General features: G+C 35.9%; 4 protein-coding genes across 11 annotated transcripts in view; 3 read left to right on the top strand and 1 right to left on the bottom strand.

The window, feature by feature from the left end:
* The window catches only part of LOC116267498 (protein-tyrosine sulfotransferase-like), a 16,253-nt gene extending 12,597 nt beyond the window's left edge, over positions 1 to 3,656 (top strand). For both annotated transcript variants that reach the window (XM_031649231.1, XM_031649230.1), the window contains exons 12-13: positions 2,285 to 2,419; positions 3,413 to 3,656. In XM_031649231.1, the coding sequence (XP_031505091.1) occupies positions 2,285 to 2,419; positions 3,413 to 3,541 (264 nt within the window). In that variant the 3' untranslated portion in view covers positions 3,542 to 3,656. The remainder of the gene's footprint in view (positions 1 to 2,284; positions 2,420 to 3,412) is intronic.
* Positions 3,657 to 26,188: 22,532 nt separating this feature from the next.
* Positions 26,189 to 42,024, top strand: LOC116267497 (protein-tyrosine sulfotransferase-like). The gene is made up of 13 exons (XM_050075182.1): positions 26,189 to 26,227; positions 26,305 to 26,382; positions 29,462 to 29,654; positions 30,370 to 30,438; positions 31,062 to 31,353; positions 33,008 to 33,145; positions 33,815 to 33,919; positions 35,070 to 35,211; positions 36,197 to 36,249; positions 36,356 to 36,421; positions 36,777 to 36,899; positions 40,605 to 40,739; positions 41,735 to 42,024. The coding sequence occupies exons 2-13, from the start codon at positions 26,325 to 26,327 to the stop codon at positions 41,864 to 41,866; spliced, it is 1,506 nt and encodes a 501-aa protein (XP_049931139.1). The 5' UTR covers positions 26,189 to 26,227; positions 26,305 to 26,324; the 3' UTR covers positions 41,867 to 42,024.
* An 11,137-nt stretch (positions 42,025 to 53,161) lies between these two features.
* On the top strand, positions 53,162 to 61,934 carry LOC116267796 (protein-tyrosine sulfotransferase-like). Its single transcript, XM_031649700.2, has 8 exons — positions 53,162 to 53,268; positions 54,420 to 54,561; positions 55,422 to 55,474; positions 55,580 to 55,645; positions 56,013 to 56,132; positions 59,396 to 59,530; positions 59,686 to 59,751; positions 61,053 to 61,934. The coding sequence occupies exons 1-7, from the start codon at positions 53,227 to 53,229 to the stop codon at positions 59,719 to 59,721; spliced, it is 594 nt and encodes a 197-aa protein (XP_031505560.2). The 5' UTR covers positions 53,162 to 53,226; the 3' UTR covers positions 59,722 to 59,751; positions 61,053 to 61,934.
* On the bottom strand, positions 59,909 to 71,808 carry LOC116267797 (glutamyl-tRNA(Gln) amidotransferase subunit C, chloroplastic/mitochondrial). Of its 7 annotated transcripts, none has more exons than XM_031649705.2 (7): positions 71,652 to 71,808; positions 70,489 to 70,761; positions 70,219 to 70,259; positions 68,822 to 68,877; positions 64,853 to 64,907; positions 64,649 to 64,735; positions 59,909 to 60,124 (listed from the first exon to the last, which is right to left on the bottom strand). In XM_031649705.2, exons 2-6 carry the CDS (start codon positions 70,669 to 70,671, stop codon positions 64,660 to 64,662), a joined length of 411 nt encoding a protein of 136 aa, XP_031505565.1. In that variant the 5' UTR covers positions 70,672 to 70,761; positions 71,652 to 71,808; the 3' UTR covers positions 59,909 to 60,124; positions 64,649 to 64,659. The 7 variants fall into 7 exon arrangements, with proteins under 7 accessions (XP_031505565.1, XP_031505562.1, XP_031505563.1 ...); XM_031649702.2 differs by lacking the exon at positions 59,909 to 60,124 and adding an exon at positions 63,874 to 64,568; XM_031649703.2 differs by lacking the exon at positions 59,909 to 60,124 and adding an exon at positions 63,874 to 64,364.
* Between the last annotated feature and the right edge of the window lie 281 nt (positions 71,809 to 72,089).

The following is a 72,089-nucleotide window of genomic DNA, read 5'->3' as shown; positions in this document are numbered from 1 at the left end:
GAGAGAAAGGCACTTGACCATCTTAATGTAGCAGACCAACATTAGATATGGAACTGTGCAAGGCATATTGACACATCTTTTTATAGAATGATTGAAAAAGTGAATAAATAAATTTACATTAAGATGCAACTTTCTTTTGTCTCCACTTTTGTGTTCTTGAGATGACTTGTTCAACTTTTTTCATGAGAACTGAATTTGAATTACTTTGTAGAATAACTCGATAAGAAGTTCAACAGTTTTTACACTTTGTAAACTACAAAGTTCATCAGCACACTTCAAGCGAACTAATCCAAAAAATAAATGCTAAGATTTTTAACCATGCACGTAGGTCTTCTTTATGGTTTAAATAGTAGAAAATCATTTGAAAACTGATTTCTAAATTTTGCATAATTGCACATAAACATCATTTTTGCACATGAATTAACAGCACTGTGTTCCGTGGGACCTTGCTCAACAGATATTTAAAGATAACACGTTACATTGTGTTCCATCAAACTTCACTCAACTAATTTTTTATAAAAATAAAAAAATGAGAAAAAACATAAATAATCACCAAACCTTTTTTACAACTATTTTTTTTCACCATAGTTTGTTGTTTGAATACTCTTAAGGAGAGATGAGTGCCCATTTTTGCTTATTTTGCTTTGGGATGGCTTTTTTTCAAAATTTATCGTGCCTATTTGTTTTGTATCCTTTTCATTTTGCATTCACAAAAAAGTTTTTTTTTTTTTGTTTTTTTAAGATTTGTCATCACAAAAGTGTATGTTATAGAGGGATTTTTAAAGTTTCTCTAGCTTTTTCTCTTTTTGGAAGGGGAAGGAGGGATACCTTCAAGAGTCCGAAACCTCTCTTCTTTCCTCCCACCTTTGAGGTGTACGGCTACTTCAGACCTGGGAGGGAAGTGGAACACATATCAACTAGAGTGTTGTGTATCCACAGTTTACAGTCCATAAGAGTAGCACCTATAGGAGTTGAACTGCCCATCAGATTTTCACTAGCCTGGCCCGACCACCGGTTATGCTATGTCCCTCAGGACCTAGGTTTCTTTTAAGAAAACAAAGATTTTTTTGATTTGTACTTGAGCTAGCCTCAAGCATGAAATTCTACTTGACAATGTGATAATGATCAGGGCCTTGTTTTCCAATTGGCGACTTTAACAAAGGCATCTCAAGTAGCACCACAAGGTTCGGGATAGGTTGGACTGGAAGCCACTTTTTGGTTTGATCTCCATGGGTGTCAACCCCTTGTGCAAACAAAAACAGCCGTAAACCCTGGGGTGAGGGATATGTGGGGAGCCTTGACTCTTCTTTTCTTTACAGAACAAAGTGCCTATTGAGTTTGCTTTATCCAAAAGGTCTTCAATTTCTAATCCAGATTAGTTTGTCCATATGAACCACTAATGTCAAAAAATGACAAAATTGAGAAAGAGAGAGTGCGTCGTTTTTTTTTTTTTGTGTATTGCGGACCTTTCAATCAAATCATGTGTATGTTGTGTTATCTCTTCATTCACCTCTCTAATTTCATTCTTCTTTTGTTAGAGTCATTTGTTATGTTTATCCTATGGCAAATTATTGTAGTTATACTTTGTCAACCTCACAACTTAATTAGACAATAGGAATGATTATATGTACATATATGTACTTTTGCCATTACTCTCATGCTTGAAATGGCTGGGAATCCATCAACTTGATGTGAAGGAAAGGAAAATTTCAAGAACTTAGTTCTTGCTCTGCAAAATTTTTTTGATTATTGAACCAAGTAGTTGTTAGTTTATCACAATAAACTTAGTTGGATTGTGGGTGAGTTGTCGCTTTGTCCTCACTGACTAGTGATTTCAGCTAGAGGCTTCCATTGTTGACTGGGCATGGCAGAGAGAAAATCACTAATGATGTTCAATTGTCAAGTCCATTAGTGTCGCTGACCAAGTGTTAGCGATAGGAAATATTGATGGTGGCCAACCCTCAGTAAAGATGGTCTCCAACCATGCTAATTACTGATGCAGTATGATCATCACTAAGTCCAATTCAATGATGATGGCCCCATTGTCACAAATGAGATTCATTTTTGGTGGGTGTATATTTTGTCACGAAATAAATTACCCATGCTACTTTCATTGATGGTTCCATTGGTGTTGAATTATAGTCAGTAAATCCTACTTGTGATGTTTTTACAATGTCCCTGATTCTACCCGTTTCTCATAGTGATTAGGTAATCGAGTTTATCATAGTGGCTAAAAGTTCAACAGATATATTCAACTTTTTGTATTTGCTGTTTGATTTTGCAGGCACGCAAACAAATCCAAGATAGTATCATTCAACAGATATTATTGTTTAACAAACTTGACATAGAGCTTCACAAGCATGCCGAGGCCATTTTCAAACAACAGCATGAACGTTTGAAACAAAGATTAAACAAAGTGGTCTGTATTCCTTTGGTCTTGCAATTTGAAAAATAGAAACATATTAGGTTTGTTCCATTTTAGAATGTTCAATTTATTGTTTCTTCGTTTGCATTTTTGGGTGAGTGGGCTTTCCCACCACTCGGCAAAAGGCCAAAGGCCCCATCCAACCCCTACAATCTTCCGAAGGTACAAGGCCTCCTTTTGGTACATTAGGGTGCCAACCACGCTGCATTTCAACTTATATTTTGGTGGCCTTCAACTTATGTGTAAGTTTCAGCTAACTTCAACAAAACCACATAATGTGGCATGTAGAAATGTATTCTTGGCAATATCATGGGGTCATCCATTCACTATGTTATGGTTACTCAAAGCAAGTGAGGAAATTACATTGCAGTATCGATAAACTCATTTACTACTTGCTAGATCTCACTCTAAAGAAAAGGTAGCATGCTTACATTGCAAAGAGTAACGTACTGCGTGAGAAAATTGAGGCTGTAAACCAATTCATGCCACTAAAGCTGTCATAGGGTAACAATTTTACAGGTAAGGGTTACTCATATTTTAAGTTTCAAACTTTAAGGAGCACCATATAAAAAACAGTAAAATGGAATGAAGTATCAATAGGTAAATTTAAACCAATTTTATCAGCTCCGTGTGCCATTGCCCACAACGGCCACAATGTGGCTCCCCAATGTATGAAAACTCAAACACATATATTATACAATCATTGAGTTTGACACCACAATTTTGTGGCATAACAACCTTATGAAGAGTATACTACTTTGAGCTTTCCATATCTCAGAGATTGCTCACACCCAAACACACACAATGTAAAATGCCTTTTCTTTCGAGTCCACTTGGTGCATTGGATTTTGTCTTATAAGAAATAAAACATTTTTGCACTATTCTGCTATCTTCTTGAGAGGTTAAAATTTTACAAGATTTTATTGTTGTTGTGTGGTCCAAACAAAATTAACCAAAGTGCATCTATTGTCTTTTTGATTGGTGCAGGTGAGCCAAAAGGTTAGCAGCACAAGCAATTGGTTGTCTAAAAAGGTTGTTGCTGGTACAGTACTTCTAAGCATTCTTGCTCTCCTCCTTTACGCACAACAGGCACGTTCAAAGCTCAAGGATAATTAATCATCCTTCTATTTCAGATGCCGAAGACCATAAGTTTCTTGTTATATACTTTTGGCTCTCTAAGGTGCTTAAGGTTATTAGGTCTAATGACCGATATTGGAACCTGATTTTGGTTATGGACCTTCTTATATATCTAATGTTCACTAAATTTTGAATTTCTAACTAAACAAAATGGAGTCCCCGAGGAGTTTGGTATAATAGCTTGGGGTGGGGGCTAGTCTTCATTTAAAGTGCAGTTAGAAGTGTCAACCTCCAATGTTACAAAAAGGGGGTCACTGATGTGCAAGTTGAAGTTCAATAAGAAGGGTGCCTTGAGGCACAAAAAATAAGCCATATATCCTAGAACACCTTAAAATGTGTTGTAGGAATCTACCTCAACTTTTAGAGTAGATTGTTGAGGCGGATTCGTAGAACAATTACAAGCTGTTCCATTTGTCAAATGGGCCCTAAGGAGACAATGGATTAGGTGGGAGTTTCGGCTCTCTACCGAGCAGTGGGTCTCCCTCTCTCACTTGAAACTAAACATAAGGGGAGTAATGAAACATTGAACTTTGACCAGCTTCTTGTAGAATTTGATTGTTCACTTTGAAGAAGCACATTATGAGATTCAAAATCCCCTCCTTTTATTATAAATGTTGAAGCAAGAGAATATAAAGAATTTGGTTGCACAAAAGGAAATGACAATAGCAAATAAGAACTGTACAAGAACTTTGATAGCCATGGCTCTGTCTAAAATCTAGTAGAGAAATCATTTCCTCACTGTCAATGAACCACCAACTTGGTTCTACCCTCCCTTACAACACAATTTTCTTAGCCCAGATCCCTTTGGGCTATGGATGATGTAAAACAGTCATAGGTTGGTTTGGGCCTATCATTTGTCGCTAGAAAACTACTCCAACAATTCAAAGATAACAGCCCAGAATCTCATATTTGTTTAATATTCTCCAGTTGATGAGAAACAACTCCTTCCATTGCATGACAAAATAGGCTTTGTTTACAAGATAAGGATGAAATCGCTTTGAGAAAATCTCTACTAGAAGTTAGTCCATTTTGTTAAAACTACAAACATGGTAATGACTGGTGACAACTACTATGGGACGAAAGTAGAGAAAATGCCATAGGCATAGTAATTTTTTAGTTTTGAAGAACCTGAATTACATTAATTACTTACATCTACTATTTGTTCTTAACAACAACTACATTTCCTTCCTTATGACTGATTTCCAATCAACTACACATGTTTTTCATTTCTATACTCAATGAAAGTCGCTTTTACTCAAAAAATCAAATTGAATTCCTATGTAGCAAATATTTATATGGATTCAGTTTACCCAAGGTTAGGATTTTTTCTGCAGATTCACGAAACATATTGAAAAATTATTAATGTATGTATTATACGTAACACGGTTGAAACTAAATGAATTGTTCAAATGTTGATCCCTTGAAAGATATATATATTTCATAGCATTTATTTATTCTTTTTATTATAAATTGTAAAGGCATTGACCATATATATAGATATGACGATTATCACCTTAGGATACTATTTTTGCCACTTCTGGAGATCAGCATCATTACCCTTCCACTGTGTTGATTTCACATTGAGACAAAACTTGGTGACAAGTGTCACAAATTGAGAGAGAGAGAAAGGGGCAGTGTCAGTTTAGGTGAGCCTGCTTCTATGGAAAAAGAATGAGAGAGAGAGAGAGAGAGAGAGAGAGAGAGAGAGAGAGAAGCATAGCTGTTGTTCAGTCAATCAGGCAAAATTTCATCATCAGCAGTTTGGTTTGGATAGGCATCATGGAGGTTCCTGGACTGTAAAAGGTGACAAGTGCAACATTCAACTTGATTGGTATAAGCTGTCATGGACCCTGAAAGTGTGGGAAAAGGGAATGGTTTCAACCTCTTACCAATCACCTAGAGGGAGAAGGAGAAAGAGAGAGATGCTAATAAATGGAAATGGAGAGAGAGAAATAACTTCAAAGTCAAGATTTAAAATGCAATAGACAACTAAATTCAAAAATGTAAAAATGAAGAAAAGTTAGTAAGAGTGAATGTAAGCTGCCTAAATGAGAACCCAAACTGCCTCTTATCCTTCAAAGTTTCAGACTGCATTGGGCCTCGTATGGAGACAGAGCATAGAGTCAGGCGCTACAGATATAACCCTTGGGCACGGTCGGAGCCAAAATTTTTCGTGAGGGGGGGCGAAATTAAAGTTTCTAAATTTTGACTAGCACCGAAATATCATTTTTTCAAATTTTTATATAGAAGATATGAAATTTTCTCAAATTTACATGTATTTTTTTTTTTAAATTGAGGTGGGACCAGAGCCCATGCAGGCCTTCCTCCCTTGCCATTGGGGCACCAAAAGGTTACACAGTCATTCGCAATAATCTATACTCAATCAATCCCTCATCCAATAGATTTTAAAATGCTATTGAATACAACTTGTTGGCCAACTTATTTGTAAAATATTTTGTTGCAGCAACAAGCTACTTTTAAAATGAAGTTGCAGATGTGCCCTCCTTTATTTTGCATAAAAATTGAAAAAACCTTTTACTGTTGAAGGCAAGTGGGTGTTATGGCATTCCACCTACGACTGGGGAACCTTCAACGGACATAGATGGAAGGCCATAACAAACGACCTTCTCTGTTCCACATTTTGCCTTATGATTTTACAAAAAGATTATCTTTCCAAAATTTTCTTAAAAATGTCATATTTTTCACGAAAACTGTCAATGATAAAGTGACATTGTCATTAACTTGAATGACAAAGAATGTAGGTTAACTGTTATTACGATCAACAGAATATTGCTGCCTAAATCTCTATTGTAAAGATTAACCTTCCTATACAGGTCATTAAAAGTCTTTTGTTTCCCATGCAAAGGGCTTTGTTGAACTGATTCACTCTAGTTTTTTAGTCTGGTTTTCCTTTTTTCCCTTGCCTCGGGGTTTTGCCTAAGTTGTTTCGAGTATGGTGATTCAGCAATGTTTTTTAGATTTCATTTCTATACTTGTCCACCTATTTTTTGCACAGCTTTTCTTAATTTCTTTATAAAAGGTTGGGGAGACCCATCTTCCCACAGGCTTACATCTAAAGATCAATGTGAATTGACCCAAATCAGCCCTTTGTTGATCAAATCAGTGAAAATTGGGCCATTCAATTGGAATCACTCCATTTTGCATCCTCATTTAGTTTAATTTCTTTTCCAGGGGTGAAGGAAGGGTGGTCGCAAGGGCCACGCACACACCCCCTCCGTCAGATTTAAAAAAAAAAAAAATCAAAATTTTGGTTATAAATTTTGAATATTTTAGTTTACCAATATAAAAGAAATTGAAAAATTATAAAAATTCGAAACTATAGTTCCATCGCACAACAAAAAATTTCTAACTCTGACCCCCTGCTTATTTTTTTCCAGCTTTTCTCAACGAAAAAAATGACCAAAGGTCCTTCAGTGGCAACTGCTTCACTATTTATCAAAAAGACCCATCAAATTTTGTGCAATAAGCTTTCTCAAAATCCCTTTTTAAGACGTTAAGTTAAAACGAATGTTATTCAGCCCAAAGGTTGACATTCCCATAAGAGAGAAGTTCTCTCTTCTAGTTTCTTTTCAAATTTGGCACAGTGCTAGCGGGCCATTTGTCTGAAGTGCATGTGTCTTTTTATGTTGTCTTAATTTTTTTTCTGATTTGCTAAAATTTAAAAAATTTTTATTTTAATTTTAAATTTCAATGATATTTTTTAATCGATCCAATTCAACAACTAAGATTCTTCCGATTTACCACTTCACTAAACCATTTGGCTTTCCAATTCGATTCAAAATCTGATTTTGATGACATTCGAGTAAAAGGATAAAAAATGTAGCTCTTCCTCTCTCTCACAAAAGTATCAAAGCATGTAATTTTTGAAAATTTTTCGCAATAAAAATTACATTCTGTCCACAATTTAAAATGGAATTGTAATTTTATTTTTTCTCTATCAAAAAATTTGGAACTGCCTTCGCTATTCCTCCTTATGAATAATGTGCTATAAAAATGACCCTACTAATTAAATTGAAAATTCTCTCCTATGAAGACAAAAATGGTATGTGTCCAAGACAAAAAAAAGGTGCCTGTACAATGACCAATATACCCTTCTTGGGAAGCTGCTAAACCTATGTAAAAAATTTGAAAAATTATATCCAGCTTATGTTGAGATTTTGAAACTATAGTTTGGCTCCGGCAACAAAAAAAATTCAGCCCCTTCCCTGATGTGTTGGTTGGTATTGTTCTAAAATCTTTTGGGCGCACTCCCTTCAACATTTAATGTTCTAGCTGGTACCTGCAACTTAAAGACTAGCAGCTGTCCGCTTCCTGGAACAACTGAACAGAAATCAAAGTTCTCCAGAACTCTTCCAATAAGGGGCATTTGGTTGGTCCAGAATTTTGATTATGCAATCAAAATTCAAAAATCAAAGTTCTACCTCCAATTTTTACTGTGTATGATTCCAGAATTGAAAAATACCTTGTTTGATTGAAATGGACCATTGATTCGTATAAACTGTTGCAGCCTTCTTAACTTAAAACACAACTCCACCAGCAATTTAAAAATCTAACAAAAAGCATAATATTTCAAACTATGTTCTGTGTGAGAGACACATAGAGGGCCCTCTCTTCGGGGTAGCGGAAAAAATCCAGTCACCCTGAAACAAAAAAATGAAAAGAAAGGAAAAGAATAGAAAAGAAAGTATTTGTCCGAGTGGTTTTTGGGAGCATAAAAGCAGAAAAGAGAGTTAGGTTAAATACCACCAAACGTGTTCCATCAAAAACCAGATCAGAGACTAAATACCGACAATGATCTGACCATTAACCTATGAATGTTTGTTAGCACCACTTCGCTTCCACAATCCAATCATCTATTGAATGTTGCGTTTTTTGCAACCTTAAATGTGATATTGGGAGAATTATTTCTCACAACCTTTTCATCACAGGATATTGGGAGAAAGAATATGGGTAAAACAATGTTAAGTCTTACATAAATTATTCAAAATTTTAATTTCTTTAATCAGAATGCAGTTCTGTCACAACCAATGTCGAAATATTTGAAATATCGATATGGCTAGCTTGATCTATAGAACATTGCAAAGCCAACCGCTCTTTCTTTGATTGTTTGAGATATTCGTTCTAGCAATCTAAGCTCACATGAACCAAAACTCAAAGCACGCCTCCCAGCACATACCATCCCAGCATGGGTTCAATATCGTGGCAGCCATTTTCTCAAAGATGATGAGAAACACCTACCTTTCTATACCGTTCGACGATCAGATACGATGAACCACGGGTTGATGAAAGAGAGAGAGGCTCAACCAAAGAGATTATCCAAGCGCCTACTTCTACGAAGGCAATCTGAGGCAACTACATTTATAAGAGAAGAATTGGCAGGCTTGGAACAAGAGCAAACATAGCTCGTTTGAGAGCAATGAAATCAAGAGATTGAACCAGGAAATAGAAATGTAGGTGGGAAAGTTGGGGAGATGCAACCATCCAACAGTGCCAAGAAAGTACGGATCCAAACGGGAACTATGGAAAGCCAAGTTTGTGAACATTGGAAAATATAGAGCGCACATTGAGCTCAGTCAATTGTGACCAATCGAAAAATGGTAGGTTATTATTTGTGTGTTTAATTGCCATGGAGATTCCTCAGGTAATTTTGCAAGAGGGATATTGAATAGTTGACAAGAGACGTCCATACATAAGAACATCCGTTTTATATATGATGGTCATTTCTAAAACTGCCACTTGGTAACGATACATCCAATAGCTTGAATTATGTAGTCAGAAAACAAGAACCTAAGATGTGCTTTCGGAATGAAAAAACCATGATTTACTTCATGCGCTGGGAGAAAACTATGATTTTGCTAGAAGAAATGAGGCTGGTAGTATATCACAAATGTAGGTGGTATGCGTGAGGCAAAAGCCACCTATATTTCCTCCACCACACAGGGTCTCCAAGGCTGCTTTGGGATTAGGGTGGTTATATGGTATATGAGAATCATGCGTGCTATCGTTTGCAGCTCAAAAAATCAAATTGAGGACGCATTGTTTTCATAGCCTTTAGACCGACCAGCTATGTTACGCCTCTTGAAATGGTTCTTCATGCACAGACTCCCACACAATCTTTCGGCATGGGGATGCAAAATTATGAGGATGTCCCTGGCCTGTCAAATGTTCCCCAATAAGGGAAAAAGATAGGAAGTAAAAAAACATATCCATTTCTTTTTTGTTAATAACAGAAATGACCTGAAATCCATTTGATGCGTATTTGTTTCATGCTCTGGGGTGGTGCGCACAACTCAGCCTTTCATGTAGAACCCATAACAAGATAGACAGCATATATATGTCAAACATTTTCAATTATTGTCAGCTTTATTGGACGTGTAAGTACGTTTTTTATCTTCTTGTAGGAAGCGAGAGAGATGGCTGGTTGGGCGGTCAAGACTTCTGTGGTTGCTCTGCTGGCAGCAGGTGCGTGCAAGAAGTTTTTGTGCACTGATGTTCATCTGCTAGACTTCTCAACCGCTCATTGGCTTCTGAAACATTGTGAATATGCTGCCTCATGCATTTCATTGGGGGTTATAATTGGCCAAAGATCCAATGATCCAGACAGACTTTTTTCTGTCGCTAAAAATACCAAAAATCATTTCTAATATCTTGAAAAACTGTGGCCAAACAAAAACCGTGACCAATGCATCTCTTGTGATGGATTTTGGTGATGAAAACTAAGGAAAATCTATTTGACAACTAGAAATAGCTGGCAAATTTCAATTATATATATAAAATTGGTAAAAGCTAGGCGCTTAGGTCAACAAACTCTAATTTTGATGTTTAACATGTTTTTTTTTTTTTTTTTGATGTCTAACCATGATCTTATGAATAGTGTTTTTTTATAACATGAAAAAATGAACGGCTGCCATAGCATCACTATTTTGATAATAAAAAAATCTGAATTGTTCATAAAAACAATTTGAATTAAAACATGTTTTATATCAAAATAGTTTTTATAGATATATTAGGAAGTTTATATTTTATTTTCAATTAATTTTTAGCAAAAGATTAAAGGGTCAAGTTTTTATCCTGATCAAAGCATCTTATTTCCACCAATTTCTCTATATTTATATATATAGAGAAAAAAGTGTCACAAAAAGAAGAAAAAAAATGTCACCTCATAGAAACAGTGGCAAAAAACCTTGACCACAGCTAAAATGTCCGTTTGAGAGAGAGAGAGCAAGAAAGAGAGAGAGTCTCTTATGCTTTACAACATAAATAAAAATTTACAAACAAAATTCATTTTTTACATATTCATGAACAACTGCCTCAAGTTTAACATTATTAATTAATTCTCAAACAAAGCACATTCATTCACAGCTGGAGCTCCAATCCGCTGAAGCATCTTCAAGATGATCTCTTGCACATCCATCAGCCTGAGTTTCGGTGTAGGCCGATCAGGCAGTATTCGATGTACAATTAATTTTCTTTTTATGAACAGTCTACTTTTAGTCTGTTTCTTATTCTTGCCCCTTTTTTTAACTAGTAAAAAAGAATTATCAGTATCTGATGCGTACCTATTACTAGGCTTAGCCCGGCCAGTCACAGGCTGTGGTGTGGCCCAAATCCCCACAACTCGATGCCCAGCCTTAACCCTTAATCATGAGAACTGAGCCATTGTTGTATAACGGACCAACTAGTTTTTGTTAAGGAAAGGTATTTTCATTTCTCTAGTTTCTGAACTTCCACTTTGAATTCTAGGAGGAATCGACAGGAAGCTAAAGTTCTGCTTCAGTTTCATCCCATTGACTACCCATTTTCTTGCAATGACAAGTAGTTTTTCATCTTCTTGTAGGCCTGGTGTAAGAGAGAGAGGTGGCTGGTTGGCCAGCAGTGAATTCTGTGGTGGTTCGGCTGGCAGCATGTGCTTGCGGTATCTTGAACAATGCTTACTGTTATTATCGACTTCTTGCAACTCCCATTGGCTTCTCAAACATTGTCTGCTGCTTATAGGTTTGGATGGAGAAATCCTTCGGTCTCTCACAGCACATACGTCCCGATGCATTACATTAGGCATCGGCAGTCAACAGAGATCCTGATGGCCGGAGGATTTCTCTTGAATTAGACACAGGTCCCTAGCTATTGAGTCATACCGACTGAGTCCTCTTTTTGCCCTTCCCATTTGCTTGAACATGAAGAAATGATAACAGATTGTATGATAATGTAATAAGCAAGGAAGAGGAAACTAGCTACTTGATTATGACTGAATGGCCTCGTTTAAATGTACAATTAACTAATAGTAGAGCAACAATACATTTTTGTGTTTAATGTCGACTCATCGAGGGGTGCTAGTATTTTTTTGCTCGGCTTTTTTATTTATTTATGGGCGTAGGAAACTAGTTTACTTTGTGAAGCAACAACATTAATGGCATCTGCTTCTCCCCCATGGATGATGGTATTTAAAATTTATCATCTTCCAAATAGGGATGTAATGTATTACTAATGCCAAACAGTCCTTTAACCATATCGGGCAGCTACAAGGGACTTCAACGTACTTCTGATTCCAAACAGTTTCATAATGTATATAACTAAATCAATATTTTGGGCTGCCACTGCTTGCCATTGCAAAAGAACTAGCCATGCACTGTAGTCCACCCTGTACCTATCTTCAGTATGTAATTCTTCAATTTTTTTAATATTTGGCCTAAAAGGTATTTCAAATTTCAAATGACCATAAAACAATGAGCTAGAAAAAGGGGTAAAGCAGGAAAGGGGAAAGGCAAAGATGCAGAGAGAGAGAGAGAGAGAGAGAGAGAGAGAGAGGCACTTGACCATGTCAATGTGGTAGACCAACATTGGAGATGAAACTGTGGAAGGCATGTTTTTGCATATTGATACATTTTTTTACAGAGTGCCGAAAAAAGTGAATAAATCTACATCAAGAAGTAGCGTTTTTTTGGTCTCCATTGCCATCCATGTATTCTTGGGATGGCCCATTGAAGTTGGCAAACACTTTTACCATGAGAACTGATTTTGAATTATTTTGCTGAATAATTCAAAAAGAAGTTTAAAAATTTAAATTTTTTGTTGCCTTTTATAAACTATAAAAGCTCATCAACACACTTAAAGTGAATTAGTCCAAAAAACAAATGATCATATTTTTAACCATGCACATAGAAGCTTTTATGATTTAAATTGAAGAAAATCATTTGAACACTGATTTCTAAATTTTTCATAATTGCATATAAACAACATTGTTATGCAAGAATTAACAGCATTTTGCCTCGTAGGACCTTGCTTGATAGAATTTTAAAAGATAATCACACAAGTTACATTGTGTTTCATATGTGTTCACTCATCAAAATTTTCATAAATCATAAAAAATTGAGAAAAGATATACATAATCACCAACTCTTTTTACAACTGTTCCTAATATTTGGCAATTTATATTGTTAGCTTTGAGGATAAGGTTTTCTTTTTCACCAATGTTTCAATCCGATGATTGTGCATTGTGTGTTTTGAGCCAAGGACAGTTCGTTCAAATTCTACTCATTATGATTTCACAAGGATCTCCTTTTTTTTTTAGATTTGTCAGCACAAAAATGTATTTTATAGAGGGATTCTTTAAGGTTCTCTAGTTTTTCCTTTTTCTTTTTTTTTTGAAAGGGAAGGGGGGATGCCCCCAAGATGCTGAAAGCCTCTCTTATTTTCCCTTGCCCTAGAGGTTTAGCGCTGTTTCAAAAGCTAAGTGGGAAGTGGAACACCTATTAACTACTGAGTCGTGTATCCACCATTTGCAGTTCAAGGAGTAGCACCCATAGGAATTGGATTTTCGGGGCCTAGGTTTCTTTTTGGGGACCAATGACTATGGAATTTGTACTTGAACTACCCACAACATGAAATCTACTTGAAAATGCGTTAATTATGATGGACTTGTTTTCCAATAGGCGACTTTAACAAATGCTTCTCAAAGAGCTCCATGGGGTCAATATAGGTTGGACTAGCAGCGAGCTTTTGGTTAAACCTCCACCAGCATCAACCCCTTGTGCAAACCAAAACGACCCCTAAACCCTAGGGAAACAGCAATTTGTTTGTTTGTTTGTTTTTTTTTTTTTTTTTTTTTTTTGGGGGGGTGTAGGTGTCTTGCCTATTCTTCCCTTTGTAGAACAAATGCCTCTTGCTCCACTTTATTCAAAAGATCATCATCAATTTCTTATCAAGATTAGTTTACACATACGAGTCACTAACTAGAAAAATATTAACAAACTTGAGGAATAGAAAGTGGGTCATTTTTAGGTGAATTGGGGCCCTTTCAGTCAAATCATGTGCATCTTGTGTTATCTCTTAATTCACCTCTCTGATTTCATTCTTCTTTTGTTACATTCATTTGTTATGTTTATTGTTGGCAAATTATTGTAGTTATACTTTGTCAAGGTCTTCCTTGCGACCAACTTCACAACTTAAGTGGACAATAAGAACAGGTATATGTACATATATGTACTTTCACAATTAATTTCGACCTTGAAATGGTTGGGGAATCCATCAACTTGATGTCAAGGAAAGGAAGATGCCCAGAACTAAGTTCTTGCTACACTACACTTTCATGATTATTGATCCAAGAAGTTGTCACTTTATCACAATAAAGCTTAGATGGCTTAGGTATTAGATGTCACTTATGGGCCTATCTCGCTAGCAATTTCAGCTAGAGGCTTCCATGGCTGACCGGCCATGACCAATACAAAATCACTAATGATGCTCGATTGTCAAATGTCAATCAATGTTGTGAACCAAGTGTCATTGACAGAAAATCATTTATGTTACCCAACCACCAGTAAAGATGTTCTCTGACCATACTAATTACTGATGCAAATATCGTCACTAAGTCCAATTCAATGACGATGGTCTCATCAACACAAATGAGGTTCATTTTTAACAAGTGTATATTTCATCACAAAAAAAAATTAACCATGCTACTTTCATTGATGGTCCCAAGCAATAATGCTGAATTACCATTGGTAAATCCCATTTGTGATGTTTTTTCAATGTCACACATTCCACCCATTTATTGCAGTGATTAGGTAATTGAGGTTTTCATAGTGGATAAAAGTTCAATAGCATATATTCAACTTTTTGTATTTGCTGTTTTCACAGTGGCTAAAAGTTGAATAGCATATATTCAACTTTTTGTATTTGTTTTTAGATTTTGCAGGCACACAAACAAATCCAAAATAGTGTCATTGAACAGATATTATTGTTTAACAATCTTGACATAGAGTGCCACAAGCATGCCGAGGCCATCTTCAAACAGCAGTAGGAACATGTCAAGCAAAGACATAGCAAAGTGGTACGTATCTTCTGGTCTTTCAATTTGCAAAATCAAGAAACATATTAGGTTTGACCCATTTTTCATTGAATTGTTCATTTGCTTGCATCTTTTGGTGTGTGGGGTTTCTCACTGTCAGGTAGAAGGCCAAAGCCCTTATCCACTCCCTCGTGCCCCTAAGGTACATGGTCTACTTTTGATGCTTCGGGGTGTCGCTTTGCCATGCTTCAACTTATATGTTGGTGGCTTTCCTATTAGAGCTTAGAGAATAGACATCATGGAGATTCTAAACGGTTTGTCTTTTAAGTTTTATGAAGCACAGAGTTTAAAAACAACCACTTAAAAACTATTTTTTAAGTCATTTACAAAACATAATTCTTTACAAGTTTCAGCTAAGTTCAACAAAATGCATAATATGGCATGAAAAAATGTATGCTTGGGTACATCATGGGGTTTTGCATTCACTATGCTTTCTCAAAGAAGGTGACGAGATTACAATTGAATCTACATAAACTCATTTACCACTTGTGAGATATTGCTCCAAAGAAGAGGTAGAATTATTATACTGCAAGGAATAGACAACTGAGACTGTTAACAAACCCAAGATACTCTAGCAGTGGTGGAGTAAGAAATTTCTAGATACGGGTTACTCTTATTTTAAGTTGCAAACTTTAAGGAGCACTCAAATGTGAAAGAAAACAATAAAAAAGAATGCAGCGTCAATAGGTAAACAAAACTAATTTTATGGGCAGGTGTGGCCAATTGCCCACAATAGGCATAACATGGCACCCCAATGTACTAAAGCTAGGCCATGTATATTATACAACCTTTGAGGTTGAGACCACAATTATGTGGCATGGCAGCCTTTTGAAGTACTACTATGAGCTCTTCATATCTCAGAGATTGTCCACACCCACCCACACACACAATGTAAAATGCCTTTTCTTTTAAGTTCACTCAGTGCATTAGATTTTATCTTATAAGAAATGAAACATTCGTGCACTATTATGCTATCTTCATTGATTGGTGCAGATAAGCCAAAAGGTGAGTAGCATAAGCAGCTGTTTGTCTAAAAAGGTTGCTCTTGCTGCCATAGTACTTCTATTAATTCCTGCTCTCCTCCTAAATACACAATTCAAAACTCTAGGATAATTAATCATCCTTCTTTTTCAGATGTTAAAGACCAAAAGTTTGATGCTATATACTTTTGGATCTTTACATTGCTTAAGGTGATTAGATCTAATGACCAGTATTGGGACTGAGTTTTGGTTATCAACCTTCTTATATATAATGTTCATTAAATTTTGAATTTCAAACTAAACATAAGGAAGTTCCCAAGGGGGTTGGCATAATGGCTAGGGATGGGGGCTAGTTTTATTAAATGTGTCAGAGGTGTCAGCCTCCTGTGCTATAAAAAGTGTGCAAGTTGAAGTGCAGTGGGAGCGATACCTCAAGGCATTGAAAGCAAACCATGTATCTTAAGAGTATGTTTGGCAAACAGAACAATATATAATTATTCCATAAATATGGCTCAAAGATTGAGGTAGATTCATGAAACACCTTAAAAGTTTTTCTAAGAATCTGCCCAAACTTTTGTGGGCATATTCATGGAACATTTACAAGTTGTTCCATTTGTCAAATGGGCCCTATGAAGACATGAAGTTAGTTGGGGAGCTTTGGCACTTTGTCAGGCAGTGGTTCCCCCCACCTGAAACTAAACACAAGGGGAGTAATGAAACATTGATGAACTTTGATGTCCCTCTAGAATTTGATTTTCACTATGAAGAAACACATTATGCGATTCAAAATTCCCTCATTTTATAAAAAATGTTGAAGCAAGAGAATATAAAAATATTTGGTAGTGCAAAAAGAAATGTCAATAGAAAGCAAAATGTGCAATAACTTTTATCCACATGGCTCTGTCTAAAATCTGGCAGTGTCCTCACTGTCAATGAACCATCAACTTGGTTCAGCCACCCTTACAACAAACTTTCCTTAGCCCAGATCCCTTTGGGTTATGGACAATCTAAAACAGTCACATGTTGTTATGGGCCTATCATTTGTCACTAGAAAACTACTCCTACAAGGATTCAAACATAACAAGACAGCCAAGAAAATCATCTTTGTCCTGTGAACCTTCTCTAGTGGATGAGAACCAATTCCTCCTTCCACCGCATGACAAAATAGGTTTTGTTTAACTAGATAAGGATGAAGTTGTTTTTAGAAAATCTCTATGAAAAGTTAGCCAACTCTTATTATAACTACAAACAAGGTAATGACTAGTCACAACTACTAATGAGAGGATAGTATTGAGAAAATGCTATAGACATATAGGACCTGCATATGAAAGTTTCAATTATTTTTAGTTTCAAAGAACCCACCATTACTTTAATTCCTTACATCTACTAGTTGTTGTCAATGGCAACTACTTTTCTTTCCTCGTGGTACAATCAACTACACATACCTTTCATTTCTATATCCAATGAAAGTCAGTTTTACTCAAAAATCAAATTGGATTCCTATGTTGCAAATATTTATGTTGATTCAATTCACCGGAAGGTGATGAATCTGTTTTATAGATTCACAAAACATCTTAAAAATTATTATTTTTGTATATCATACATAACACAGTTGGCACTGAACGAATTGTCTGATTGTTGGTCCCTTGAAATATATATTTCCTAACATTTATGTATGTCTTTTTATTATAAACTGTAAAGGCATTGATCATATATATAGATATGAAGAATAAAAAATCACCTTAGGATATTATTTTTGCCACTTCTGGATATTAGCATCATTAGTGTTCCACAGTATTGATTTGACATTGATAGAAAACTTGGTGACAAGTGTCACCTATTGAGGGATAGAAAGAAGGGCAGTGTTCTTCTAGGTGCACCTGCTTTTGTAGGGGGGGAGAGAGAGAGAGAGAGAGAAGCATAGCTGGTCGGACAGTCAATCAGGGTAAACTTCGGTTGGCATCTAGTTTGATTTGTGTGACCATTAGGTTCCTTGATTGTAAGAGGTGACAAGTGTGACATTCAAGTTCTTTGGTGTACCTTGATCTACTTAGGCCCCAAAGCAGTCTTAGACCCTAAGAGGCAAGGGAAAACGGTATGGTTTCAACCTCTTACCAATCACCTATTGGGAGAGGGAAAAGAGAGAGATACTCATAAATGGAAAATGGAGAGAGAGAAATAACTTCAATATAAAAAATTAAAATGCAACAGACAACTAAATTTTCGAATGTAAAAATACAAAAAAAAGTTAGTATGAGTGAATGTCAGCTGCCTAAATGGACGACCCAAACTGCCCCCTTCCTTCAAGGTTTCATACTGCATTGGGCTTGGTGTCGAGATAGAGCGAATTTGAGGCACCAAAAGGGTATACAGTCTATTGAAATAACATATACTTAATTCCTCAGCCAATTGATTTTAAAATGTTCTTGAATAAGTGTCAGCCAACTTATTTGTGTAAAAAATGAAGTTGCACATGTTCCCTCATTCATTTTGTGTAAAAATAAAAAATACCTTTTACTAAGGAACACCAGACAAAGGGTAGTTCTTAAAGGGGGTTTGAGCACTTGTTGTTAATGATGGTCGGAGTAAAATAAATTCAGCCTCTTCTCAAGGGTAGTTTCTTAATGCTAATAGATTTCACGCCATTGCTCCAAATAACATGAATGCAGAGAGCCCGAGCGTAGAGAACATGCCTGAGCTAAAGGAACAGAGAGATGTTAATGTAGTTATTGTGGCAAGTACTACCTTTCCTCCCTATTACAAGAAACCTAAGGGCAACTAAATCCACAAAAGCCTAGTTGAGGAAGGGAAGAAGATGGATGAGATGCCTTTAAGCATTGCACAAAACAGTGACATTACCAATCAAGATGAGAGTAATCACCTGGAATATTCACACTTTTCTTAGAAGGGCAGTTACCATCATACTACCTCCACAGCTAAAAACTTGATCTATGTTTTGTTTGTGATACCATACTTTGCTAAATAAAAGTAATTATGGTCTTTGGACTCATCAGAATAGCGACTATGCTTGGCTCTCAAATATTGATTTTGATGTTAATCATGCCAGATTGATGTGTGGGTGGAATCCATCAGAGCTTCTAGTTTTTGTGGATCTAGTTACAAAGTTTTGGATGAAAGTTAGACTGTAAGTTAAGACAAAGCAATGTGTATTCAGTTGTTGGTGTTCATTTTCAGCCGAATAAACTAATCAAGAGACAACAATTGCAAAATCTAGCAGCTGCAGTTTCTAACACTAATGGCCCATTGATTCTAATGGGAGATTTCAATGTAGTAAGTGATGAACCTGACAGAATAGGGTGCCATCCAGATCCTGCTTCATGTAGACATTTCTCTACTTTTCTTAGTGCTTACTCTCTTGTTGTTATAGAGGAACCAAAAGTTCACTTTACTTGGTCTAATAATAGACAGGACATGGAAAATATAGTAACTTAGACAGGGCCTTGGTGAATCTTAGATGGAGGAGATGACGTTTAATCTTCAAATTCTGCCAACAACTGTGTCTGACCATTCGGTGGGGGTGGGGGGAGAGAGAGAGAGATCTTGTTCCTTTTAGACTCAGCAAGTTCACAAGAAAACCCTAGCCCATCAAACACCAAATGGAATCCAAAGACCAATAAATGCTTATTTTTTTCTGGCACTGTCATTTTCATGTCGAAGTTTGTCCAGCCTCTACCCATCCGAATGCATTTTGACATAAAATTCGATTTCATGAGTTCCTTTCGGATTGAAGAGGGGAATACCCTTTGCTTACCTCTCCATATGGGGCTTTCCCATCAAAGGCACAACCTTCAAATGATGACAGTAACTTCTGCTTGTGAATGTGATTGGTCCTTCCCCTTTGGTTCCACCCAAAGGGCATGGTTTCAAAACCAAACCGCCATTTGCCTTGCATATATATATATATATATATATATATATATATATATATATATATATATATATATATATATATATATATATATAGAGAGAGAGAGAGAGAGATTACCAAGATAAATCGGAAGAGAGAGGGAGAGAGTTTACCAAGATAAATTAATGTAGCCACCTACTACTGAAACCAACGGGTATATGACCTTGGACTAACCCAGTTTTTGGTAGACTCGGTTTTGTAACTTGTCAGTATCAGTGCATCGGCTCAATGTTATATCAGCCGATACAATACGATACGATACAGCAGGTGTAGGTGAGGTGAGGCCTGGTAGAATGGTATCGTACCGGGTAAGGGTTGAATGAGCCGGATGCTCGCGCCCAACAAAACCATTATGGAGTTTCCATCAGAAAATTCCTTTTACTAGTGAATGTGACTTGGGCATTACGGTGTTCCCACTTGAGATTGTCGAACCTTCCACAAATGTTTTTTTAGATTTCATTCGTATACTTGTTCACCTTATTTTTTGTACAACTCTTTGATTAATAAAAGGTTAGGGAGACCCGTCTTCCTGCAGGCTTGCATCGCAAGATCAATGTGAATCGGCCTAAATCCGCCCATTCTAGTCGGCCCTTTGCTGATTGGCCTGAAAAAAAGATTCAAGGTTGACAAAAAAATCAGCCATTTTCTTGCAAATAGGTGAAAATCAGCCAATTAAATTGAAATCGCCCCATTTTGCATCCTCCTTTAGTTTACTTTCCTACTGGCCTACTTACGTCCAGAGGTGGAGGCCATGCCCCCCTTTGGATTTAAAAACAATGAAACTTTTATTTGTAAATTTTAAAAAATTTAATTTAACCTATATAAAAAAAACTAGAAAAACATATTTCATCCCCAGTTAAAATTCTGAAACTATAGTTCGGCTTCTACAATGAAACATTCATAGCTCCACCCTTGCTTATTTACCTCGAGCTTTTGTTGAGGAAAAACAACAACCAAAGGTGCCTCAGTGGCAATGGCTTCATTATTTATAAAAAAAAAACCATAACATTTTGTATTTTTACGAATGAATACAATAATAGGCTTTCCATGAATCTATTTTTAAGATGTTAATTGGCTGTAAATGCCAAAGTTAAAGAGATTGCTATTTATCCAAATTAAAGATTGATATTCCCATAAGAGAGAAGTTCTCTTTCTTCTTCTCATTTCTTTTCAAATTTGGCATGGTGCAATCGGGCCATTTATGTAAAGTGTGTTTGTTCTTTATGTTATTTTAAATTTTTTTTCTTCTTTTTCGTAAATTTTTTAAATTTGTATTTGAACTTTAAATTCAAAGACATTTTTGAATCAGTCCAATTCACAAACGACTGCGATTCTGGTTCGATCCACCAATTCACTAAACCATTTGGCTGTCCAATTCAATTCAAAAACTGATTTTGGTGATAGTCGAGTAAAATGATAAAAATAACCTAATATATCTCTCTCTTAAAAAAAAAAAATCAAATTAAGCATATAATTTTTGAGAAATTTTCACATTGAAAAATACATTCTGTCCACAATTTAAAACGGAAATTTAATTTTATTTTTCTCATACAAGCAGTACCTTTTGGTCATTTTTCAAAAAGGCAACTTCTTTTTGTTTCTCCAAGAGGGGAAGAGCTGGTTGTATGTTATGGACCATAGCATGGAATCATGCGTTACAAACATAAAATGACTCTCCACTAATTAATTGGAAGACTCTCCTTGAAAGGCAAAAATGGGTTGAGTAACAAAAAACCATATAGAATGACCAAAATACTCTTTGGGTCTAAATTGCATAACAGAGTTTTCTGTGTTAAGGCATAACCTAGAAGAAATTATGGACCATACCAAGCCCCATGTGTTATGGACTGGAAATGACCAAAACGCCCCTACTAATTAAATTGAAAATTCTCTCCCATAAAGACAAATTACAAAAAAACCCTTCATGGGAACTTGGTTTTCTATGTTCAAGCATAATGCAGAAATCATTCTTGCTAATCCTTCTTTCCACATACAAAGAACATGTCCCTAACTTTGAGCTCCTAAATCTAAAATTATAGCCAATGGATGAGATAGTATGAACTGAGTATGAGTTTCAGGCACCCACTGCTAGAGATCAGCATCATCAGCGTCCCGCTGTGCTGATTTCACATTCAGACTAGCACACTGCTGCAATAAGGGCATTGTGACAACAGTTGGTGGCAAGTGTCACTTTGAGGGAGATAGTTCCGTGTGAAGTGTGACACTCATATTGACTGGTGTATCATAAGACAAAACTTGGTCACAAGCGTCAAGAGAAAGAGTTCTTCGATTGTAAAAGGGTGACAAGTAAGATACAAGAAACGGTTTCAACCTCTCATCCAACGCCTTGAGGGGGAGGGAAAGAGAGAGAGAGCTGCTGATTAAACTAAATTCTAGAATGTAAAATGCAGAAAAGTTCGTATAAGTGAATGCAAGAGTCCTTCAATGTTTAGGACTGCATATGGTGACACATAATTGTCGACGGGAATGAAACTGACCCCTTGGGCGCCCGAAGGTTCGCAGTCGATCGCAATAATCGATGATTCCAGTTCGATTCACCAATTCAAGAAACCATTTGGCTTTCTGTTTCGATTCAAAATCCTATTTTGATGTCATTGGAGGAAAATGATAGAAATCGTGATCTCCTCACTCTCTCTTTATCTCAAAAGAGTCAAAGCATATAATTTTTAGACTTTTGCACTTGCACAATTACATTTTGTCTGCAATTTAAAATGTGAATTATATATATATATATAAAATACAAGCTGTATAAAAAAGTAACTGCAATGAATTCATTATAAGCAAAATTATGTTTTGACTTTTAAAAACCCTTATACAAACACCGATGTTATGCTTATCTTGAGATAAAAGGCCCGTTTTGTCAATTCAGCAATGGTGAGGACAAAAAAGGCAAATTGAATTACTTTTTTGCCAAAGGGCCGGTAGGTTATATGTCATGGCTTATAACGGCTTATAACAAGAGGCCATGTGTTATGATAACAAATGGCCGAAATGCCCTTGTCAATTAAACGAATGACTCTCTGCTCGAGAAAGACAAAAAATGGCACGGGTAAAAAAAAAAAAAAAGTTTAAATTATGGGAACGCGGTTTTCGGGCATAATTCAGAAATCGTTATTGGGAATCCTTCTTTCCCAATAGAAAGGACATTTTCCTAAGTTTGAACACCTACATCTAAAATAATAGCAACAGGATGAACAGCATTTATTTTGTCCCTTTCTTGATTGTAGTGAAGAAAAAATTATTATGAGAACTTGGAGCCCAACTAGTTTATAAAGTCTCAGTGGTTGTAAGTTCCCTCCCACTTCATTTCTTTACTTCTTCCTCTTTTGCGTGTATTTGTTAAGAAAAGGTATGTCCCTGTCTCTGGTACCAGAAAGTTCCTCTTTGAGTTCTTGGAGGATAAGGTTCTGCTTCATCAGAATCGTCCAATGGAGTACCCTTTTTTTATTTTTGGCAATGATAAGTACGTTTTGTGATGAAAAACTAAAAAAATCCATTTGACAACTAGAAGTTGTTGGCAGATTTCGATTATATATATAGAGCATCTGTCCAATTTTGTTTGTAATGTCATCAAACAAAGAGCATCCGTTCACTGCCGGAGCTCCAACCCGCTGAAGCATCTCCAAGATGATCTCTTGCACATCCATCAGCCTGAGTTTTTCAAAATTGGCATAGTTCTATCAAGTGATTTATGTCTTAAAAGTGCATTTGTTCTATTATGTTATTATAATTTTTTTCTTCTTTTTTCTGATTTTTTAAGGTTTTTAAATGTTTATTTGATTTTTAAATTTCAAAGATATTTTGTAATCTGTCCAATTCACAAACGACTATGGTTCCACTTCGATTCACAAATTCATCAAACAAATTGGCTATTCAAAAACCTATTTTGATGACATTACAGTAAGATGAGAAAAAGTGAAATCTAGGTGCTTTCTCTCACACTTAAAAAAAAAAACCAAAGCATGTAATTTTTAGAACTTTTCACTTTCACAATTACATTTTGTCTACAATTTAAGATGTGAATTTTGCACTTGTTTTTTTTTTCATACAGTATTAAGAGAAAAAAAACTCTGGTGCTATCTTCCCTGTTGCTCCTTTCGTTATGAAATCATTTTTTAACTTTCAAAACGCTCACGGAAAGATGGATGTTGAACTTATGAAGACTAAAAAGATCACCTAAGGATACTATGCCACTGCTGGAGATCGGCATCAACAGCGTCCCGCTATACTGCAGCAATAATTAGACAACACTTGGTGGCAAGTGTCACGTGAGAGAGAGAGAGAGAGACAGAAAGAAAGAGCTCTTTGATTATAAAGAGTAACAAGTACGATACAAGAGAGCTGCTGATACAACTAAATACTCGAATGTAAAATTCAGAAAAGTTAGTATAAATTCAGCTAGAGTTTGACTTGAACTTGCACTTTAAAGCTTGAATTGAGCTCTAGTTAATATGTATGCTCCAAAAACCAACGAGTCTCCCACTTGGTCCCTTCGACTTGAAGCTATCCTAACCACTGTTGTAAAAATCGGTTCGTAGACCAAATAGGCAGCACTGTTGATCCTATAAATTCGCCAAAAATGCATAAAATTTTATTTTTTTATAAAAAATAACTGAAAAATATGTAAAAAATTAATCTGAAATAAATTTTTGGAATATTTTAAAAATAATAAAAATCTGAATCATTTAGATACCAGCCGCCTACTTCTTCATACAACTTATTGAAGGGAAAAAAAAAACCCACGTTTATCTTCAGGCAGCAGAAAAAGATTCCTTACCTGTAGATTTGTCCATCTCTCTCTAAACAAGGTAGAAAAAGTTGGCAGGAAGAAAGGAAACAGAGATGATGAAGGCTGTCCTTCTCCTCTCTGCTGCCATGTTCTCACCGTTCATCTCCACTCCATCCATACCGGCTATTGGGGTGGCGCCATCATAGTCGGACCAAGTTATTTGTTAACACAATCCACCTCCAATCTCTTGATGACATAAGGCAAGCTCTCTCGTATCAGGCGATTGCGGCATTTTATCGTCGCAGATGAATTGCCCTAACACTCAAATCACGCTCTTATTATCATATATTGAATAAATTTAAAAGGAAGCACGCCCCCTTTCTTTTCCCCAAGTCAGCCTCTAATTTTTCAGGATGGTGCATAATCGGAAGCAGTAACATGTAAATATATAAACTTCTGTATGGGTATCTGAAAAGAAGGCGATTGTTCTTAGTTACTGTCATTACTACTGACGCAATTGAAATGCATATATAAGTTTAGTAATGTGTCAAAGGTGAGGCCGTCAAGGGAAGGGGGACTTCAGCTTTGATGTACATCGTCCTCAATATTTAATGCATGTATACCGATACTCGACATGTAAAAGAAAATTGACAATGTCTATGATTATTATTATTTTTTATTCGGTGTCACTAAAAAATATCATAAAAAGTACATTTCATTGCTAAAACCATCAACTGCCATCGCAAACATATTTTTTGCGACAGTTTTTAGCTACATAAAATAAAAAAATGACTGACCACAAAAATAGTTTGTTGATTTCAATTCTTTTCTTTCTCTTTCTTTATATCATTAGGAATGAAAAATCAGTCGTTTAAAGCCTTTAGCCACAGAACATTAGCAACGGCTTATGATGTAGCAATGACTTGTGATGTTTTTAGTGATGGCCTTAAGTGCTTTCAATGATGTGTTTCAAATATTAAGCCATCTAATAGCCGAATGATATATATATATATAAAGAGAGAGAGATAACCCTTTAAACATGCAAACACTCTGATGCACATATCAAGGCATGTGCTGTGAGAAGCCAAATGTTTCCTGCAGCTAAACGCAATATGCGCACACACAATTTATCACTAACCATCCAGCAACCACCCGCCATATGCCAGCATTGTCTTTATATCAGCAACTATCCACCATATGCCCGCATTGTCTTTATATATATATAAATATATATATGCACATATTTTGTGATCGACTGAAGCCTAATGTATGGCAATAAAAATTCTTAAAATGCATTCACTTTCCTTTTCGAAAAATGCTTTTGTCAATTAAATGAAAGACTCTCTGCTGGAGAAAGACAAATATGGCACGGGTACAAAAAACAAAAGTTTAAATTGTGGGAACACTGTTTTCCCAATAAGAAGGACATTTTCCTAACCTTCAACACAATTAATTTTGTCCCTTTCTTGATAGTGGTGAAGAAAAAATTATTATGACAACTTGGAACCCAACTACCTTATAAAGCCTCAGTGGTCGTAAGTTCTCTCTCACTTTATTTCTTTACTTCTTCCTCTTTTGCGTGTATTTGTTAAGAAAAGGTATGTCCCTTTCTCTGGTACCAGAAGTTCCTCTTTGAGTTCAGGTTATGCTTGAGACTCATCCAATGGATTACCCCTTTTCTTTTTGGCAATGATAAGAAGGTTTTTCATCTTCTTGTAGGCTTGGAGGAAGCGAGATAGATGGCTGGTTGGGCGGCAAAGCATTCTGTGGTGCTTCTGCTGGCAGCATGTGCTTGCGGTAACTTGAACAAATTTTGTGCTCTACCTGTCTTTGGCTTCTAAAACATTGTGAATATGCTGCTTATAGATTTGGATGATCAAAACCTTGAGCCTATCGATCGTACTGGTCGATGCATTGCGATGGTTGGAGGATTTCACTTTACATATATGTGTGTCTGTATGTGATTTCAACCCAACTAACTCTACTGGCAAATGGATTTTCTTTTCTGTTGCTAAAAATATCAAAAATCATTGCTAAATATCTTCAAAAACTGTGGCCAAACAAATAGTGTTTCTACAGTAATAAAAAAAGTCAATGGGTCTTATAGCGATAAAATCAGCGGGTCTCGTGAGGAAGGCGCCTCTTTCGCCTCCGCCTTCCAAGAAATCTCAAGCCTCATCACCTGGTAAAGCAAAAAGCTTCGCTTCTTGTAAATATATATCTGATGAAGTTTTTACATAGAACAGCACCATCTGTCCTGTCCTTCTGTACGCAAGGTGTGAGCAACACCATTTTTAGGCGTTGAGAGAGAGAGTTGAGGAATGGATCATCAGAAACTTATGCAGAGATTCTTACCCTATGCTTTGATCGCCGTCATAACCATCACCTCATAACTCTGGTCTCGTCGATGGAGAAGGTCGAGAGGAAATCCTGAGAGGTCCATTAATTCTGAAGAAGGCGAAGCAGAGGCTTCTTCACCTCCGTCATCATCCCCTCGTTTCGTAAGAGAAGATATTGTTTCCGAGTCTTAGAGGACCAGACGCTCGCAAGGGCTTCACCGTATGTTGAACTAGTGTTTATAAACATTATAGATTGTTGATATTTGAATCCAAGTCTGAATCCAACTGGTCATTTATGTATCAGATATTTATGTTATTCGAATCCGACGGCATTATTTCTTAAATCTGAATGTGATTTCTCAATCAAATATTAATTTTTCTTCATATCTGATTTTTTCCTCACGGCTTAGTCAGATATCCTATCCAAACAAGCTATATTGATATCTCTGTAGTCTTTATTTTTCAAGGTTTTTATCCTCTCTCACTAGGGACTTGTGTTTTTAAATAATATAAAATTTTTAAATTGGACTAAAGTAACTTTCACATAAAAAATTATTTACAATAAAGTAATTATATAAACAAATAAGGCTATTATGTACAACAATCGTGCCTTATTTTGTTTAATTCCTACACCCAGCCGACTTACATGTTATGTGGGGCTACACACGAGCCGACTCGAGCTTGAGTTGGGTCAGCTCGAGCTCGACTTGACTTGAAAAATTCAAGCTCGAACTCAACTCAAACCTGAGTTTCGAACTCGACTCAAACTCGAGTCGAACTCGACAGAACAAGCTCGAGCTCAACTCGGCAATACAATGCTGAGCTTGAACTGCACTTGTTTATGTTAAGTATGTTTTGTTCCTTTTAACTCATTGGCTCAATTAACCAGTTTAGTTGCTGCTTGTTTAATTATTTTCTTATTATAATTCAACATTTATTATATAGTCGAGTCGAATCGAGTTTAAACGAGTTGAGTTCTTATAAGTCAAACTCAACTAGTTTAATATATCATGCATGCACTTGAACTCGAACTCGACTTGTTTATAAACGATTCGAGTTCTAGCATTATGCCCTTCCACCCGTGACAGTGGGGGACATAATAAACAACAACGTGCTTTAGGCCACACCTGTGTGACAATTTTTTACTTAGCTGCTTTGTGCCAAACATTTAGGCATAAACGGTCTACCCCAAGCTCACTCATACCAATTGAGGAAAATAACTTCACTTCAGTTCGAAAATGCACCTTTACCCATCCTCAACAACCCCTTGCGTTGCTGGAATTAGGTGAAACGTGTAATAGGAATAATTTGTACTGTCCATTTTAATAAGATCATATAGTAGATATTAAGTTTAAATATGGAAGTTATTTTCTCAAAAGCCTAAAATACCCTTTAAAGAAGATAAAGGTTGGTTTAAGATCCCCCTTCTCTCTCTCTCTCTCTCTCTCTCTCTCTCTCTCTCTCTCTCTCTCTCTCTCCTCTTTTGAAGGGTATCTCAGACTCTTATAATAATAATTTGATTTTTATACTTACAACTTAATCTCCACTGTTTGATCTACATAGAACTAACAATCCAAATAATTCTCGTTAAACTCTCTTTCATATGAGAATTTGGCAATTTCATATTTCTTGCTCTCTTTCTTTTTTCCTTTATATATATATATATATATATATATATAATCACCAGTTGATGCAAACAATCGAGTTATATAAATTACTTTTCTAACTAATCACTATGTTTTGCTTGTTACTGTAAATAATTAAGGAATTTAATTGCTGAAGTCGAACATTCTTTAATCCCAATTTATCAATGTGAAGCATGTACATATATGTATTCTCACCTTTGATGCATACAACCGAGTTATTTATGCAAATTATGGTTCCGACCAATCACTATGTTTCTCTTACCAATGTACATAAATTAGAAATTCGGTTGCCAAAGTCAAATATCAAATGAGGCATGTACACACACACAGAGATATGCAAACAATCAAGTTATATATATAATTATCGTTTCCAACTAATCACTACGTTTTGCTCATTAATGTGGGCAATTGAGGAATTCAGTTGCTGAAGTCGAACATTCTTTAATCACAATTTACCAATTTGAAGCATGTTCTAAGGAATTGTCAAGCATGGGTTGGCCATTATGAGTAAGAATGTTTACTACGTTTGTGAAATATTAGGACTTTCAAACTATACATCACAAGCATGCAATGAAACATGATTATGTTGTCCAAAAGTTTATAATTAGATCCAAAAGAACTTAGCAAGTCAGAATTCAACCTTGAGAAACTTACACTCAGGTGATACAATTAATAATAGAGCACCATAAAATTTTATGTATAATGTAGACTAATCCACGGATGCTGGCATTTTAATTAGTACTTCAACTTGCGTGTAGGACCCACACCATTTTATTATACAAGAGCATAATGCACCTCAGCTCGCTTGTTTGATGTTCACTTATTTCTAATTTTCTTATATCCATTTCAATTGTCTTTTTATTTATGTAATAACTGTATTGATTTGTGCAGCAATAAAATTCATGGCATCTGCTTCTCCCTCGATGGAGGATGGTTTTGAGAGCTGTGAGAATATTGTCCAGAGTTGGGCAGATTCATCTTCTACTTTTGATGATGAGATTGAAGCAAAGCAATTAAAGAGCTTACAAGACTTCCTTTTCTTCCTCCATGTGCCCCGAACTGGGGGATCTGCATTATCAAGTTGGCAAGTACTTCTACTCTCTCTCTCACACACACACACATACATATGCTTCATGTGTGTGAGTATTTAGTTTTTCTTTTGGAGGTGGTGTGCTACTGGTCCTTCAATTATGTCATCCACATAAAATGTCCGTAGTGCTATCTAGTAATTTTAAGATTTCTTTGAAAAATGTGAGTACATAGACGAGCCAGAAATTAATGTCACATGGTTGCAGGGTGCAGACAAAGATACGACAATTTTAACCAAAAAAATTGTGGGGATGCCAGTATATATATATATATATATATATATATATATATATATAATTTTAGTCATTATAAACTATTCGTATTGCTGCTAGTTTGGTCATGTGTATACTTAAAATGGTGAGTTTTGATCCAGTTCAGTTGACTGCACTGAACGTGTCGTGTCCGAAAAGCATCAGCACTAGCATCGACATGGGTGTGGCAGCTGTTGAGGTGCACCCATGTGACATAGTTATAGATCATAATTGAACCATAAAACTAAGATGACTTATTTAAAAGATCTTATAAATTTTGAATTACCATCAAACTTGTATATTGTTCTATTATTCTCGACATATTTTTATGTACAAAAATTCAAGGTATGTATAAGTGTGTTTCATGAGTCTTGATTGAACTCTTGAAGGCCCTCATCTCACTAACTTATTGTGAATTTCTCTGCGACGTTCACCCTTGATTATATTGGATTGTGCCAGCCTTCTCATGCAGCTATATCATGACAAAGTTTGCCCCATCACATGTGACAGGCAAGGTTGGGATTCAAGGTTAGTATACTCCACTTGTCATCGACTAGTTGAAATCATTTCATTTTAATTAAGGAGAAATTCAAAAAAAAAAAGGATTGAGAATCCTTTCCTTTTCCATCTGTGACTTTGTAAATTATTGTCTGTTCAATTCATTTACAGAATTACTGCCTTGGGGTTGCAGGGTTATGGATGTCAAACCGATAGGATTCAAATCAATTCTACTCTTAATCATATCCGCTTTTTCTGATATTCAAATATAGAGATTCGAATATGAACAAAGAAAAGTCATATTCGAATCTGAAAACCAATTTCACAATCTGAATTCGATACTTACATGCATATCTGAATCTGGCCGATTTTCAAAATGTAAGAGGATATTTATGTAAAACTAAATCCAAACAGAATCCAAATGGTAATCCCATTGGATGTTCATGTATGTCTAACTCCGATTGGTTGTCATTTTTCTTAAACCGTGTCTGATTCAATTTCTTCATCAAATATTTTTTTTTTTTCAGAATGGTTCAGTCAAACATCTGTCACAAATCCCATATATTGACTTCCCTATAGAGAGTGTTCCTTCTCATGTACTAAAAACATAAAGGCTATACTAATATTGTATGTGGGTCTTGTTTCTAATGCAGAAAAACAAAATGCAGAGTGCAAAATGTACATGGTGACTATAGCATTGTGTCCAAATTGCCAAAGAAAAGGACCTCAGTGGTGACGATGGAGCGACACCCGCTGGATCGAGTGATCAGCATCTACGAGTTGTCCACTGTAGCGGCGGCTAGATGTCTACTTTATCCTAACATGACTTCGGCCATGGAAGCAGCAGCTAGGGAATGCTCTGAGCGACATAATTCTGTGTGTCTCTTGGATGTTTGGCCCTTTAACCATTTGATGTCAAGGTTAGCAGTGGAGCTGTTTGCAAGAGTAAGCTTGATAAAATATTTGGTAATATTGATGAATTCTAGACTTAATTTGGGTTCTCATTATTAGGAATGTACAACAAGCGAGGCCGAGCTCCGCTCGAGTGACATATTGCTCGGCTCAAGCTGGAGTGGAGCTCGAGTTTGACTTGTTAAACTTGTGTCACTTGATTCATGTTTTCCTTTTTTAAATAAAATTACAAAAAAATGTTAAAATTCATCAAAAATCACTAACATGCCCCTTAAGATTAAAAAATAGGAAAAACATGAGCCAAATCGAGTTTAAAGAAGTCAAACTCTTGAAACTCGAATTCAACTCTTTTATAACAGGAAGTTTAACTTAGGCTCGAACTTGACTCTTACACGGGTTAATTCGAGTAGAGTCCAAGTTGGCTTGAATAGTTGTACATCCCTACTCATGATGCATCTTCTTTGATAAAAATATTTGCAATTTTTCTCCAATTTTTGGTAGTATACACATGTGGAAGCCTATGATGGACTTTGAAGATTTCACTTGGCGGACTTTTGATCATTAAATTTTTTATTAATGCATATGCGAGAGAGAGAGAGAGAGAGAGGAATGCCTTGCTTAGTACCTAGTAAATTTCAAGTGTTATTAGTTAAAAAATTGAATGCTATTGGTTATTTTTCTTAAATAGCATAAAATTGAAAAAAAAAATTATTTTATTTTTTCACCATTTTGTTTACTATTTTTCATAATTAGACTTATAAATTTTCAAAAAAAATTAAGTGAGGAACTATAACATTTTTTTTTTTGGGGGGGGGGAGGGGGGGCACCATTTATCTAAAAAACTTTTGGGAGCCTATAAGTTATTCTTTTCAATAAAATTTAGTTGGAGTTTCCATAGCCTCCCTACCTTCATGCCTAATAATTTCACAAAATATTAACCGACTTGCTTAGTTGTGGATTTTGCAATTGAAAGGAATTTGTAAGTCACTTTGTATCAATGTAGTTGTTCATTTTACCATAAACAGCCACAATCGGTTCTTGCAGTTGTGAACTTTTCATGACATTCTGGCTGTGATTACTACATTCCTGAATATCATGACCAACAAACTTTGATATCAAATAGTGATCAAACTATTTAATTTTTTCCATGGAAGTAGAGACTTACGACAAGCAAGCTGAACTCAAGCTCGAGTCGAGCTTCATGAGCTAAGCTCAAGTTCGCCTCAGTAAACTGAGTTCGAGCTTGCACTTGACTGGTTTAAAGCTCATGGTACTTGATTCATATGTTTTTTTTTTTGCCTTAAATGAATGAAAACCACAAAAAGGGTGTTAAAATTAATCAGAAATTATTGGCATGCCCTTGAAGATTAACAAACAAGGAAGTCAAGAACCGAGTTAAGCTCGTGTAACTCATACTCAACTTGTTACTAACTCGAGTTTTCGACTTATTCGTTAAACAACTCGAACTCAAGCTCAAGCTCGAGTCAAGACTGAGTTGGCTCGACCCATTTTACATCCTTACATGAAAGAAACTATTTGAGTACACATTTTATAGTCTTTTACAAATGAGTCGAGCTTGAGTCAAGCCCGAGTTGGCTTGACTCGTTGTATATCCGTACATGGAAAACACTATTTGAGTACACATATGTATGGCCATGTATTTGGCATGACTATGATTTGTGTGCAGAGGGATGCTAGGAGAAATCAAAGCATGATAAGCGAAGAGATAGACCCATACAACGTCAACCAAATTGCTATGCCATTACAAGACTTTGTCAATGATCCTCCTGTCCAAGAGCTGGTTCATAATGCTATAACATTGCAGGTGTAACCATTCATTCTTCAGATATTTTACATATTAATGAAGTCATTCTATTCTATGACCTTAGTCATTAATTCACTTATGGATGGAGTAGGGGCTGATAGGTAGTCAGTTTCCTTTTCTAATATTTAGAAAGCCAACTTTCTGCGCTGCAAAAAAGGGGGGTCACCACTGTGCAAGTTGAAGCGCAGTGGGGATGGCACCCTGGAGCACCGAAAGTAGGTATTGTGCCCTAGAGCAATGAAGGATTGGGTGTGAACTTTGGCTTTCTTCTAGGCAGTATGATGAAATACTTTTATTGTTCAACCAGTCCTTAGTTGTCATTCACTTGCTTTTGCTTTTGTCCATGTGAAAGAAAGATTTTCGGTTTACATGATACCTTAGGCTGCTGATTAAGAACATAGGAACTTCATTCAAGGTCTCAACTTCTAGACATAATCTTCAATAAGCTCCTTTCTCAAGTTTTCTTGATACATGTCTCCATCCAAACACAACAGTGTTAAAAGTAATCTGTTAAGGGATTATATGTCCACCATGATCAACTTGAGCTTGCTAAGTTTCTCTCCCAAAGGGTACCTTTTTGGACATTAACTCTAAATTCAAGTACTTCTTTCCATGATATAACTACTGAAAATTCACTTTAGCTTTTCTACCCATTTGTCATTACTTCAGGTAGCAGGATTGACAGAGGGATCTTGTTTGCAAGAGTCACGTGCAATTCGCCGCTGCATAAGAATTCACCCGTCCCTCGGCAATTATGTGCTTGACGTTGCAAAGGTAAGCATTAATGAGTCAACGTCACAAATCAAATAGTTCATTGTTTATGAGAACAGTACACACAAATTACAACATTTTACGAGGAAAAAACATGGTTCCAAATGCAAATTTAAGGATGTCAATAGCTCAAACTTGGATTGGGTATAGCTATTACTTTTTCCTACTGATCTGTTGAATTTAAATTCAAACTAATATATTATCTCAGTTAATATATGAGTTGAATTAGTTGTGTTTTCTGAAATTAATATGCAATCTATCTGATTCAGTAAGAAAAATTATGCATTAAAATTAATTCTGTTTGTTTGTCAGATACGATTTTGTAACATAGTCCAAGTAATTTCACCCATATTTGAGCTAATATAAAGGCTGGTTGATATCATTAGGCAAACAGGGCTTAGTTAATTAGAATCCAGCTGGACTGCATTATGCACAAACATGTAAACCTTGGTATTCATTAATTCCATACCTTTTGATCAACTGCAAATAGTCTTTAATTAGCCTAACCCTTTAGTAAGGTGGATGAACATTCATGGGTATAGGGATGTTAATATATCTGATTTGGGTCAAATATTTGAGCGAACCATTCCAAAAAAATCAGATATGGAACCAAATTTGACATCCGATTAAGAACTCTGGTCGGATCGGATTTAAGAAATGACAACTGATTGGATTCAGATTCAGGTATACATAAATGTCCAATTAGATTTGGATTGGGTTTAGCTTTAAATAAATATCATGTATCCCAAGATCTTACATTGTGAAAATCGGTTGGATTTGGTTCAAAATTCGGATTCAGATTGTGAATTCGGATTTCATATTCAGATTTGAATATGACTTTTTCTCGTCTGCACTCGAATCTGAATATGCAAATATTTGAAAAAGCAGATGTGGTTAAGAGCATATCAGATTCAAATCTGTTCCATGGACATCCCTACATGGGTGGTGAACAATTGATAAGAACTTAATGTGAAAATGTCAGTATGAAGTCTCCATATCAAGTCTTCATCTTGCCATTTTGTAAACAAAATTTTCCCATATGATGCCCATACTCATAAGTCTTGTACTCATGGTCCTTCTTATTGAAGAGTTCCTTGGTATGAGGAGAAAATGGAAGAAAAAAACTAAACTTGTTGTAACTAAAACATTTCAGAAAAGGTTGGACAAAATATTCTTCGTTGGCGTCACTGAGAAACATAAAGAGTCAATGGAGATGTTTGCACACAGTATTGAAGCTGAGCTGGAAGCACTCTCAACAGCACCTCAAGCCAACAACGCAGCAGACTACAACACAGGTAGCTACTAAGTAATGTACATGTTTGACAGAAGAAAAGATTTTTTTATGATTTCATGCTATGTGTAGAAGCTGTGGTTACAAATTGTCTCTTTCTAATACATCCATCAAACAACATAAAATATGTGCCAAAAAAATGGGGTCAAGGAAATTTGGAGATACCACCCTCAACTCCTCAGCCATTATTACAGCTTATGAGGTATAACATAATCCTCAACCATTTTTCATGCATTTGACCTCCTTCTCTCTCTCCTCTCTCTCTCTCTCTTATATATATATATATATATATATATATATATATATATATATATATAAGGATATGCATTGGAAAGGGAATTCCACAAAACTATTTTGACATAGCCTGGCCTCATGTATTTTCAATGTCCAAGAAACACCAACCTTCATTAAATGGAAAATAATGAATAATCTAAATACTCATGAAATCAAAAGTAAGGATATGCATTGGGAAGGGAATTCCACAAAACTATTTTGACATAGCCTGGCCTCATGTATTTTCAATGTCCAAGAAACATCAACCTTCATTAAATGGAAAATAATGGATAATCTAAATACTCATGAAATCAAAAGTAAAGAATAATCTATCTCCATATTTCAATTGAGATTATAAGTAAATCTCATTTTTTTTAATTAGAACACCAAGTACATTTTGAACAACTTATGCTTGATTCATTTTCACATAGAGTCTGCCTCATTTGTATGGTTCACTTGAGATTATGCACCAATGTGAATTTTTGATGAATTTGGACACTAAGTACTTTTGAACAACTTATGTTTGATTCATTTTTGTTATATAAAGCTTTAAAAATGTGAACCTTAAAAACTATAAGGTGGTTTGATTGCAATGGTTATCTAGGGAAACAGAAGCCATTCCTAGGCCCTCATACTTGGGGAACCCTTTGGAAAACTATGTATCTGATTGATTGAGATATAAAAGTTGAATTTCTGCTTGTGATTTTTTGTCATAGGAAAAAACTCTTCACTTATGGATGTTGAGACTGAAAAGCTAATTCTCCGGCAGGTAAAGTATATGTGCCTGCAAATTAGATAATAATCTTCATTTTGTTTATGCTTCCTGAAAACTGTTATTCATAGGCTAACAAAGTTTCCTTATTTTTGTGTTCAAGAATGTCTTTACCCCAGAATTTCGACAAGAGTTTCTCTTAGGGAATCCCAAAATGTCAAATGGAAATGTAAGTATATATTTTGTGTGTTTTAAGCTAGAATTTCAATTAGGGTGTGTTTGATAGTGTTGGATCTCAAATTTGAGGTTTATATGAAATCCTATCTTAGGCCCACAGAACAAACAAACATTAGATTTCAAATATAAAGAAAAATACAGATTTGAGAGCCTCAATACATGGCTAAAACCTCATATTTAAGATCTTCAGTGATCTCAAATAACCTCGGATCTCAAATCAGAAGGAAATTGATGCCCCCTTAAAGCTACATAAAATACAAAATAAGAAAACAAAGAAAGTTATAGAGACAACCTCTCAAATGTACAAAGTTTTATTATGTACTAAGCCAAATGTGTTTTATATATAGCAGATGACTGTTGAAAACTTGATGGAGGCTTATGATGCATGTGCACTCAGACTGCAAGAACTTTGGACTTTCCAGGAGATACATTTTTTGAAAGAAGTTCATCCCATCAAATTCTCAAAGAAGGTAATTATGCACGGAAAACTTTTATAGGTAAAGGCAAAATCAACTTGCAAACTCTCATGGAAGGATCAGTGCAAACTTATTGCTAAAATCTCATAGAATAGTAACATTATGGTATTCTCTCAATACTCCTCACCAACAAAATGGTTAGATTCATTAGGCAATTTAAAAAGTGTAATATAAATCTGCCTTATTTTGTGAGGCAGATTTATGAAATAATAGCAATGTGTTATTGATGCCAAACAACTCATTGATCTCAAAACAATGTGGGGCAACCCATTACCAATGTGTCAAAATATTAATTGGGGAATAGTAATTGTATAGAAGAGGTAAGGGCTCATTATGAAAACACCTTCAAGTTTATCTATGACACCCATTTTGAAAATACGTCATCTTGCAAACAAGGATGTAATGTACAGGTTGGACTCAGTACAGATCTAATGCTAATGGATCTGGCATGATTGGATCTATTCTAATTGGATTCAAAGTCAAACTTGAGTTCAAACTTGAATTTTTAAAACTAAACTAATATACATTAGGATCTAACATTTACATATAATCTGGTTGGGTTTTCATGTGTTGCAGAGATAGGTTCAGCCTTAGCCACAAAACTACATTTTCAATCTGATTTTGATTATCATATGAGTCCTAGTTCCTTTAGGGTCATTTGGCAAATGAAATACTTTGTGAATGTTTTATGAATCTATCCTAAAGATTAGAGTTCATTCATGGATACATAACTCTAATATTTCATGAATCTACTGAAATATTTTGGATAGATTCATGGAACACTCATAGAGTGTTTCAATTGTCAAACGACTCCTTAAGAGCTATTTGAAAGCAGACACATTATGTTATTGTCCCATGCACCTAATCTAAAAATTGGTTAAATTCATTCGGCACTCAAGTGTTCCATGAATCTGACCCATTTTTTTGGGGTAGATTTATCAATGTATTACTGATGCCAAACAGCCCCTTATTGTATACAACTAAATCAGTTCTATATTAGGCTACTACTACTTGGCTTCGCAAAAGCAGTAGTCATGCTCACTAGTCCACCCTGTACCAGCTTCAGTATGTAATTTTTTAACTTTTAAAAATTGTGCAATGCATGTTTTTAGATATTGATACATTTCAATGTGGTATACCATCTCAATCTGGTAGACCAACATTGGAGATGAAATTGTGCAAGGCATGTTTTGCATTTTGATACATCTCCTTATAGAGTGCTGCAAAAAGTGAATAAATTTACATTAAGATGTAACTTTCTTTTGCCTCCATTTTGTATTCTTGGGATGGCCTTCTGAATTTGGCAAACACTTTTGCCTTGAGAACTGAAGTTGAATTATTTTGTAGAATAACTTGATAACAAGTTAGAATTTAAAAGTTTTTACATTTTGTAAACCGTAAAAGTTCATTAACACACTTAAAGCGCACTAATCTAAAAATGAATGATCAGATTTTTAACCATGCATGCAAGGCTTTTTATGGTTTAAATTTTAGAAAACCATTTGAAAACTGATTTCTACATTTTCCATAATTGCACATGAATTAATAACATTGTGTTCTGTAGGACCTTGCTCAACATATTTTTAAAAGACAATCGTACAAGTTCCATTGTGTTCCATCTATCTTCCCTCAACTAATTTTTAATAAATCATAAAAAATTAAGAAAAACATCAATAATTGCCAAACCCTTTTACAATTATGTGCATAATATTTGGAAATTTATATTGTTGGCTTTGAGGATCAGTTTTTCTTTTTCACCACAGTTTGTTCTTTGACCACTCTTAGAGGGAGCTGAGTGCCCTTTTTTTCTTATTTTGCATTGAGAGGTGTTTTTTCTTAATTTTACCATCCCAATTTGTTTTTTGTGCTTCTCATTTTTCTTTGACTAGGAAGTTTTTCTTTTTAAGATTTGTCATCACAAAAATGTATGTTATCAAAGACTTCTTCAAGGTTCTCTAGGTTTTTCTTTTTTTTTTTTGGAAGGGGAAGGAGGGATACCTTAAGAGGTCGAAATCTCTCTTCTTTCTCCCTGCGCTTGGGGTGTAAGGCTGCTTCAAAAACTGGGTAGGAAGTGGAACATCTGTCAAATAGAGTATTGTATATCCACCATTTACAGTCCAAAGGAGTAGCATTCACAGGAATTGAATTTGTGACCAAACTTTCACTAGCCTACCAGCCCGACCTATTATCCTATGCTTCTCGAGGCATAGGTTTCCTTTTGGGAATCAAAGACTTTGTAGCTTGTACCTGAGCTAGCCCAAAACATGACATCTACATGACAATTGATTGACGGCCTTGTTTTCCAATTGGTGACTTTAACAAAGGCATCTCAAATGGCTCCATGGGGTTTGGCATAGGTCAGACTAGCAGCCAGTTTTTTGTTTGATCTATCTGAATGTCAACCCCTTGTGCAAACTAAAACAGCCCCTAAACCCTTAGACGAGGGAAATGAGTGGCCCATTGGCTCTTCTTTCCTTTACAAAACAAAATGCTTCTCGAGTCTGCTTTGTCCTAAAGATATTCATCAATTTCTGATCCAGACATGTTCATGCATATCAGTCACTAACTTGAAAAGAAAAATGATGAAATTGAGAAAGAAAGTGTGGGTTAATTTCTTGTGAATTGGGACCCTTTCAAACAAATCGTGTGGATATTGTGTTATCTCTTCATTCACCTCTCTAATTGCATTCTTCTTTTGTCAGATGAATTTGTTATGTTTATCATGTGGCAAATTATTGAAGTTACATTTTGTCAAGGCCTTCCTTGTGATCAACCTCACAACTTAATTAGATAGTAGAAATTATTAAAAGTACATATATGTACTTTCCCCATTAATTTTGAGTTTGAAATGGTTGGCAAATACACCAACTTGATGTGAAGGAGAGGAAAATTCTAAGAACTTAAGTTATTGCTCTGCAAAATTGTCTTGACTATTGGACCAAGAAATTTGTTACTTTATCACAATAAAGCTAGATTGCTTGGGGATGAGATGTCAATTATGGTCCTAACTGGCTAGCAATTTCAGATAGAGGCTTCCATGGGTGACCAGACATGACCCACAGAAAATCTTTAGGCCCCATTTGATGTCAAGGTGAAATTTGGAATGTCAAAGTTACCATGGAAACAAATCCATGCTAAAAAGTCGACCCTCTAGGGTCTGATTTTTTTGCGGGGAAAAATTACCCTGTTCCATCTAATTTACCATGGTAATTTTTCCTATATGTGATTTGAAAAGGAAAAGCCGTACAAAAACTTGCAATTTCCCTCGATGCACAGTGAAATTCATGTGCATCAAACAGGACATTAATGATGTTTGATCGTCTAATGTCCATCAGTGTCACTAACCAAGTGGCAGTGGCAGAAAATCAATGATAGTCCCCAACTGTTAGTAAAGATGGTCTCCAATTACTGATGCAGTATGATTGTCACAAAGTCCAATTCAATATGATGGTCCCATCATCACAAATGAGGTTTGTTTCTTGTAGGTGTATATTTCATCACAAAATGAATTACACACGCTACTTTCATTGACGGTCCCATTGATGCTAAATTATTGTCAGTAAATCCCATTTATGATATTTTTGTAGTGTCACCGAGTCCTCCCATTTCTTGTAGTGATTGTGTAATTGACGTTTTCATAGTAGTTAAAAGTTCAGTAGCATATATTCAATTTTTTGTATTTGTTGTTTGATTTTGCAGGCACGAAAACAAATCCAGGATAGTGTCATCCAACAGATTTTATTGTTTAACAATCTTGACATAGAGCTTCACAAGCATGCCAAGGCCATTTTCAAACAACAGCAGGAATATTTCAAAGAAAAATATAGCAAAGTGGTTTGTATTCCTTTCCAATGCAAACCTACTGCCTTCGATTTTATTGCAAGTGGTCTGTATTCATTTGGTCTTTCAATTTGCAAAATAGAGAAACTTTATAAATAAGAGAAAAACATATTAAATAGAGAAACTTAAGCTGCCAAAGCAACAGTGGAGTTTGAAATTTGTATATAAGGCCATTCTTATTTTATATTTCAAACTTTTAAGGGGCACTCATATGTAAAAATAGTACAAAAATTAAGATCAATAGGTAAGCAAAACCAATTTTTATGGGGTGGTGTGGCCAAGTGACACCGATAGCCACAACATGACCCCCCCAATGTACTAAAGCTAGGTCACATATATTATACAATTTTTGAGGTTGACACCACAATTTTTAGGCATAACAACCTTTTGAAGTACTGTTATGAGCTTTTCATGTAAGCATCAATTTTAGACAAAAAAGGTTAGGAATAAGGATAACCAAATACTTAAACAACCCCCATTATAAACCATTGAAGATTCCTCACAAACTTCAATGTGGGATTAAGCTTTGAAGGGGAGTGTTACAATCCACCCCCCTTACCGCGTATGTGTCTAAGTGTTGAACCATGCTTTGATACTACTGTAAAGACCCAATTGGTATATTTCAATCCGTCTTCAAATAGCTTAGGTTCTAATCTAAAAAACCCTAGGAATTAAGATAACCAATTACTTAGCTACCTTCTTTATAAGCACAAGAAAATTTCACACAATCTTAAATACGAGACTAAAATTTGAAAGTGGGGCATCACATTTCATATCTCAAAAATCGTCTACACTCACTCACAGACTCACAACATCAAAACACCTTTTGTTTTAAGTTCACTTAATGCATTAGATTTTTTCTTAAACAAAATACTCAAGCACTATTCCATTATCTTCATTGAGAGGTTAAACTTTTACAAGAGTTGTATTGTTGTTGTGTAGTCCAAACACTAATAGAAGTGCAACTATCGTCTTACTGATTGGTGCAGGTGAGGCAAAAGGTTAGTGGCTTGAGCAATTGGTTGTCTAAAAAGGTCATTCTTGCTGCCGTAGTACTTCTATGCATTCTTGCTCTTCTCCTAAATGCACAACGGAGACCCTCAAAGCTCAAGGATAATTAATCATCCTTGTACTTCAGGTATTGAAGACCATAAGTTTCCTGTTATATATTTTAGGCTCTTTAAGATGCTTAAGGTCTCAGGTCTAATGACCAGTATTGGAACTTGAGTTTTAGTTATGGAACCTTATATAATAATGTTCATTAAATTTTGAACTTCAAACTAAATTTTAGAGAGGAGTAATGAAACATTGAAGTTCGACCTTCCTCTAGAATTTGATTTTTTTCTGAAGAAACACATTGTGAGGTTCAAGATCCCCTTCTTTCTTCATAGTGTTGAAGCAAAAGAATTCAAAGAATTTGATGCACAAAAGGAAATGACTATGGAAAATAAGACTTGTACAAAAAAAATTGATTCATATGGCTCTATCTAAAATCTAGGAGAGATCATTTTGTCACTGTCAAGGAACCAGAGGCTTGATGTTACCCCACACACAGACAACAAAATTTACAGGTTACATCCCTCCAGACAACCTAAACTAATAACTACAGGTTGTTATAGGCCAAGATATGTCACATAAGATTGGGGTGCAGATGCGGTGTAGGTGCTGCATTTTCTGAAAAAATATGGGTCCAAGTGTGGCAAATATTTATATTAAATACAGTTGTTTAGAAACAATGAAATTAGTAATAAAGTTGTTCATAAGTAATAAAAATAGCAATCGATGATTAACAAATAAAAATAGCAATCGATGATTAACAAATTATGATTTATTAATGTGTCAAAGAAAGCAGTTTATTTATTGCCACACCATTCTTGAAAAATCCATGTTAGAGGCCAGGCACGTGTCATTAACAAACTACGCTCAGAAGGGATTGCAGGATAACCAAACAACCAAGAACCTCCTGTTGACCTATTAACCTTGTCCGACTGACCAGAACCAATTCTTGAGTGCACGGACACAGCCATGTACTGACAGACCTTAATGAAAATTTCATTATCATGTTTACAATTGATAAGTTATAAATTATAAAAGGCCGATTAAATTGACAAACAAAATATGAAAAAACATTTGAAAATGAAAGAAATGACCCAAAAAACACCAAATTCGGGAGAAACTTGGACTTGGCCAGTTTTGACCTGGTCGCCTCAGGTGTGCGTTGACCGTGGCCAACATAGTCAGGTTACGAGTTTGATGTTGAAATTGAGGCTGTTGATAGTTCTCCAATTCCGGCGCGATAGACCAAATGTATGTTGATGCAAGAACAGCACAAAACTAAGTATCACAATCTTTTCAACCGAGTTACTGTCAGCTTGAAGCACATTCCGGATAGCTTTACATTGTATTCGTTTCCCCCAGAGGCATGACGTGATCATCTACGATGCCTCCTATCTATATAGAAGTTCTTTGCTATTTTATGTGATAATTCACAGATAAATTTATGTACCCAGTGGCTTCACCCAACCATTACCTACAAGCACTTCTCTCTCTCTCTCTCTCTCTCTCTCTCTCTCTCTCTCTCTCAAAATGCATAAAAATCAAAGGAATTGTTTTTTTATCAGTGCCATCGGCCCAAGCAGCCAAGCAAGAGAAGAGAGTCCATCATTTTTCAATTCATAGATTTCGTGTGGCATCGGGGAGGACATTTTCTGTGTTATGCTGTAACACCAAAAACTGCATTCCCACAGTCTAAACATGAGGGCATTTTGGTCATTTTACTGGGCATGTTTCAAACCCTTATGATGGGAGAGTCTTCCATTTAGTAAAAAAGGGTATTTCAACCATTTCCAGCCTATAATATACTGTCCCTTATTATTTATGTTACCATTTCAACGATATATATATATATATATATGGGCTTTATTAAAGTATATATTACTCTATGTCTGTCATATAAATTTAATAATATATAATTGACCAGAAATTCAACACATGCACGAACTTTGGAGCTTATCACTAGTACTTATCATGGCATCTAAAATCTATTGAGCCACACTCCTTTCAACATTTAGCAATCTATTGCCTTCTCATCGACTTTAAAATGAGAGTTTAGTTGTTTGACATAGAACCAGTGGCGAAACCACATATAAACTGGTTTGGACAGTTGCCCACATTAACCCCTCAATTTTCCTTCATTTTTACATTAAGTTCTTCCTATATTTACTTTATTATATATATAAGTGCCCCTTCAATATAAAAATATGTGAATTAGTGCTCCTCCAAAAAATTTTTCTGGTTTCGCCAATGCATAGAACCCATGTTTTGTTTCCGGCAAATGCTCAAGAAACTGGAGAAAATTAGGTATTGATTGTCGAAAAAGAAAAAGAAGAAGATGATGATGGTGAGAAGAAAATGAACAAGAAAAGAAGAAAGGGAGCCTGTTTGTGGGGGAGCGAAAATGATGGTAATGTTGAAGAAATGAAGGCTGCAGTGAAACTTACCGAAATTTTCTTGCATGTGAATAAAGACTCTTGCATTAAAGAGGTTGATGCCCTGTCCACAATAGTAACATATCACATTAGGCTCAAGCGATTCCACAAGTTTAAACCAGCTGGTGGTAAAGCTGTTGTTCAGTTATAGCCTCAATAGCTTTTCACGAACTGCCTCAAGCTGAAGAATATTAATTAATTTCTCAAACAAAGCGCATCCATTCACTGCCGGAGCTCCAACCCGCTGCAGGATCTGCAAGATGATCTCTTGCACATCCATCAGCCTGAGTTTGGGTGTAGGCAGATCAGGCAGTATTGGACGTACAGTTTCTTTTTTATGAACAGTCCACTTTTTATCTTTTTTCTCTTCTTGAACCTAGAAACCGAACCGGCCCAAGTCCAACAGCCCAATGCCCAGCCTTACTTATGAGAATTGAGAACCCAACTAGCTTATAAAGTCCAACTGGTTGTAAGTTCTCTCTATTGTCACTTGTTTTGTTAATAAAAGGTGTTTCCATTTCTCTAGTTTCAGAACTGCTGCTTTTGGTTCTTGGAGGATTGGCCAGGCAGCTAAAGTTTCATCCCATGGGCTACCCATTTCCCATTTACTTAAACATGAAGATTATATTATAATAGATTATATAATAATGTAATAACCAAGGAAAAGAAAAGTACTTGATTACGACTGAATGGCCTTGGTTAGATCTCGGACGAATTCCAAATGAGGAAGATCACTTCGCTCGAGGTTAAAAAAATATGTGCAAGTTCAACGATCCTCGATAATGCCTGGGGTGGTTGGAATTAGGTGAAACAATAGCCTAAGGTCCTGACGATGTGTCCAAATAGATTTGGGTAGACCGTTGGCCATAAATTTACAAAAATGACCTTAGTTATTTTTGTAAAAGACATACATAAAACAGAAAATCATCTTTTTTGCCCTCACGAAGGGACAAGAGAAAGAAAAAAAAAAAGAGAAGGGGTTGGGGTGGCGGTTTCAGCACCCATTCTCATAGTTGTGTGTGTGTGCATGTGTGTATGTATGTGTGTGTGTGTGTGTGTTGTGTGTGTAGTTATTCAACCTTCATGTTACCAGGACTTGATGAGAATTATTTGTGTCATTAATTTCAAGAAGATCAAATGGTAGAGATTAGCTTACAAATACAGAAAATTCCAAGAGTTATGTTATTGATCTGCTAAACTTTCTTGATTATTGAACCAAGAATTTGTCTGTCACAATAAAGCTTAGATGGCTTGGGGATGAGATGTCACTTATGGTCCTAAGTGGCTACCAATTTCAGCTAGAGGCTTATATGGCTGACCGGTTATGACAGACAGAAAATCTCTATTGATGTTTGACTGTCAAATGTCCATCAGTGTTGCTAACCAAGTGTTAGTGTCAGATAATTATTGATGGTTCCAAAGTCAGTAAGATGGCCGCCAACCATACTAATTACTGATTTTTATCGTCGTCACTAAGTCCAATTCAATGACAATGATCCCATCATTGCAAATGAGGTTCACTTCCGACACGTGTATATTTTCATCACAAAATGAATTGCCCACATTACTTTCATTAACAGTCCCATAGTGGAAGAATTACCACCAGTAAATTCCATTTATTATGCTTTTTCAGTGGCACTAATTCCACCTGTTTTTTCTAGTGATTAGGTAATTGAGGTTTTCATAGCGACTAAAAGTTCAATGGCACATATTCAACTTTTTGTATTTGTTGTTTGATTTTGCAGGCTGGCAAACGTATCCATAATAGTGTCATTCAATAGATATTATTGTTTAACAATCTTGACATACAACTTCACAAGCATGTTGAGGCTATCTTCAAACAACAAGAAGTATGTTTCAAGCAATGACATAGCAAAGTGGTTTGTATTCCTTCGGTCTTGCAATTTGTGAAATAGAGAAACATATTAGGCTTGTCCCATTTTAGAATGTTTATTGAATTATTCATTCATTTGCATTTTCGGATGATCGGGGTTTCCCACTTTCTAAAAGAAGGCCAAAGCTCCCACCAATCCTTCATTCCCTTCGAAATTTCTAGATAAGGAGCACTCTTATTATAAGCTTCAAACCTTAAGGAGAACTCATACGTAAAAACCAATAAAAGGTAATGAAGTATCAATATGTAAACAACACCAATTTTATAGGCTGGTGTGTGCAATTGCATGCAACAACAGCCACAATGCGGCACCCGAATGTACTAAAGCAAGGCCACATATATTATACAACCTTTGAGATTGACACCACAATTTTGTGGCATAACAACCTTCTAAAGTACTACTATGTGCCTTTCATATCTCAGAGATTGTCTACACACATGCACGCACACGCAATGTAAAACGGCTTTTCTTTTAAGTTCAGTTTAGGGCATTAGATTTTATCTTGTAAGAAATAAAACATTCATGCACTATGCAGCTATTTTCATTGAGAGGTTAGAATTGTTTTATAAGAATTATATTTTATTGCATGGTCCGAACAAAATTAACAAAAGTGCATCTATCATCTTACTAATTGGTGCAGGTGAGCCAAAAGGTTAACAGCATAAGCAATTGGTTTTCTAAAAGGGGTCGTTCTTGCTGCCACAATGCTTCTATAGTTCTATGCATTCTTGCTCTCCTCCTAAATGCACAATAGGGACCTTCAAGGCTCAAGGATAATTAATCATCCTTCTATTTTCAGATGTTGAAGATCATAAATTTCCTGATATATATTTTTGGCTCTCTAAGGTGCTTAAGGCGATTAGGTCTAATGACCAGTATTGGAACCCAAGTTTTGGCTATGAACCTTCTTATATGTAATGCTCATTAAATTTTGAATTCCAAACTAAACATAAGGGTGCCATAGAGGGGGTGGTGTAATGGATTGGGGTGGGGGCTACTCTTCCTTTAAAGTGTCAAAGGTGTCAACCTCTTGTGCTACAAAAGGGACTCTGATGCACAAGTTGAAGTACAATGGGAATAATACCCCAAAGCACCAAAAGTAAAGTACGCCAAATATTGAAGAAAATTAGTGGAACATCTTAAAAAGTGTTACATGAATCTGCCTCGAATCTTGCAGCAGATTCATGGAGCAGTTACAAGCAGTTCCATTTGTCAAACGGGTTTTATGAGGACAATGGGTTAGGTGGGAGATTCGGTTCCCTACCAAGCAGTGGCTCTCCCCCTCTCACCCAAAACTAAACATAAGGGTAGTAATGAAACATTGAACTTTAACCTTCCCCTAGAATTTGATTTTTCACTTTGAAAAAGCACATTATAAGATTCAAAATCACCTCCTTTTATCATAAATTTGAAGGAAGAGCATATAAAGAATTTGGTAGCTCAAATGGAAATGGCAATTGAAAGTAAAGAGCTGTACAATAACTTTGATCCCCATTGATGGGTCTAAAATTTAGTAGAGAAATCATCTCTTCACTGTCAATGAAACATCGACATGGTTCCAGCCACCCTTACAACAAACTTTCCTTATCTCAGATCCCTGTAGGATATGGACGTTCTAAAACAGCCACAGGTTGTTATGGGCTTATCATTTGTCACTTGAACACTTCTCTGACAAGGAATTCAAAGATTACATGACTGCCAAGAATCTCAAATTTGTCCTGGTAACCTTATCCGTTGATGAGAACCAATTCCTCCAGCCATTGCATGACAAAATACGATGAAATTTCTTTAACAAAATCTCTCTGAGAAGTTAGCCAGTTTTTGTTGAAACTACAAACAAAGTAATGACTGTGATAACTACTAATGGGGCGATGTACGGCCTGCATACGAAAGCTTCAACTATTTTTCATACTTTTGAAGAAACAACGTTACACCTATTCCTTACATCTACCATTTGTTGTCAATAACAACTATTTTCTTTCCTCATTGCTGATTACTAATTAACTACACATGTTTTTCATTTCTATATTCAATTAAGGTCACTTTTACTAAAAAAAAATCAAATCGGATTCCCATTGAGAAACTATTTATATTGATTAAATTTGCCCAAGGTTATGAATCTGTTTTTTAGATTCACAAGACATTAAAAATTTATTAATTCTATGTATCATACATAACACGTGCGGTTGGCGACGAATTGTCCAATTGTTGATTGCTTGATATATATATTTCTTAGCATTTATTTATGGCTCTTTTAATTATCAATTGTAACGACATTGATCATATATATGGATACAAAGTCTAAAAAAAATCACATTAAAATGCTATTTTTGCCACTGCAGGAGATTAGCACCATTAATGTCCTGCTGTATGGCTTTCACATTTTGACCAAAGATATCTTTCTCAAAAATTCTAGCTAGACTTCAACTATGCAATCCAATTTTTCCAAATTCAATTTTAGCTTCAAAACCGAATTTTGGTTCCAAGGTTTCCAAGAATACAAATCAAATTTCCAATCCAAAATCTAAACTATCTTCAAAGATTTGACCGCCTTGAAGTTGAAGGTTTTTAGATAAATCTCCGCTGACCATGTGCAGCCTTGTCAAGCAGCTACATGTAATACCATTATGATAAATGGTTAAAATCTCAAAACTGGATGCCCAATATCACATGAGGAACTATTTTGATTGTATTAGTTGCTTGCAAAAATATAAATGAGGGTTCCTTTTGCCAGGTTGCTGGGTTGATCTTACGTCTTCGAAGTTGAAGGAAATTAAGAATATGAATACATCGACTGCTTCCATAGGCATAATAATTAAGTGGTAGCTATGCATCGACCAAATTAAGCCCCAGTTCTCCAATTTAAGAAAAAAACATCGTGAAGAAAAAATTGAAATTTCTTTACGATGGGAAAAGTAATTAAATAGCTTGTGAAGGAAATTACTGATAAAAGCTTAACAAGTTACGAGATCCATTAGTGCGAAACCATTAAATTTATATATTCTGAGCCTCGTGTTGACAGTATTTAGCTGTTTGGCAAAGTTTGAGAATAAGCGATAAGAATCAAAGATGATTAGCACCAACAGCAGCCAGCTATGCAACCAAACTCAATAATGCTTTCTTCAAGGTTAATAATGGAACCAATCACCAATAATGCTTCAAGATGGTGACCATTATGTGATTTTTTGAAGCCCAAATCACATAAAGAATGGAGAGATATTTCCAAAAACAAACCTCTGGACAAAAGGAAACAGTTATTCTACAGTCTACAAAGTATATTCAGTGTTGGAGGTGTCCTCCTAGGTGCACATTTGAGACAAAACGTGGTGTCAAGTGCCACCAAAAGAGAGAGAGAGAGAGAGAGAGAGAGAGAGAGAGGGAGAGAGAGAGTCCCTCGATTGCAGAGAGTAGCAAGTGCAACATTCATGTTGATTGATGTACCATAATCAAGTTCATTCAAGTCTCGAAGCAGCCCTGAACTCTACGAGATCACAGAGGAAGAAGAGACGGTTTCAACCTCTCATCGATCGCCCAAAGGGAGAGGGAAAGAGAGAGAGCTGCTGATAAACGAGAAATGGAAAGAGTGAGAAAGATCATTTCAATGTAAAACTTTAAAATGCAATATAGACAACTAAAATCTAGAATGTAAAAATTCAGAGAAGTTAGTATGAGTGAATGTAAGTTGCCAAAATGAGAAACCAAACTGCCCCTCCTTCTTCAAGGTTTCGGAGTCTATAGCCCTTGGGGCACCTAAAGGTTTCACAGTTGATCACAATCATCCTTCCATATTTTGTCAACAACAAACGACGATGTAGAGAAGTACCTTCTGAATTTTTTTCCCAAAGGTGCTTCAGTGGTGAGAGCTTCACTATTTATGAAAAAGTTACATAAATTTTGTCCTTTTACAGAATGATTATTATAATAAGGTTTCACTAAATTTCTTTTTTAAGACATTAACTGGTTGTAAAGTCAAAGTTAAAAGAAATGTTGTTCATCCAAAAGGTGTGATATTCGCTGAAGGGAGCAGTTATCTTCTTATTGTAATTGCTTTTTCAAAGTTGGCATAGTTTCTATCAAGTGATTTGTGTCATAAAGTGCATTTGTTCTTTTATGTTATTCTAATTTTTTTCTTCTTCTTTTTCTGATTTTTTAATTTTTTTAAATTTTTATTTGATTTCTAAATTTCAAAGATATTTTGTAATTTGTCCAATTCACAAATGACTATGGTTCCACTTCGATTCGCAAATTCACTAAACCAATTGGCTGTTCAAAAACCTATTTTGATTAGAATAAAATGAAAAAAAATGTAGTCTTCGTGCTCTCTCTCACACGTACAAAAGAATCAAAGCATGTAATTTTTAGAACTTTTAACTTTCAAAACACTCATGGAAAGACGGATGTTCAACTTATCATTGATCTGGATACGAAGACTAAAAAGATCACCCAAGGGCCAAGGATACCATGCCACTGCTGGAGATCAGCATCATCAGCGTCCCGCTGTACTGACATCACATTCTGACAACACTTGGTGGCAAGTGTCACTGTGAGAGAGATAGTTCCGTGAAGTGCGACACTTGGTCACAAGTGTCAGAGAGAGAGAGAGAGAGAGAGAGAGATAGAGAGAGAGAGAGAGAGAGAGAGAGAGAGAGAGAGAGAGAGAGAGTTCTTTGATTGAGAGGGTGACAAGTACGATACAAGAGACGGTTTCAACCTCTCATCAATCGCGGAGAGTGAAAAAGAGAGAGATGCTGATACAACTAAATTCTAGAATGTAAAATGCAGAAAAGTTAGTATAAAAGCCTGTTTGGTAGGAGGGAAAGGGAGGGAAAGAAATGGATGGAAAGGGAGGGAAAGGAAAGAGAAGGGAAGAGAAAGGGAAGGAAAAGAAATGGAATGAAAAGAGTTATTAAAAAGGTTGTTTGGATAGAAAGGAAAGGAAAAGGAATGAAATAAAAAAAAGACTAAATAGCACATGGATTTAAAAATGGGTGAAAGAAAAGGAGGGGTAGTGTAGAAACAAAAAACTTTTTCACTTACTTTCTTTCCTTTCTTTTTCAATCCGTCCGATTTGGGAGGGGAGGGATTTACACTAAACAATCCCTCCATTTCCTTTCCTTTCCCTCCCCTTGCAACCAAACATGCTTTGCCCCTTTCCCTCCCTTTCTCTCCTTTCTAATTAGTCATCCAAACAAAGGAGTGATTGCTCAATCCCTCCCTTTCCCTCCTATCAAACAGGCCCTAATGATGACCCAAACTACCCTTTGTCCTTTAATGTTTTGGACTGCATTAGACCTAATATGGAGACAATGGACCGCCAACTTGGTGACACATAATGTTGACGGGAATGAACGTGACCCGCTTGGGGATCCCGAAGATTACGCAGTCGATTGCCCAACTGAATTACTTTTTTGCCCAACGGCCAGTAAGTTATACGTTATTGGCTTATAACAAGAAGCCATGTGTTATGGATAGGAAATGGCCAAAATGCACTCCTCAATTAAATGAAAGACTCTCTGCTCGAGAAAGACAAAAATGGCACGGGTAAAAAAAAAGTTTTAAAAGTTTTAAAAAAGGCCCTTCTTTCCCAATAGAAAGGTGAACAGCATTAATTTCGTCCCTTTCTTGGTTGTAGTGAAGAAAGAATTATTATGAGAACTTGGAACCCAACTAGCTTACAAAGTCTCAGTGGTCGTAAGTTCTCTTTCACTTCATTTCTTTACTCTTCCTCTTTTGCCTCCTCTTTTGCCTGTATTTGTTAAGAAAAGGTATGCCCCTTTCTCTGGTACCAGAAGTTCCTCTTTGAGTTCAGGTTATGCTTGAGACTCATCCAATGGATTACCCATTTTCTTTTTGGCAATGTTAAGTACGTTTTTGATCTTCTTGCAGGCTTGGAGAAAGTGAGAGAGATGGCTGGTTGGGCGGCCAAGAATTCTGTGGTGCTTCTACTGGCAGCATGTGCATATGGTAACTTGAACAAATTTTGTTCTCAACCTCTCTTTGGCTTCTAAAACATCATGAATATGCGGCTTATATATTTGGGATGATCAAAACCTTCGGCCTATCGATCGTACTGGTCGATGCATTGCATTGGGGGTTATGATTGGCCAAAGATCCGATGATTGGAGGATTTCACCTTATATATGTGTGTGTCTATGTGATTTCAACCCAACTAAATCTATTGGCAAATGGATTTTCTTTTCTGTCGCTAAAAGTACCAAAAATCATTGCTAAATATCTTCAAAAACTGTGGCCAAACAAACAGTGTTTCTATAGTAATAAAAAATCAACAGCTCTTATAGCGATAAAATTTCACTATTAGAAATTTATATTTTTAAACTACTTGAATTAAGACTTGCTTTATGTTGAACTAGTGTTTATATACATTCAAGATTCTTTATATTTTGTCTAAAATTTACTTTAACAATAATTTAAAAGTCTGGTTTTTATCTCTAACCCAAGTGTGCTCGGATATACCAGTTTATATATATATATATATATATATACCCCATACACTTATGTGTTAAACCGCTACAGAATCAACTGAACAGTTTAACTTTTTCAATATGGATGACTAAAAGAAATTCAAAAAGGAAGAGGGTGATAGGGCAGGCTTCGACTTGATTATTATTTTCGAGTTTTCAGTAAATACACTTGAACTATGGTTTTCATCCAGGTAGTATGATCAAATACTTTTCTTGTTCACCCAGTCCTTAGTTGTCATTCACTTGCTTTTGCTTTTGAGAAAAATTTTAGGTTAACATGATATCTTATGCTGCTGATTAAGAACATAAAAACTTCATTCAAGGTCTCAACTTCTAGACATAATCTCCAAAAATATGTCTCCATCCAAACACAACAATGTTAAAAGTAATCTGGAAAGGGATTATACGTCCACCATGATAAACTTGAGCTTGCTAAGTTTCTCTCACAGAGGATAACTTTTTGGACATTAACTCTAAATTCAACTACTTCTTTTCATGATATAACTACTGAAAATTCACTTGAGCTTTTCTACCCATTTGTTCATTGCTTCAGGTAGCAGGATTGACAGAGGTATCTTGTTTACAAGAGTCACATGCAATTCGCCGCTGCATAAGAATGCACCCGTCCCTCGGCAATTATGTGCTTGATGTTGCAAAGGTAAGCATTAATGAGTCAACATCACAAATTAAATAGTTCATTGTTTATGAGATCAATACACATAAATTACAACATTTTACAAGGAAAAATCATGCTTCCCAATGCAAATTTAAGGATGTCAATAGCTCAAATTTGGATTGAGTATAGCTATTACTTTTCCCTACTTATCTGTTGGATTTAAATTCAAATTAATATATTATCTCAGTTAATATATGTGTTGATTAGTTATGTTTCTGAAATTAATATGAAATTTGTCAGATTCAGTAAGAAAAAATAGGCATTAAATTAATTCTGTTTCGTAGTAAGATACAATTTTGTTACATAGTCCAAGTAGTTTCATCCATATTTGAGCCAATATAAATGCTGGTTGATATCATTAGGCAAAGTGGGGTAAGTTAATTAGAATCCAGCTGGACTGCATTATGCCCAAACATGTGAACCTTGTAATTCTTTAATTCCATACCTTTTGAACAACTGAAAAAAGTGTTTAATTAGTCTAACCCTTTAGTAAGATGGATGAACATTCAAGGGTATATGGACATTAATATATCTGATTTGGGTCAAATATCTGACGAACCATTCCAAAATAATCCTATATGGAACCAAATTTGACATCCGATTAAGAACTCAGGTCGGATCGGATTTAAGAAATGACATCTGATTGGATTCAGATTCAGGTATACATAAATGTCCACAGATTCAAATTTGGATTGGGTTCAGCTTTAAATAAATATTCTGTATGCGATGACCTTATATTTTGAAAACGGTTTGGATTTGGTTCAAAATTAGGATTCGGATTGTGAATTCGGATTTCATATTCAGATTTGAATATGACTTTTTCTCGTCTGCACTTGAATCTCAATATGCAAATATCTGAAAAGGCAGACGCAATTAAGATCGTATTGAATTCAAATCTGATCCGTGGACACCCCTACATGGGTGGTGAACAATTGATAAGAACTTAATGTGAAAGATGTCTGCATGACGTCCCCATATCGAGTCTTCATCTTGCCATTTTGTAAACAAAACTTTCCCATATGATGCCCATCCTCATAAGTCTTGTACTCAAGCTTTTTCTTATTGAAGGGTTCCTTGGTATGGGGAGAAAAGGGAAGAAAAAGACTAAACTTATTGTAACTAAAACATTTCAGAAAAGGTTGGATAAAATGTTCTTCGTTGGCCTCACTGAAAACCATAAAGAGTCAATGGAGATGTTTTCACACAGTATTGAAGCTGAGCTGCAAGCACTCTCAACAGCACCTCAAGCTAACGACGCAGCAGTCAGCGACACAGGTACAATAGCTACTAAGTAGTATACAAGTTTGACAGAAGAAAAGATTTTTTTATGATTGCATGGTACGTGCAAAAGCTATGGTTACAAATTGTCTCTTTCTAATACATCCATCAAACAACATATAATATGTACCAAAAGAATGGGGTTGAGGAAATTTGGAGAAACCACCCTGAACTCCTCAACCATTATTAGAGCTCATGAGGTATATCATAATCCTCAACCATTTTTCATGTTCTCTCTCCCTCTCTCTCTCTCTCTCTCTCTCTATATATATATATATATATATATATATATAAGGATATGCATTGGGAAGGGAGTTCCACAAAACTATATATATATAAGGATATGCATTGGGAAGGGACTTCCACAAAACTATTTTGACATAGAATCTGCCCTCATGTATTTTAAATGTCCAAGGAACACCAATCCTCATTAAATGGAAAATAATGAATAATCTAAATTCTTATCAAATGGATAGTAAAGAATAATCTATCTGCATAGTTCATTGGAGATAATATACCAATGGGGTTTTTTTTTTAAATTAGAACACCAAGTACTTTTTGAACAACTCATGTTTAATTCATTTTGACATAGAGATAGCCCTCATTTGTGTAGTTCAATTGAGATTATGCACCAATGTGAATTTTTTATGAATTTGAATATTGAGTACTTTTGAACAACTTATGTTTGATTCATTTTTGTTACATAAAAAACAATAAGGTGATTTCATTGCAATGGTCATCTAAGAAAAAGGAACGGTTTCTTAGGCCCTCATACTTGGGGAACCCTCTGGAAAACTAGGTATATGATTGAGTGAGTTATAAAAAGCTGAATTTTGTGCTTGTGATTTTTGTTACAGAAATAAACTATTCACTTATTGATGTTGAGAATGAAAAGTTACTTCTCCAACAGGTAAAATATATATGCCCGCAAATTAGATAATAAGCTTTATTTTGTTTATGCTACGTGAAAGTAATATTTATAGGCTAACAAAGTTTCCACCTTATTGTGTTCTAGAATGTCTTCACCCCAGAATTTCGACAAGAGTTTCTCTTAGGGAATCCGAAAATGTCAAATGGGAATGTAAGTATATGTGTTTGTGTGTGTACTTTAAGCTAGAATTTCAATTAGGATGTGTTTGATAGCGTTGGATCTCAAATCCGAGGTTGATCTGAAATCCTGTTTGTGTGAGGCCCACAAAACAAACAAACATTAGATTTTAAATCTAAAGAAAAATACAGATTTGAGATCTTCAATACATGGCTAAAACCTCAAATTTAAGATTTTTAGTTATTTCAAATCACCTTAGATCTCATATCACAAGGAAATAGATGCCCCCTTAAAGTTACATAAAATACAAAATAAGAAAACAAAGAAAGTTAAAGAGACAACCTCTCAAATGTACAAATTTTTATTACTTACTAAGCCAAATGTGTTTTATATATAGCAGATGACTGTTGAAAACATGATGGAGGCTTATGATGCATGTGCACTGAGACTACAAGAACTTTGGACTTTCCAAGAGACACATTTTTTCAAAGAAGTTCATCCTATCAAATTCTCAAAGAAGGTAAGTATGTGTGGAAAACTTTTATAGCTAAAGGGAAAATCAACTTGCAAACTCTCATGGAAGGATTAGTGCAAACTTAATGCTAAAAGCTCGTAGGTGATGAGACCCCTTAGGTTTGGGAATAGTAACATTATGGTATTGTCTCAATACTCCTCACCAACAAAATTGTTAGATTCATTAGACAATTTAAAAAGTGTTTTATAAATCTTCCTTATTTTGTGAGGCAGATCTAATCCTATTGGATCTGGCATTACTGGATCTATTCTAATCGGATTCAAACTTGATCTCAAACTTGAATTTTTAAGACTAGACTAAGATACATTCAGATCTGACATTTACATGTAATCTGGTTGGGTCTTGATATGTTGGAAACGTAGGTTCAGCCTCAGCTACAAAACTACATCCTCAATCTTATTTCAATTATCATATGGGTCCTAGTTCCTTTAGGGGCCATTTGGCAAATAAAATACTTTGTGAATGTTTCATGAATCTATCCTAAAGATTAGAGTTTATTCATGGATACATAGCTCTAATCTTTCATGAATCTACTCAAAATTTTGTGATAGATTCATGGAACACTCACAGAGTATTCCAATTGTCAAATGACTCCTTAAAAACTGTTTAAAAGTAGTCACATTATATTATTGTCCCATGCACCTAATATAAAAGTTGGTTAGATTCCTCGGACACTAAAATGTTCCATGAATCTAACCCATTTTTTGAGGTAGACTTATCAATATATTACTGATGTCAAACAGTCCCTTAATGTATACCACTAAATCAGTTCTATGTTAGGTTACTACTACTTGGCTTAGCAAAAGTAGTAGCCATGCTCACTAGTCCACCTTGTACCCAGCTTCAGTATGTATTTTTTTACCTTTTTAAAAGTTGTGCCATGTTTTTAGATATTGATACATCTCAATGTGATATACCATCTCAATGTGGTAGGCCAACAGTGGAAGCGGAGATGAAATTGTGCAAGGCATGTTTTTGCATATTGATACATCTTTTTATGGAGTGCTGCAAAAAGTGAATAAATTTACATTATGATGTAACTATCTTTTGTCTCAAATTTGTATTCTTGAGATGACCTTTTGAATTCGGCAAACACTTTTGCCATGAGAACTGAATTTGAATTATTTTATAGTATAATTTGTTAAGAAGTTCAAGAATTTAAAATTTTTTACATTTTGTAAACTGTAAAAGTTCATCAGCACACTTAAAGCGAACTATCAAAGGAGTGCTCAGATTTTTAACCATGCACGCAGGGCTTTTTTATGGTTAAAATTGTAGAAAATCATTTGAAAACTGATTTCTACATTTTCCATAATTGCACATGAATTAATAGCATTGTGTTTTTGTAGGACCTTGCTCAACAAACTTTTAAAAGATAATCTCACAAAGTTACATTGTACTCCATCTATTTTCACTCAACTATTTTTTTATAAATCATAAAAGATTAAGAAAAACATCAACAATTGCCAAACCCTTTTACAATTATGTTCATATTTTGCAATTTATATTGTTGGCATTGAGGATCAGGTTTTCTTGTTCACCACAATTTATTGTTTGAGCACTCTTAAAGAGAGTTGAGTGCCTTTTTTTTTTTCTTTGAGAGGTGTGTTTTTTTTAGTTTTACCATCCCTATTTGTTTTTTATCCTTCTCATTTTGTTTTGACAAGGAAGTCTTTTTTTTAAGACTTTTCATCACAAAATTGTATGTTAAGGTTCTCTAGGTTTTTCTTTTTTTTTTTTGGAAGGGGATGGAGGGATGCCCTTAAGAGGTCGAAATCTCTCTTCTCCCCCCGCGCTTAAGGTGTAGGGCTGTTTTAGAACCTCGGTGAGAAGTGGAACATCTGTCAACTAGAGTATTTTATATCCACCATTACAGTCCAGATTATTAGCACCCATAAGAATTGAATCGGTGACCAAACTTTCATTAACCTACCAGCCCGAGCTATTATGCTACGCCCCTCAGGGCCTAGGTTTCCTTTTGGAAAACAAAGACTTTGTAATTTGTACCTGAGATAGCCCAAAACATGATATCTACATAGGGTCTTGTTTTCCAATTGGTGACTCTAACAGAGGCATCTCAAATAGCTCCATGGGTTTCGACAGAGGTCAGACTAGCATCCAGTTTTTTGTTTGATCTCCATGGGCGTCAACCCCTTGTGCAAACAAAAACAGCCACGAAACTCTTGGCCGAGGGAAATGAGAGGCGTTCACTTTTCTTTCCTTTACAAACAAAATGCCTCTTGAGTCTACTTTGTCCTGGAGATATTCATCAATTTTTTTTATCTAGATTTGTTTATGCATATGAGTCACTATCTTGAAAAAAAAATGACGAAATTGAGAAAGAAAGTGTGGGTCAATCTTTTGTGAATTAGGGCCCTTTCAAACAAATCATGTGCAGATTGTCTTCATTCACCTCTCTAATTGCATTCTTCTTTTGTTTGCATTCTTCTTTTGTAAGATCATTTGTTATGTTTATCATGTGGCAAATTATTGAAATTATATTTTGTCAAGGCATTCCTTGTGATCAACCTCACAAATTAATTAGACGGTAGAAATGATTATAAGTACATATATGTACTTTCACCATTAATCTTGAGTTTGAAATAGTTGGGAAATACACCAACTTGATGTGAAGGAAAGGAAAATTCTAAAAACTTAAGTTCTTGCTAGGCTAAATTGTCTTGATTATTGAACCAAGAATTTGTTACTTTATCACGATAAAGCTTAGATGCCTTGGGATGACGTGTTACTCATAGTCCTAACTGGCTAGCAATTTCATGTAGAGGGTTCCATGGCTGACTAGACATGACTCACAGAAAATCTTTAATGATGTTTGATTGTCTAATGTCCATCAGTGTCACTAACCAAGTGTCAGTGGTAGAAAATCAATGATGGTCTGGTAGAAAATCAATGATGGTCCCCAACCGTTAGTAAAGATGTTCTCCAAGAATACTACTTACTGATGCAGTATCATTGTCACAAAGTCCAATTCAATATGTTGATCCCATCATCACAAATGAGGTTTGTTTCTTATAGGTGTATATTTCGTCACAAAATGAATTACACATGCTCCTTTAATTGTCGGTCCCATTGATGCCAAATTATTGTTAGTAAATCCCATTTGTGATGTTTTTTTTTAATGTCACAGATTCCACCCATTTCTTGTGTGATTGTGTAATTGACGTTTTCATAGTGGTTAAAAGTTAAGTAGCATATATTCAATTTTTTGAATTTGTTTGATTTTGTAGGCACGAAAACAAATCCAAGATAGTGTCATCCAACAGATTTTGTTGTTTAACAATCTTGACATAGAGCTTCATAAGGATGCCGATGTCATTTTCAAACAACAGCAGGAACATTTCAGAGAAAGATGTAGCAAAGTGGTGTGTATTCTTTTCCAATGCAAACCTACTGCCTACAATTTTATTGCAAGTGGTCTGTATACCTTTGGTTTTGCAATTTGCAAAATAGAGAAATATATTAGGTTCATCCCATATTAGAATGTTCATTGAATTGTTCATTTGTTTTGCATTTTCAGGTGAATGCGGTTTCTCACCACCCGATAGAAGACTGAAGTCCTCACCCAACCCCTCATTCCCCTAAGGTACATGACCTACTTTAAGTACCTCGATGTGTTTTTCCTATCGCACTTCAGTTTATGGGTCGGTGGCCTCCTTTTACAACTTAGAGAATTGACATCCCAAGGATTTGAAATGACGTGTATTTCAAGTTTTATGAAGTATAAAGTTAAAAACAGCCACTTAAAAAAAGGTATTTGTTTTTTGTCATCTATATTTCAGCTAAGTTCAACAAAAGTGCATAATGTGACATGCAAAAATTATTCTTAGGAATATCATGGGGTCTTGCATTCATTATGTTATGGTTACTCAAAGCAAGTGAGGAAATTACATTGTAGTATAGAAAAACTCATTTACCACTCATGAGTCTCACTCCAATGAAGAGGCAGCATGATTATACTGCAAGAAGTAACATATTGCATGAGACAATTGAGGTTATTAGCAAAATTAAGCTGCAAAAGCAACAATGGAGTTAGAAATTTCTAGATAAAGGGCACTTTATTTTATGCTTCAAACTTTTAAGAGGCACTCATATGTAAAATTAGTAAAAAAAATGAAGATCAATAGGTAAACAAAACCAATTTTTATGGGTTGATGTGGCCAGGTGCCCCAAATAGCCACGACGTGGCCCCCCAATGTGCTAAATCTAGGCCACATATATTATACGATCTTTGAGGTTGACACCACATTTTTTGGCATAACAACCTTTTGAGCTTTTCATGTAAGCTTCCATTTTACACCCAAAAAAAAAAAGGCTAGGAATAAAGACGATGAAATACTTAACCCTCATTATAAACCATTGAAGATTCTTCACAAACTTCAATGTAGGACTAAACTCTAAAAGTGGAGTGTTACAATCCACCCTCCTTAAAATACACGCGTCTGTGTGTGTGGGACCCCAGGTCTAAGTGTTGAACCATACTTTGATACTACTATAATGACCCACTTGGCATATTTCAATCCACCCTCAAATAGCTTCTGTTCTAATCTAAAAAACCCTAGGAATTAAGATAACCAATCATTTAGCTACCTCCTTTATAAGCACTTAAAAATTTCACACAATCTTACATACAAGACTAAACTCTAAAAGTGGGGCATCACATTTCATATCTCAAAAATCATCCACACCCACCCACAGTCACACAATATCAAAATGCCTTTTCTTTTAAGTTTACTTAGTGCATTAGATTTTTTCTTATAAAAAACAAAACGTTCGTGCAATATTCCATTATCTTCATTGAGAGGTTAAATTTTTAAAGAGTTGTATTGTTGTTCTATAGTCCAAACACTAACAAAAGTGCAACTATCATCTTACTGATTGGTGCAGGTGAGCCAAAAGGTTAGTAGCTTGAGCAATTGGTTGTCTAAAAAGGTTGTTCTTGCTATCTTAGCACTTCTATGCATTCTTGCTCTCCTCCTAAATGCACAACGGGGACCCTCAAAGCTCAAGGATAATTAATCATCTTTCTACTTCAAGTACTGAAGGCCATAAGTTCCCTTCTACATCTTTTTGGCTCTTTAAGATGCTTAAGGTCTCAGGTCTAATGACCAGTATTGGAACCTGTATGGAACCTTTTATAATAATGTTCACTAAATTTTGAACTTCAAACTATATATTAGAGGAGTAATGGAACATTGAACTCTGAATTTCCTCTAGAATTTGTTTTTTCTCTTCCAAGAAGCACATTGTGATGTTCAAGATCCCCTTCTTTCTTCAGTAGTATTGAAGCAAAAGAATGCAAAGAATTTGATGGCACAAAAGGAAATGACTACGGAAAATAAGACTTGCACAAAAAATTTGATTCGTATGGCTCTATCTAAAATCTAGGAGAGATCATTTTGTCATTGTCAAGGAACCAGAGACTTGATGCTACCCCACACACACAACAAAATTTCCTGGTTAGATCCCTTCAGACAACCTAAACTAACAACTACAGGTTGTTATAGGCCAAGCTATGTCACATAAGAACAGGGTGCAGATGCGGGTGCAGATGCTGCATTTTCTAAAAAAATATGGGTCCGAGTGTGGCAACGCCATAAGCATAGTTACATCTATATAATAAATACAGTTGTTTAGAAACAATGAAACTAGTAATAAAGTTGCTCATAAGTAATAAAAATAGCAATCGATGATTAACAAACTATGATTTATCAATGATTCAGGGATAAAGAAAGCAATTTATTTATTGCCGAACCCAACATGACTCGGTTGCGGCAACCTTCTTGAAAAATCCATCTTAGTGGTCAAGCGTGTGTCATTAACAAATTACGCTTCACAAGGGATTTCAGGATAACCAAACTACCAAGAACCTCATATTTGACCTATTAACCTTGTAAGATTGACCAGAACCAATTGACAGGTTCAGTTATTTTTAATGTTGAAGAACTTACATTACATTAATTCCTTACATCTACTATTTGTTGTCTGGAACAACTTCTACTAGTTTTACCAAACATATTTAAAAAATTATTAATTCGTATGTATCGTAAGCAACAAAGTGGACACTTAATGAACCGTCCAATTGTTTTCTTGCAATAAATATTATATTTCCTAGCATACATTTATACCTTTCTTTAGATTTTCTTGTTTGCGATATGTTACTTGTCACACGGGTACAGATGCGAGTGTGGAGCAATCTCAAAAATTCATGAGCGCACGGACACGGCCATGTATTGACAGACCTTAATGAAAATTGCATTATCATGTTTAAAATTGATAAGTTATAAATTATAAAAGACCGATTAAATTGACTAATAAAATACGAAGAAACGTTTGAAATGAAATAAATGACACAAAAAACCCCAAATTCGGGAGAAAGTTGGACTTGGTCAATTTTGACCAGGTCGCCTCAGGTGCGCGTTCACCGTGCCCGACATAGTCAGGTTACTCAGACATATCCATACAAGCAATATATGAACGAGTTTGATGTTGAAATTGAGGCTGTTGATACTTCTCCAATTCCAGGGCGATAGTCCAAATGTATGTTAATGCAAGAAAAGCACAAAAAACTAAGTATCACAATCTTTTCAACCGAGTTACTGTCAGCTTGAAGCACATTCCTGATAGCTTTACATTGCATTCGGTTCCCCCAAAGGCACGACGTGATCACCTATGATGCCTCCTATCTATATAGAAGTTCTTTGCTATTTTATGTGATAATTCACAGATAAATTTATGTACCCAGTGGCTTCACCCAACCATTATCTACAAGCCTCTCTCTCTCTCTCATTTGCTGGTATTACCATCAAGAATGTTGAACATGGTATTAAGGATGCCATTATAGAAGTTAAGTGGACCGGTCCTTGTCCCTCCCTCTTCTCTCTCTCTCTCTCTCTCTCTCTCTCTCTCTCTCTCTCTATATATATATATATATATATATATATATATATATATATATATATATCAATGCATAAAAATCAATGGAATTGCTTTTTTATCAGTGCCATCGGCCCAAGCAGCCAACTTAGCAAGAGAAGAGAGTTCATCATCTTTAAATTCATAGGTTTCGTGTGGCATCGGGGAGAACATTTTCTGCGTTATGCTGTAACACCAAAAACAGTGTTCCCACAGTCTAAACCTGAGGCATATTGGTCATTTTACTGGACATGTTTCGAACCCTTATGATGGGAGAGCCTTCCATTTGGTAAGAAAATGTATTTCAACCATTTCCAGCCAATAATATACTGTCCCTTATTATTTATGGACCATAACAAATAACCTGCTCCGGGCATCAGTGGCTTATATTATTTTGGTCGTCTTAGAATGGCAAACAGCCCAAGGTTCTATGACAACCTATGTATTTCAGAAAACCTCCCTTTTCCAAATTTTATCCATGGTGTATTGGAGAGAGAGAGAGTGAGGACTAGCACAACTAAGACGCTGATTATGAGTTCATGCTTAATTTTTCTTTTTCTACGGCCTAAACACTGCAGTTCTTGTGAAAGCTATTAGGGTTCAAAAGACTTTAGTGTCTTCCACTGTTGAGGAGATGATAAATTCTCCAGTTTAAACCAGTGTAGCCAGGACTTGAGAGTAGCTTTTAAAAGAGGGAGCGAGAGTGTGAGTGGGAACTTCTCAGGCTTGGTTTTGCAAATGTGCCAAGCCATACACGTTTCAACATCAATGTGCTTTTTCTGCTACCCTTGAATCTATGTGAGTATCCCCATCTTCTACATTTATTGTTTTGGCTTTGCAAGGAGCAACATCCATGCAAGTAAAGTGTAGGACAAAGAGGCTATAGAGATGTAGAACTAGAACTATTGTTCCATGTGAGACAGTACTTGATGGAAGTTCTACTTATCAATATGTAGCTTCTTTGTCAAACAACTTGTCTGTAGAACAAAGAGGCTATAGAGAAAAGAGGGAAAGGGAAAAATAGAAGGAAGTGAAGGCAAACTTCCACAGGTAACATGGTAATACATTCCTTCACCAAGGGCCATGCTTTGAAAACCAGAATTTGGAGCAGGCAGCAAGACGGCCTTCGATTTTTTTCTTAGTTGCGCCAGCTACCACTGTTGAGCATCATAATCTTTGCTCAACTAGAGAACGGCCTTTTCCAATGAAAAATCAGTCCTGCATCTGAATCAAGTGTCTAGAAGTCGTGTTTCTGACATCCTAAGAAAATCATGTGACTACTGCCTGCTAATTTATGTTCAGATGACATAAGGGGCAGCAAGAGGAATATAACAATCACGGCATAATGTTCAATATCTAGGATGCATTTTTTCTTTTGACCAAAATGAATCAGATACGGTGTAACACCAGTTCAGAAATCAATTAGCCAACAGGTCTACCCTGTTCTCTCTAAGGAGTAAGCATCTCCATGTGCAGAACCGAAAGCATCTTCTTCATGGGAAAAAATTACATCATGTCTTTTAAACACAAAAGCATGAAAATATGTGGACAAAATGACAAAGAATTACCTTAATCACGATCACTCCTTGTTCAATACTTTTGGAACTTTAATATATGGCTCATCATAGCTAGGAACAGATGATAACATTGATTCTCTGTCAAGAAACCAAATTGTAGAGTTTGTAAAACTAGCGTACTAATAAATGAGTCTTTTGGATCCAATATGCAGCCTCAGACATACAAAATATCTTAAGACAATTTTTACCAATCACCTGTTCTTGAAAATTTCAGGCGCATCTGGTCGCAAATTGTCATAGACATCCATATCTGCACAACATAATTCCCTAGTGAACCACACAATAGAAGTACAATAACTATTATGCATAAATGGTATGGGACAAACAGTATCCTGCTCATCAAATATAGAAATTAAAAGCATGAGTTGTGAATCAAGCTTGTCAGTTTATGATTGCTCCTTTATGTTGCTTTCAAACTTGAAAAGTTCACAAAACATCGAGGGAACTAACAATGAGGCATTAGCATGTAAAGTTTTTTTCTCATTTTACTGTTTATTTGAAGGCAAGCTAGGTGCTGTCCTCTGTCACACGGGTACTCCGCACGGTACCGGTACGACACCGGTACGGGTACGCTACTGGGTGCGGCAGTGGTGTGGTGTTGACTGCACCGGGTACGGTCAACGTACCAAAGGCCATTTTCGACCTTTTTCGGACTCGGTCAACGTACCGAAGGCCAAATCTGTCTGCTTTTATTCTTAACGAGTTTTAGATTTTAACGTGAAATTGTTCGAAACCCTTAAGCCCAAAATTTTGTTCATCTGCTTTCTTCTTCGTCTTCTCTCATGCACAGCGGACGATCAACCACGCACGGCGGCTGGCGACCACGCACTGCGACGGCAGGCGGACAACCACTGCAGGCGACGGCAGGTGGCGACAGCGGGTATTTGCTTGTTTTTTCTTCTTTTTCGTTCGTCTACTTTCTTCTTCATCTTCATTCACCGGCGATCGGCGACGGCAGGCGGACGTTCTCCGGCGACGGCAGGTGGTGATTCTCAGGCGGACATCTGTTTTCTTCTTCATCTCTTTTTTGTTCGTCTCTTTTTTCTGTTCCCTGTTTTTTCTGCCCTCTTTTTTGTTCGTCACATTTTGAACGACTAACATTTTTGTTCGTCTGCTTTCTTGTTCACGTTTTTTCTGCCCTCTGTTTTGTTCGTCACATTTCCACTTCCATCTTTGTTTGTGCTTCAGCTCAGTTGAGCAGCAAATTTGCGTTTAGCTTTTGGATACAATTCGTGTCTTGTTTTCTGAAATGTGTTGATTTCTTGCTAGGTGTTTTTCATATAAGTTGTAATGGCTGATAAAGGAAAAGAAACGGTGCCTACAAGTGGAAGTGGAAATGTAGCAAGCAGCAGTAGTAGTGTTAATACCGCTGCAGTAGAGAAGGATAATCCATCTCAGTCTCTTTGGTGCTATGTGAAAAAACTAGGAAAAGGACCAGGTGGTGGTGGGAATGTAATTTTTTCTTGCAAATTTTGTAATATGATATTCACTGGCTCATATACACGTTGCAAGGCACATTTGTTGCATATCTCAGGCATTGGAATTAGACCATGCCCAAAAGTTACCAACGAGGAGATTAAGATATTCAAAAAAGAACAGGATACAGCTGAGACGAAGAAATCTTGAGCCAATTTGTTCCCCTTTATGCTATTGAAGAAGATGAAGATACTTAAAAGAAAAGAAAAAAGAACGTGACGATTGGAGCTACCAAAACATTAGCACAAGCATTCAAAAATATGGGAAGGGTAGAGATGGATAGAAGGATCGGAAGGTTCTTTTTTGCAAGTTCACTTCCTTTTAATGTAGCCAGAAGTCCTTATTGGAAAGATGTTGTTACAGGTTTGGCTAATTGTAATTTGAGTGGTCATGTACCCCCGAGTTCAGAGAAGTTGAGAACAATAATTATTCCAGAAGAAAAGGAAAACATTGAAAAATTATTAGAGAAGAAATTTTCTTGGATACAATATGGAGTATCCATTGTTTCTGACGAGTGGACTGATATACAAAGGCAGCCACTTTGATTATTCGCTTGATGGACCAATCTTCTTGAAATGTGTTGATGCATCTGGGGAGTATAAAGATGTCAAGTATTTAAAAGGGATATTCATAAAAGTCATCAAAGAAGTGGGTGAAGATAATGTTGTGCAAATAATTACTGATAATGCTCAAGTTTGCCAACGAGCAGGGATGAATTTGGCAAGTGATCCCAAGTATAATCACATATTCTGAACTCCTTGTGTGGCACACAGTATAAATCTAGCACTTAAAAGTATTTGCAACCCATCAAAAGATGATCCAAATGTCGGTTTGTTGTGTTCATGGATTGAGGAGCTTGAGCATGATGTTAGAACTTAGAAACATCAGAAATTTTGTTGTAAACCACAACAATGTTCATGCTATATTTAATAGGCATTCTGATTTGAAATTGTTGAAGGTAGCATAGACTCGTTTTGCATCCATTATTGTAATGAGAAAAAGAAGAAAGTAGGTGAAACATGCATTAACATTTATGGTGACTAACAATGATTGGGAGTTTTATTGGAGTGATGACATTGTGAAGGCTCAAGAAATTAAAAAATGTATTTTACATGATGAATGGTGGGATAAAGTTACATAATTTCTGTAGTTTACAGAGCCTATTTAGCTGATGCTGAGAGAATTTGATAAAGAAGGGCCCATGCTTCATAAAGTTTATGATATGTAGGATAACATGATTGAAAAAATTCAAAACATCACTTTTAGACATGAGAAAAAGAATGTTGCACTTGACGATTCTGAGTTTTTTTATCATGTGCATAAAATTTTAGTAAGAAGATGAAACAGAAGCAATAACCCTTTGCATTGTATGGCACACTCCTTAAATCCCAAAATTATGGGCAAACATGGTTGGCAGGAGGTACTGGTCGTGTTCCTCCTAATTGAGATCCTGAAATATTAAAAAATAGGGAGATATGTTTGGGAAGACTATATTCTAATTCTCATCGGTTGAAGATAATTAATTCTGAGTTTGCAAGCTTCTCTGGTGGAAGAAATGATTCAATACAAGCTGCAATGGCAAGAGATGAAGAAGATCATGTTAATTGGTGGTTGTGTTTTGGAGCATCGACACCAAATCTCCAACAACTTGCATTGAAGTTATTATCTCAACCTGCAACCTCTTCATGTTGTGAAAAAAATTGGAGCACCTATTCTCAAATTCACAACATCAAGAGAAATAAACTAACTAGTAAGCGAGTAGATGTCCACTCCAACCTACGCTTACTTTCAAGTACTTCAGATGATTACAGGTATTTCTTTCTTTTTGTATCTTTGATATGTATACATATAATATATTATGTTGGTCGTTTAAAGTTAATATTAACTTAAATCATATTTTGATTTTGTTGCAACTTGCAGTTCAGGATCATCCAAGTATTGGGATGTTAATCCAAAGGACATTGACGTGGACCTTGAAGGAGAACATGATTTGCATGCTCTTAATATGGATCTTACAGAACCTGTGGTTCCTTCTAATCTTGATGATGCGACTGAGGAGAATGATAATCAAGAAAGCTGATGTATTTTGAATGTTAATTATGTGACTGAGGAGAATGAGAATCAAGACTGATAAATTTTGGAATATGAATTATGATTTATGAATATGTTATTTTGTTTGTAATGTGCGAATATGTGATTCTGTTTGAAATTTTTTGATATATATATGTATATGTGCATGTGTGTGTACTGCCGTACCCCCGCACCCAAGTTTTTTAAAAATGGTCCGTACCCGTACCTATGTGACAGGTGCTGTCATGTTAAAGTCTACATAAGAGATCAGATAATACACAATTCAGAACACAACTACAAAATTAATTTTACAAAGACAACTACATCACCATGTTCTGTAGGTGTGTGAGAGAGAGAAGGAGGGGTACAGAAAAGAAAATTCCAAAAAATCAAAGGGCAAAACATAATTCAGAACACCATCAAAAAACCTAGTTTTACAAAGACAACTCTGTCTCTATGTTGTACGTGTATAATAAGCGCAGGTTATGCGAATTTAGCATATTATGCAAATAAGAAGTGCAATATGTGTCGCTGATGCTGACGACTAAGAATATTATCCAAATAAAGGCATCAAAACACATGCAAAATATTTATGTGGCTAGAAATTTTGATAATCACCAGCTCTAAGTGCAGGTTCAACACTTTCAAGGTCAACAGCTTGAAGCTGCCCAAACCTGTGATTAAAGAGGGAATTAAAGATTATGTCACACAACTATTAAAAACATTGATACGCCACAAGACTTCACAATTATGCCAATCAAATAATTAGCAGGAGACCCATTTGATAAGTGTCGTCATTTAGGAAATAGAGAGGTCTCATGAACCACCAGTTATCAATCAGTGTCAGGAAAGCCTCACTTTAATTAGAATTACATATGACTAACATGATCAACTAAAAAGGACAATATCTAGGACAAGGAAGACGACAGAAGAAACAAATACAGTGTTGGAGAAGTGAGAAAAGCTGCTGATTTTGCACAAGAAAAAGATAGCAAAGTAACCAGGTATGAGCCAATAAGCAAGAAGAAACCTCTAGATATTAAGCTGAGGATCCGTTACAGAATGCCAATGCTAACTTGTCAAGCATCCCTTTTCACATGTGAGTAAGACCTAATTTTATTTGTATCACTAGTATTTACCAACTAATATCCAGAAGAACACCAAATTTTTTTCGTTCTCCATCACCAGGAATAGTGAGTCTCAAAGACTGAGATACATATGACTCAAGTGCAGTGAATAATTTTAAGAACATCCCATTCATGTGATACATGTATGCAAATGTTAAAAGCATAATATAACTGACTGATCTACCTACTGACTTAGTTATAGGTTCAAACAAAAAACAAACTTAAGAGGCTATTCCAGTGACTACAAGCAATTCTTGATCTTCTAGCAAATACTTTAGATCAATTGACCATGATTTAAAGAAACATGCCATATACACTGTAAAAGACAAAAAGATAGCCACTTGAACCAAATACAGAAGCTTGTGACAATCTATGAGGGGATTTCAGGCATGTTAATAACTTTTAAGTATACTCTGTCAATTTCTTAAATATCTTTTTTCAGAATAATTCCTAACATCGCAAGGTTAGACTTGCTTTTTATCCTTGAATTTTGACAGCAGAAAACAAGAATAATTGTTCTGCTCGTATTTCTCTTGGTTATCCTGTACAAATAGCATTAGACTATCCTAATTACAGACAAAATGACAATTGCAATCAATTCCTCCATAATCCAGCCAGTGATCCTTGAACAGGATCATCTATAAAGGATAGATATTTACATATTAAAAATGGCTAATATTTTGGGAAAAAATGGAAATGGCATAAAAATAGCATTACTAAAGATCAAATTCTCAGAATTTATGTATAAGACAACAATATATGGCAATATCATCCCCAGCAGCCCAGTCGTTCAACCGACAACATGCAATACTAAAAGTTGCCAACCAAAACAACAATAAACGAAAGAAAAGAGCCACTAAGATACATGACTCTTCACAAGCTACATACCAGTCTACGACTTGCCTAATTTTGGGTGTGAATTGCTCAACCTGTGAATTCCAAAATGAAACAGCAAAAAAAAAGAAAAAAAGTAAGAAGAGAAATATCGGAAATGTGCTTATGACCAGCAACTAAAGCTCTGCTGCCCCATTCATTCGATTGTTTGAATTCCCTCCCATGCTGTTTGTTCCTGTTGCTCCAGTGTCACGATCAAGGATAGCAAGAATGTGCAAGAACGGAAGGCAGAAGAACCGAAGAAGTAAGGAGCAAGGGCATTGCCTCTTCTGAAGTGAGCACAATTCGGGCACTTTCTGCTAATTTAGCAACATCGGGAGGTGGAACAGATGTGGAAGCGAACATGGCGACGAAACTTGAACGACAAGGAGGGTATGAAAATGGAGAGAGGTAGTGTCGAGTAGTACTGAAGGAGAACAAGGAGCGGTGGAGAGCCTGCGCTGCCATCCAGGTGACTTGCGGAGCTAGAAAATGTAGAAGACAACGAAAAAGGAGAATGACGATGACCCACTGCCAACCGGAAAATGCTGCTATGTCCTGCGTCACAGTAATAAGCTCACTTTAAGGCCTAATCTCCACCCAAATATGCATCCTAGCCCAATTCGCAGCTAATGAAGAATTTCTTTCAACTGAGCTAACATGGAATGAATCTTAGGCATAATTTTCATAATCATATCATCCGATGAACATCAACTTTGATGGCATTTTGCACTAATTATTTGCACATTCTCGATTAGATCAATCACAAATGACAATATCAAAGTCGCAGCTGTGAATGGTAAATAAGTTTATCACTAATCAAGGAACACTAAGCACTTGAAGAGAAAGAACATGAAAATTTTGGGATCCTTTTCATTTCATGGCGCATAAAATTTGTAAAGACGGGTACCTCAACGTTGCAAGGTGCCCTTCATCATGTAGGGGGGCGACGGAAGAAGCAACGGTGCTAAAGGAAGGCGAACAAGAGCAAATGAGAATGCCGATTCCAGTAGCTACGACGATTCTCGACCTTGAAAACCAAAACACGAACTCATTCCCAAACCTAATCTATGGTGAATTCCGTAGTACCTTCCTCTCCTAACTTCAGTCGAAACATAATTTTAGCTTTTCCTAATTACCATAAAAGAAAGACGTGCATTCAAAAAAAAAAGCAGGGTTTATCTGCTGGATTTCGACCCGTCACCATCCTGCATTCTATGTTACTCATTCTAAACCTTAATCACTAGGAAATCCGCAAAAAAAGCAACCATATGTGTCCCATAAAATATTCTAAAACCCAAAGAGGACCTTGATTCAAAAACCCCCAATCTCACTAAGCAGAATTTAAAATTCTCTATCATGATTTCTAGAAAACACTATCCGTGCAACCAAATTAAAAGAAAGATTAAGAATTAAAGAGACAACTAAAATGGAGATTGCGTCTTTACCTTTCCGCCAATTTTTCTCCTTCTTCCCTCTCTCTCTCTCTCTCTCGTCGTCCCCCCGTCCCCCACTGTGCCCCTTGATGTCTCTCTCGCTCTGGCTCTCTTCTCTACCGTTCTTTCTTACCCTCAGCCACTCAATTTCTCACTCCCTCTTGTTGTCCCTGTTCATACGAAGATAAGGAATAACAGAGGGGTTCGACGCCGTTAAATGTTTTTTAAAAAACTCGAAATGGACCCATCAATTTTGCAAAAAGTTTCCGAAAACGACTTCTTTTTTCGGAATTTAGCCCCTTAAAGCAAAAGCGAGGGGCGTACTGATACGAGCCTTAGTCCGAGTAGGCCTAACCAAGGCCAAAGGCACGGCCACAGTGAGAGATCACGGCTCAATGGAATTAAACTTCGAGCCTAGAGCAAATGCAGTGGGAGGTGCGGGAGGATATG

This window comes from Nymphaea colorata, chromosome 14 (genome assembly GCF_008831285.2).
Source record: "Nymphaea colorata isolate Beijing-Zhang1983 chromosome 14, ASM883128v2, whole genome shotgun sequence".
NCBI classification, from domain to species: domain Eukaryota; kingdom Viridiplantae; phylum Streptophyta; class Magnoliopsida; order Nymphaeales; family Nymphaeaceae; genus Nymphaea; species Nymphaea colorata.
This window is presented reverse-complemented; position numbering and strand designations above follow the sequence as displayed.

Coding starts and splice junctions, on each gene's coding strand:
- LOC116267497 (XM_050075182.1), top strand. CDS start 26,325: ATGGCTGGTTGGGCGGCAAAGCATTCTGTGGTGCTTCTGCTGGCAGCA. Junction 33,146..33,814: donor ATAATGCTATAACATTGCAG/GTGTAACCATTC, acceptor TCATTACTTCAG/GTAGCAGGATTGACAGAGGG. Junction 36,250..36,355: donor AAAAGCTAATTCTCCGGCAG/GTAAAGTATATG, acceptor TTTGTGTTCAAG/AATGTCTTTACCCCAGAATT.
- LOC116267796 (XM_031649700.2), top strand. CDS start 53,227: ATGCACCCGTCCCTCGGCAATTATGTGCTTGATGTTGCAAAG. Junction 53,269..54,419: donor ATGTGCTTGATGTTGCAAAG/GTAAGCATTAAT, acceptor AAAACATTTCAG/AAAAGGTTGGATAAAATGTT. Junction 56,133..59,395: donor CTATCAAATTCTCAAAGAAG/GTAAGTATGTGT, acceptor TTGATTTTGTAG/GCACGAAAACAAATCCAAGA.
- LOC116267797 (XM_031649705.2), bottom strand. CDS start 70,671: ATGGCAGCGCAGGCTCTCCACCGCTCCTTGTTCTCCTTCAGTACTACT. Junction 68,878..70,218: donor ATTAGGCAAGTCGTAGACTG/GTATGTAGCTTG, acceptor CTTTAATCACAG/GTTTGGGCAGCTTCAAGCTG. Junction 64,736..64,852: donor CCTGAAATTTTCAAGAACAG/GTGATTGGTAAA, acceptor GTTTCTTGACAG/AGAATCAATGTTATCATCTG.